Source organism: Eucalyptus grandis, chromosome 9, assembly GCF_016545825.1.
Source record: "Eucalyptus grandis isolate ANBG69807.140 chromosome 9, ASM1654582v1, whole genome shotgun sequence".
NCBI classification, from domain to species: domain Eukaryota; kingdom Viridiplantae; phylum Streptophyta; class Magnoliopsida; order Myrtales; family Myrtaceae; genus Eucalyptus; species Eucalyptus grandis.
In genome coordinates this window covers 38,854,786-38,926,874 of record NC_052620.1, presented here as the reverse complement: position 1 = coordinate 38,926,874, position 72,089 = coordinate 38,854,786, and the positions used below count along the sequence as shown (strand labels likewise).

Genomic DNA, 72,089 nt, shown 5'->3' with positions numbered 1-72,089 from the left:
CCTCACCTCTGCAGCAACCGACGCCGGCTCCACGCCCGACCAGGACCATTTGTTGCCTCCTCTGTTTTGCTGCAGGTCTGGTGACTTTCGAACCTCGCCGGAGCTCCGACGACCACCCCAGCTCCGGTCACCAGGACCCATCACCCTTGGCGAGCCACCATCGCAGTTCAGCCATTACTGCTTCCTTGCCATTTCTTCAAGTCCACCGTGAGTTAGACTAGGTAAATTTTTAGGTATTTGGTTTCATAGTTTTTATTTGTTTACTTTTTATATATTCTAACTTGATTTGTTTTGATTTATTTTTATCATTAGGAAATTTGTCATATTAAGTTATGATAATTAAAAATATTGACCCGCGAGACGTCGGGTTAGATTTTTGATTATTTCGACTTTTTATGGCAAAATTCATGAATTACTTTGCACCATTAATTCATATTAAAATGCCATTGATTTATATGGATGGATGTTTATTTTGGCATGTTATTATTATTTGCTCATCACATATTATGCATCATATTAGGTATTTAGGTCTATACACATATCACATTTGAATGCAACGCATTTTAGTTTTTTTTAAGATTCATGTAGAATTAGGATGATTTTCCTTTAATAAAACCAAAACACAAAAAAAAATATATATATATATAAAAAAACAAATCCAAAAAATATTAGGTACATGCTAGTTAATTTGCATAATAGGTTTAATTAGAATTTGTTTATTAGTAAAATATTGTCATATCTAGAACTTAGGTACTTAGGTCCATGCACATTTCATATTAAAGCAACATACTTAGATATTTTTAGATTAAGTCAATTTTCATTTAATAGAACAAAAGATGAACAAAAAAATGTTATGCATGCCATATGAGTTATAGTTTTAAAAGAAAATGCTAAAAGATAATCATTGCACCATTAAGTTGTTTTCTTTTTAATAAAAAGCATTATGTCATTAAAAAAAATAAAAATAAAAGATCATTTCCTTGGTTAGTTAATAGGTTAATTCATAATTAATCTCATATCATCATTATTTAGCATAGGTTGCATATATGCATTAAAAATGAATCATCATTAAAATAAAATCAAAAAAAGAGCATGCATGTAGAAATACCATGTTATTTATCCCATATCATGTAGCACATGCATATTTAGGATTATAAAAATTAGATTGCATACATATAGTGATAAGTTTAAGTCATACCATATGAATTGCATCTCGCATGTCATTAAAATAAATTCATGCATATTAAGTTTAAATTAAGATTGCATATAATTAACATTTTAAAAAAGAAAAAAAAAGAAAAAATAGGTGTCATGACATTTAGAAATCATGTTTAGGGCATGCATTTTTATTAGCATTTTTTATTGAATGTTATTTTATTGATTGTGCACCCGCATGACCACCATTTGCATGTTAGTAGCTTAAGTTTAAATTAATCAACATTGCTTGCAAAATATTTTTAAAATAAAAGGTACCGAAAGGGCGTTAGATTAATCTAACGTAACCATGTCCCCTGACCTATTGAATCTCTGTTCGCAATAGTAAAGTATTCTCCCCTACTTTACTTGGGTTTCTAACCAGCCCTAATTGGTTAGTGGCGGCTCCAAATAGAATTGCATGTTTAAATAGATTAATTTCTATCAAGTCGCGATTGGTAGGACTTGGGAGGGTCCGCGCCAAGTTTTTTTCGACTTAGTAATCCATTAACCTAAACTTTTAGGATTGCCCTGAAAATTTAGGTCGCGACAAAATGGAAAAGCCAGGACTCAGCCACGTCCGGCCTAAAACCCCAAAAAGAACCCTCGACCTGCTACAACTCACGTGCAACAATCCCCATCATCAGTGTCGGCTAACTATCCCAAAAAAAATCCAGCTCCTACTCGTCACGCACGGCCCTCACACCCAACCCGGTGCATCAGGCGGTGGCGGCGGCAACATCCCTCGCATCACCCCATCGCAACGAATGTGGACGGAGATGAACTCCTGGACAACCGGGCCCCCAGCCAGGCCTACGTCGTACATGACTAAATAGCGCACTCGAATATACGTCAATCCAGGAACAGAAGGACAGCCAAACTCCTCGCACTCGACCTCGACATCGGATGGTAGACCGTAAAACACACTGTGTGACGGCGGGGGCGGCATGCTGCTAATCTGAAATGTTGGTCCCCAAAAAGGGTGAGTACAACCACTCAGCAGGTAAAGGAATCCAATAGCCACTCAAAGCATCATACAAATCATACATGCATTCCAGGCATTACTTACCTTGAAGCCATGCATATACTATCATGCATCGTCATCACAATCATAACACATACATGCATACCATCATGTCATACTCGTATCATCATCATCATGACATCATCACATAATGTCATACGTGCATATCATCATCATCATCATGTCATATCATATCATATGTGCACATCATCATCATATCATGCATATCATCATCATTATCATGCCATAGGTGATTATCATCATCATGTCGTATCATATCATATGTGCACATCATCATGCCATAGGTGATCATCATCATCATGTCATGTCATATCATATCATGCGTCGTTCAATTTTTCCACTTTTTAACTTTCCATTCGATCACCACATCACCCTTCCTCAGATCACCAATTTCATCTCATATTATACACTAGCGCCTCATCCTGGCATCGCGAGAAAAACCTCCGGCATTCAGCCATTCCAGGCCACCAGGCATCCGGCCCCCCCACATTCCGGGCATCTCGCATCCCAACTGGCATCACGAGGCATCCCCTCGGGCAAAGACCTCCGAGGCTTCCGGCATTTACACTCCCTGGCCGGGCATCCCACATCCCAACCGGCATCGCGAGGCATCCCCCTGGGCACAAACCTCCAGGGCTTCCGGCACCCCCACTTCCCGGGCATCTCGAAACTCCCGAGGACAATCTGGCCTTGTATCTCAATACAATTCGGCTTCCGGCAACCCCCATCCCGGGCATCCTGACACTCCCAAGGCATTATCATCCGCCACAACAATCTCCTCATTTATCTCTTTTATTCATGGTTACCAATTTATGTCTCAACTCAGCATGGCACATGATGCAATAGCAAACAAGATCACTTTCATGCTTTGATTCATACATGCATCATTAGTCATCATTATACATGCTACATGGTACAATTATTTATGAAATAAAATTTAATGGAGTTTATGCCAATTAAAATAATCCATTTATCATGCCCTTTTTACATTTATTTAACTTCCAGCTTGTGCCACTTTTAAAAATATTAAATTTAATATCTATATAATTCTCACAAATCATAAAATTAAGGCAAGTGATAATCAATACAATAGGATAATGATTTCATGCAAAATACATGGCCAAAATGGAATTCCACACAATTCCATAATTCACACAAAATAGCATGAAATTTTCGGATGAATCAGAATGCACAGTTTCCGAAATAATTTGATTAAAATATCCATACGACCTCCAAAAATTACGAAATTTTATCGAGTTATAGCCAAGACACTAACGTACATTTTTCATGAAGACTTATAAGTCAGATTATTTTTATATTATTTTCTACAGTCACACGAAGCTTCTGGATCTAACACCGAATCGTCCAGTGCATGCTTCTCCGAAATACTGAGTTTTCACCTACCTATCCTTCTTCCTTTCCTCTGAAATTCGGATATGTTTTACATCATGATGTTTTCTACAAGTTTCAGGAAGAGATCTAAGTAAAAAATCCAGAGTATAGTCGTCGTTTAGGTCCATAAAGTCTCGGGTGTCCTGTACTACATTTCCAGAATTACCGTCTCCAAGATTCAGTCGATTTACTAGGTTATACTTGTTCATTTTGCTTCAAATTTGAGTATGTTGTACTTTAAGATATCCCCTACAACTTTCATGAAGAAATCGAAGAGATATTCTTAGCACAACTCAACATGCAACCACAAATCCATCAAAAGGTCAGTGAAATCGTTCCAGATCTGAGGTCTCCGTAGGATGAGCTTTTAACCCCTTAAATCTCCATCATTTTCCACCAAATTTTATTATGTTGTATTTTAATATGTTAGCTACAACTTTTATGAAGAGATCCAAGTCAAAATCGGACTCTAAACATGCATGCAAACTCTCACAAGTTTCTGACTCAAACAGTTTATGCGAAAACATTCCAGATCTAGCATTTCCGTAGGATGAGAGTTTGACCCCTCAAATATCTATAATTTTAGTATTTTGTAGTTTAAGACGTTAGCTACAACTTTCATGAAGAGATCGAAGTCAAAATCGGACTCTAAACATGCATGCAAGCTCTCACAAAGTTCTGACTCGGACGGTTTTATACAAAAACAGCATGCAACCAAGAACAAAACACATAGCTTCACTCCCATGCCTCCAAATAATCCTAGATTCCGACCATATATACAAAACATTGGTGCAAGAGTAGGAAGTGGATTCCCAACTTGCCTCTAAACCACACGAACGGCGGCACACGGCGGCGAACACGGCGGCACACGGCGGATGGACGGCGACTCCTTCCTCTCGGCTTCTCCTCCCTCTCGGCCTCACTCTCCCTCTCTCGCACAATCTCTCTCTCTCTCTTTGGGCGAATGGCTAACCGGCCACCTCTCTCTCTCTTCTTCCCTTTTATTCCCCCATTTCCTAATCATTTGCAATGATTAGGTTGCCTCACCAATGGCCAATGCATGCCATCCCTCTCTAAGCCAATGCATGAAGACCTCTTGCCACTTGTCTTCATAATGAGCTTTTAGGCTTGGGCTTTTGGGCTTGGGCCGGCCACTCTTGGGCCTCCTCTTGGGCCGGTCGACAGCCCCCTTTCGTGGGCCTAATTGGGCCAACTAGCTTGGCCCACTAAAGCTTAGGCCAATGGGCCTAAGGCCCAACCTAAATAAAAATTAAATTTTCCCCTTTTCAAAATTTCTTCTATAAATTTTAAATTTTAAATTCCACATGGCCAAAGTCTTGTGACATTTTATTTATAGGAATTTAATTCATAAGGTGCATGGCCAAGCATAGATTATCATTATTAATCTACAATATTTAAAATCTCATGAACATAAGCACAAATCACCTAATCTTAAAAAGAGACTAATGGCTAAAGCATAAGCCATAGGAAATTTCATTACCTAATTACGGGCTTTAATTCCTCTAGGACTTGTCTTGAATTTTGAGATGCCACAGTAATCCCGTCATTTGATGTCTCTGTATCATAAGATAGTTCCAAATATACTACAAATATGCATCCTCAACCTTCATTACTACAATGCTTTGTGTGCTGGTGCTGAGGCTTCTATACTTGTGGGTGAAACTTATGAGCAACGGCCATTTTGCTTTCTTTTTTTTATGTCCTTGGAGCTAAACAACATGTGTGTCTCGAAGCACGTTTCAGCGTTAGATTTTGAGGCTCGAGCTTCAGATGACAACTTATTTTTAAGCTATCTTATTCATCACCGAATCTCATTGCCTTACTTGTCACTTGCTTTATAGCTTTAAAAATTTGGCAGCTTTCTGATTTCATGTACAAGAGCAACGACGCGCGGACCCCTGGAGTGCCTTAACTTTGGCCAAAGGGACACTTAAGTGCCATAACTTACGAAAGGTACACTTAAGTGCCAAAATCGGAGTAAAAGGGATCACTTGAGTGCCAATCCGGCCAAAATCCGGCCAAAATGTCGACGTGGCACTTTTCCGGCGAACCGAGCTCAAAACGACGCCGTTTTGCACGCTAACATGGCCAAAACAGCGTTGTTTTGGGCTAACGTGGCAAAAAAAAAATAAAATAATTAATTAAATTAAATTTAGTTAAAATATTTAAAAATAATAATTTAAAATTAAATTTAGTTAAAATATTTAAAAATAATAATTTAAAAATTAAATTTAGTTGAAATATTAACAAATTAATAATTAAAAAATTAAAAAATTAAAAGAAAAAAAGGAACGAGGGGGAGGCAGGTGAGGGTTAGCCCTTAGCCGCCGCCGAGAAGGGCCGACGACGGTGGGGGAGGGTCGGCCCCGGGTCGCGGGCCCCGGCCGGGGCTAGCGACCCCGGCCAACCGGCGGCGAGGGCTCGCGAGCCCTCGCCCCCGATCAAGGCGAGGGTCGCAGCCCTCGCCCATTCGGTGAGGGTCGGTGGCCCTTGGCCCGGCGCTCGTGAGCCCTCGCCGCCGGTCGGCCGGGTCGCCAGCCTTTGGCCGGGCCCGCGACCCCGGCCGACCCTCCCCGCCATCGCCGGCCCTTCCGGCAGTGGCGAGGCGGCGGCGGCGACGGCCGAGGGTTAATCCCTCGCCGCCTCCCCCTTTCCTTTTTTTTTTTAATTTTTTTAATTTTTTAAATATTAATTTTTTAATATTTCAACTAAATTTAATTTTAAAATTATTATTTTTAAATATTTTAACTAAATTTAATTTTAAAATTATTATTTTTAAATATTTTAACTAAATTTAATTTTTAAATTAATTAAATTAATTTTTTAATTTTTTTTTTTTTACCATGTTAGCCCAAAACGACACTGTTTTGGCCACGTCAGCGTGCAAAACGACGTCGTTTTGGGCGAGCTTTGCCGGAAAGCGCCACATTGGCATTTTGGCCGAACTTTGGCCGGAGTGGCACTCAAGTGATCCGTTTTTCTTCGAATGTGGCACTTAAGTGTCCCTTTGGCCAAAGTTATAGCACTTGAAGCGTTCTTTTGCCCAAGAGCAACTATGAAATCCACCCACGTGTTTTTACTCTTTTATTTCTTGGAAAAAAATGAACGAAACATGTCCAAATTAGAATCACACGCGGGGTTGTGTTTCCTTTCGACTCGTGTTGAAAGAAATTTATTAGTGGGTTGCATGGCTGTATGTAGCTCATATTTAAATCTTTACTTAAATCTAATAAGAAAAGAAATAGAATAAGTTAATATGAAAACGAAACCCCTCTCTGATCCCTCCCTCTTGCATCTGAATAGGTTGATTCATAATTGGCCTTTGCCGTGTCGCTTAGGTTTGGGTCGCTGCGACCCCAACAACAACCGATCTGAAGTTGCGACCTCGCCTGAAGGTCACGAGAACATTACAAAGGTCACGACCTCCTTGTGAGTGGCAGAGCGGGAGGGACGATAGCAGGGACGTGCTGCCTCCACGATGGAGGCTCAGGGTCCCCGCCAATCGGTGTCTGGGTCGGAGGAATTCCAAGTTGAACGAATACGTTACCCGCATTTGTAAGTCGGTCTAAATGAGAAGCCTTCTCTGTTTCTCGTGAGTCTCAAGAGATGTACATGTTTAGGATGAGAATGTTACTAACATGTACCCTTTGACACTTGTTACACGCCCTAATAGAACAATTAATTCTCTTTTTCAAAACACTGTCGTCATATTATATATAGAAATTACACTAATAACGAAATTACTTAATTATTGAGCATGACTAGTGTCGCGACCAAAATTTCGGGTGCACCACCTAAAATTAGGTTAATAGACTACTAAGTCTACTTTAACTCGGACTCTCCCAAGCCCATACCAATTTGCAAAATTTTTTTTTTTGCCAAAAATAATAAAAATGGAGTCCGAGCTAAAGGGAGTCGCCATTAATCAGTTTATGATAAGTCGATTAGACACCTAAATAAAATAATGGGAGAATTATTTTACTTCTATGAACCGGAGACTTTGGGTATGGGAACTTAGTTACACTAGACTTTTCTAATGCCATTTCAGTACCTTTCTCTTTTATTTCGAAAAAATATTTTGTAGGCAGCTTGAATTAATTTTAATTCACCTTCTTAACATGTGAGGTGATCACACGGGTGCGCAAACCACTAATTTAACACTCAAGAAAGCAAATAAAAAAAATGCAGAACTTACCTCATAGCAACGAAAACATTTGCATTGTTAGACCAAAATTCACATTAACAGCTCTAGATATGATTTCTAATTAATAAGCAATTACTCAATTTTTCTTTTCGCCTATTTAATGAGAATCTAATCTATATGCAATGCAATGTTACTAATCTAACATGAAGTGATATGACATAGCAGTATAGCCTAAACTATATGACATGAGTAAAATAATTTTTAAAGAAATGTAATAATTAAATGTGCAATCTAAATTAACCTAATGACTTAATTCTAATGACGGACAATTTCTAATTAAATATGACGTGTGCATGATTTTTCTATTCTCCTAAAGAGCATGCAATCTATCATAATATGCAATGACGTGGAAAGAATGCCTTAATTCCACATGACATATGCATGACAATTTTTGTGTTTTGTATTATAAAATTCGAAATAAAAAATTGTCAAATAATTGAACATGCAATCTAAGTTATAAAAAAATAAAATAAATAAATAAAACAACAACTAGCATCCTAAATTGATTTTTTTATTTTTTATTGTTAAAATTCGAAATAAAATTCATATTCTAAATATGCAAGATAACTCTAAAATAAGAAATATTCAAATCCTAAATCAAATATTTTTTGGATTTTTTCTTTTAAGAAAATAAAATTAATTCAAACACCACGACAGCAAATCAAGCAAGATAAGATTAATATCCAAAATTGACGAATCATATCTCGCATATGAGATCGGGTTGGTCAATTTTAAATAAACCGCAAATCGAATCTCAAACATGAGATCAGATTGCGATTTTTCAAGTGATTACGAGTCGGATTTCGGGCGCGAAAATCGGACTATCAATCCCTAATTTGAGAGGCTATTTCATGTCGGGAATTTCAATCATACATTAAGGAATAGTTCTACTAAAAAAATTTAAAAATTTAAAAAGAAAATAATAATAAAATTAATTAATTAAAGTAAATAAAAACACTACCTAATTTAATTTTTCCCTTTTTTTCTTTTTTTTTTTCTTCCAAGCAAGGTTTGCGCTCGTGGTGGGTCACCGTTGGTCGGAGTGAGGGGATGGTCGTCAGAGCTTCGGCAAGGGCGGACCGGTAGCAAGTAGGGCGGAGCAACTTAGAAAGGAGCGGCAGCTGGCAGCAGCAAGCCGACCCGCAGGTGAGGGGACCTAGAACAGAGGCAGCAGCGGTGATGTTCACACGGAGGGCAGCTCGATGGCAGGGGCGGAGTAAGGCGTCATGGGCGGAGCTGTCGAGTAGAGGGGTGACGGCAAGCGGTGGGCGTGAGTGAACGATGCTCCGGCAGCAACGGGGCAGAGGTGGAGCAGGGGCGTTGTTGCTGGTGTAGTGGGTCGCTTGGAGATGCGGCGTCGGCAGAAGCGATGGTAGACACGGCGATGGAGCTTGCGGGTGAGGCAGAGCTCCAGTGTCGCAGATCGGGCAAAGGTAGAGCGACGATGATAGGGGCGTCGTTGCTTTGGGTTGAAGCGGCATTAGGGGCTGGAGGCGCGCGGTGGTGGCTTCTAGTGAGATGGAACAAAGCAGGAGCGGCTCAGACATTGAGTCGCGCGGCACTGCTGCTCCGGTGCATTAGCTCGAGCAGTGGCGAAGTAGGAGGAGCGGCGATGGAAGACGAACGCGAGCATGTTGGAAGATCTTAGAGTCGATTTTGATTATAATTGATTCTAGTAGATCTTTGATTAATATAGTAAATAGGAAATTCTAGAATTCTGATTCATGTATATTATTTTTCCTATTTCATTCTTTCTTCCTTACATTATAAATGTACAATGTAATAGCGTATAGATTAATATACAGAAATACATTTTCCCCAAATTTCCTTCTCTTTTCTGTCATGGTATCAGAGCCCTCACTTCCTAGCTTAGCTTCCGCAACTTTCTGAATTGCCATCGTTTTTTTATTCTAGTCTGTTGTTGCACATCTCTTCCTGCAGAACAAATCAGAAAAATGATTAGGAATTCATTTTTTTTTATTTTTTGATACCATGGCAAAGGATAAGAATGTTATGAATCCCTCTGCAGAGGATTCATCACCCCAGGATCAGACAATCTCTGATCAAGCCGGATCGACTGAAGAGGGGCAAGTGACCAACATCGTCTCTGCTCCTGCTCTTGCTCCAGTACAGATGCCGGTTCCAACCTACTAGCCCCCAGCCCAATGGTACCTCCCACAATGGACCACTGGGCCTGGACAAACGTGGGCCCAGTATCTATATGGGACCGACCCGACTAATGAGTCGGGTCAGACAGCTGCGGGTCATAGATACGGATCAATGTCGGGTCAGGGAATAGAGCCCTACCCGGTTCCACACGGACCTCCACTGCCTTACCTGTTTCTGTTCAACGGCGGCCGGCCGGAACTTGGAGATGTGCTTTACACGTCACCGGCGGACGGACCGGAGTTACGCCTGATAAGCCAACAGCTCACTAGACCGGCGAACTACCATTCTTGGGCTCGGGATCTCCGGCGAGCGCTCATCACTAAGGTCAAGGAGGGCTTCATCGAGGGAACTGTGCCCTACCCGACGGACAAGCAATTGCAGAGACATTGGCGACGCTGCAATCAGCTGGTACACACCCGAATTAGGAACTGCTTGGCGCCCGATGTAGCTGCTAGTCTCCCTCCAACAGAAGACTCGAAGAAATTCTGGGAAAACATACAAGAAATGTATGGGAAATCAGATAGGGCGAGACTTTTTTCGTTGACACAAGCCCTAACCGAACTAAAACAAGGCAACCTCTCGGTCACCGCTTGTTTCAACTGGCTGTTGGCCTTGTGGAACGAAATTGAAGCAGCAGAAGACAAATTGGAGGGGCTGGAGGCCACTCTCCGACAATACTATGCAATAAAGGAGAAAGAAAAAGCCACAAGATTCCTCTTTACCTTGAATGAGTCGTACACCGCGTTTCGGTCGCAGATCCTTGCGATGGATCCCCAACCACCTCTCGGGCGGATCTTCCAATTGGCCGTGCCAAAGGAAAATCAGCGGGTTACCACGACTGAACAAGCTCAGATTGGTGAAGGAACGGGCTTCGCGGCATTCCCATTTGGCTTCATTTCGACGAAGATGGTCACCAGAGCCGGAGGGGGTCTCAGAGCCACAGGACAGACAAAGGGAAAAGGTTTCGCAGTTGTTGTGACAAAATGGGAGGAAGACAACCCTAGGGTTTCACGGATGGATGTTTGGGATCGCACCGCTAGATCTAACGGTCGAGGAAGACGAGCTGGATCAGATGGGCTGGACATTTCTCTGGTGGATTTGACGGTCAAGGGAGACGCGTTGGATCAAACGAGCTGGATCATTTCTCTGGAATGGACAACTGGGATCGACGCAGTTTGATGAATTACTTAGCTTAATCAGACGGTCGACATTTTGCCACATCAGCACTAGTATATAAAGGATCATATGGCGCACGAAATGCCACGTCAGCAACGAAGGTTAGTGGGTAAAATTCAAAAATTAAAGATAAATATTGTGAATATTGCAAACGTCCACACCACACTGTTGATACCTGTTGGAAATTACATGGGAGACCTAATAATAAAAGGGAAAGAGAGTCTTCAATCTATCAGGTTTCTGCACAGAAGAGTGGTGGAACATCTCAGCAAACTATCACTCAAGAACAATATGAAAACATCATGCAAGCCTTGAGCCAACCCAAGATTGGTGACACTGGTGCAGGATTTTCAAGTACTTTTCTCCATGAAAGGAATTCATTATCTATTGATGCATGGATTATCGATTCAGGCGCAAGTTACCACATAGTCTGTAATGAGCACTTATTTTCCTATGTCCATCGAAACACACAATCTCCTGTTACAGTGCGTCTTCCGAATGGGAACATTACATATATTACCAAAATCAGCACCGTACATCTTGGTTAGAATTTTGTCCTTAAAAATGTCCTTTACATTCCGGATTTTGAGTTTAATCTTCTCTCTATCTCAAAAGTATGTATGGACAATTCTTGTAAAATCATATTCAATTCCGAAAATTGTGTCTTTTAGGACCTTTCGACTGGCAAAGTGATGGGCTTGGGTAATGAGGCACAATAACTTTCTTTTTGGGTCAATTCCTCGGGAGATTTAGAATTATTGAATAAAAGCATTTCTTGTAATGCAATCAATTATAATAAAAATCTCCTTTTGCATCAATGATTGGGTCACAGTGCTCGATTTCCCCATCTAAAATGCTCCATATGTCCTTTAGCTAAACAAACTCGAGCATCTTTTCTAGTTAGTACATCTCGAGCCAAAACTCATTTTTCATTGCTTCACATGGACATCTGGGGTCCCTATCATACTCCTCATCGTGATGGATCTCACTACTTTCTTACAATCGTTGATGACTATAGTCGTGCCACTTGGCTATACCTTATGCAATCAAAGAGTCAAACATTTACTCATTTATCAAATTTCCTTTCCTTAATTAGGAATCAATTTGATAAATCTATACATCGAATTCGTACAGATAATGGGCGAGAATTTTTTACTTCTGATTGCATAACGTTGTTGTCTACACAAGGAATATTCCATGAAAGTTCTTGTACTTATACTCCACAACAAAATGGAGTTGTTGAAAGAAAACATAAACATCTCTTAGAAGTAGCCCGTGCACTCAAATACCAAGCCTCAGTGCCTGAAGTTTTTTGGGGAGATTGTGTGGTCATAGCTGCCTATCTCATTAATTGCATGCCTAGTCGAATGCTTCATGGTAAAACTCCATTTGAGATGCTTTATGTTGACACCTAATTTAGATTCAATTTTTAGAAAATAAAAGATTAGAGGGAAATTTTGAAAAGAAATTTTGAATTCAAAATAATTCAACAGCCGGATTTTGGAGCCATTTCTTTGTTGGAGAAGTTGAGCGAAAATCTCCACCGGCGAGAGGTTGAGCAAAAATCTCCACCGGCGAAACAAACTCGAATTTTCGCTTTATAAATAGAGGGGTTCTTCTTCACCTTTCGAGGAAGGGGCTTCTCTTCATTGTTCGTCCAAAAAATAGCAAATTGAAGGGAAAAAAAAAAGAGAAGAAGTACAGTGGCAGAAAGTGAATGGGGGAAGTCTTCGGTAGAGAGTGAGAGAGAGTGTCAGGTGAGAAGAAAAAAGGGAGAAAGGAAAAACAAAAGAAGAAGAGGAGAAAAGTCAAAAGAAAAGGTGGAGAGAAGAGAAGATACAGAGAGAGGTGACGTGAGGGAAAGCAAAAAGTGAGAGTGAGGGGGACATCGAGGGATCGGCGAGAGAGAGACAGGTGAGAAAAAGTGTCGGGTGAGAGAAAGTAAAAAAAATGGGTTTCAAGATGGACTACCGTTCATCTTCTTCGTAAGTTTCTGTCCCCGCTGCCCATTTCTTCCCCTGCCAAGACTAGCTGCCGCCGCTCCGCGCCCCCACATCGCCGCCGGTCCAAGATCCTCCGCTCGCACCGCCGCTCAACTCCACCAGCATCTGCCGCCGGAACTCCACAGCCGCGAGCACCCTCACGACGACCCCACACTCCTCGCTGCTGCAAATCGCGATCCCGACGACCACCGCCGTCCACTTTGCCCAAGTAGCCCGCGCTACTCCGCCTCGTCCGGTGCCCGACGCCCGCATCACCTCGATGTCCCCGTGCCGAAGTCCACCGCACCCTGCTCGTCGCAACGCCCGCAGCCGCGGCGCCCGACGCCGAACCGACGCTCCGACGCACCAGCCCGCGAGCCCTCCTCGCCGACCCGCCGCCCAGACGTCTCGCCGCAACGCCGCTGCAACCCGACGCTGCTGCTTCCATCCGCCTGCCCTCAACGACGCTCGCACCCGAGCTCCGTCGTTGGCCCCGCATCGCCGCGATCCGCAGCACCGCTGCCGCTACCACAGCTCGCATCCTCACCTCTGCAACAACCGACGCCGGCTCCACGCCCGAACAGGACCATTTGTTGCCTCCTCTGTTTTGCTGCAGGTCTGGTGACTTCCGAACCTCGCCGGAGCTCCGACGGACAGCCCTTGTTCCAAACGGCGAGCCACCATCGCAGTTAAGCCATTACTGCTTCCTCGCCATTTCTTCAAGTCCCACCGTGAGTTAGACTAGGTAAATTTTTAGGTATTTGGTTTCATAGTTTTTTTATTATTATTTACTTATTATTTTTATTCTAACTTGATTTGTTTTGATTTATTATCCAATTGGAAAATTTGTCATATTAAGTTATGATAATCAAAAATATTAAGCCGCGAGACGTCGGGTTAGATTTTTGATTATTTCAATCTTTTATGACAAATTTATGGTTTGCTTTGCATTATTGACTTGCATTAAGATATATGTCATTGATATACATTGATGAATTATATTTTGGTGCATCATCATTATTTGCTCCTCACATATTATGCATATCTAGAATTTAAGTACTTAGGTCCATATGCATTTCATATTTAAAGCTTTTGCATTTTGTAAGATTCATTTAGAATTAGGATGATTTTCCTTTAAATAAACAAAAAAAAAAGAGAAATAAAAATGTTATTTAGGTCATATAAATCACACCACATGTTGCACTCTAGTTAGTAGGTCATAGATTAATGTTTTAATATTCCCATCATGTAGTTTTTTTTTAAATAATAAAAAAAAAAAAGATTAGTATTCCATCGTTATGTTATTTTTTAAATAAGAATTATTAAGTCATATTAAAAAGAAGAAGAAAACACAAAAGTCATTTCCTTGGTTAGTTAATAGGTTAATTCATAATTAATCTCATATCATCATTATTTAGCATAGGTTGCATATATGCATTAAAAAATGAATCATCATAAAAAAAAAAAAAAAAATCATAAAAGAGCATGCATGTAGAAATATCATGTCATTCATCCCATATCATGTAGCATATGCATATTTAGGATTATAAAAATTAGATTGCATACATATAGTAATAAGTTTAAGTCATACCATATGAATTGCATCTCACATATCATTAAAGTAAAATCCATGCATATTAAATTTAGATTAAGATTGCATATAATTAAATTTTTTTTAAAAAAAGAAAAAAAGAAAAAATTAGGTGTCATGTCATTTAGAAATCATGTTTAGGACATGCATTTTTTATTAGCATTTTTTATTTGAATGTTATTTTATTGATTGCGCACCCGCATGACCACCATTTGCATGTTAGTAACTTAGGTTTAAATTAATCAACATTGCCTGCAAAATATTTTTTTTTAAAATAAAAATAAAAGGTACCGAAAGGGCGTTAGACTAATCTAGCGTAACCATGTCCCCGGACCTATTGAATCTCTGGTTCGTAAAAATAAAGTATTCTCTCATACTTTATTTGGGTTTCTAATCAACCCTAATTGATTAGTGGCGACTCCAAATTGAATAGAATTGCATGTTTAAATAGATTAATTTCAAGTCGCGATTGGTAGGACTTGGGAGGGTCCGAGCCAAGTCTTAGGACTTAGTAATCCATTAACCTAAACTTTAGGATAGCTCTGAAAATTTTTGGTCGCGACAGCTTGGCGACTCACTGGGGACTAGAGTTAAAACTCATAGTGGACATAGGCCTGTTTTATTTTTTATTTTTTATTTTTTTAAGAAAAATATTTTGTTTGGCAGCATGGAAACAAGGTACGCTCCTAACATGAAGTGTTAAATGTTTTTGCATATGGGAGGTATAAGGGGAGTAGTCTTTGTTAACCCTTGTTTTGCAGGTTGGAGTTAAGGATGAATGGTTGAACTATAGAAGTGTTGTTTGCAATTAAACTGTTACGCATGTTTTATTGTTTTTAGCACTACACTATTGCACACACAACCTGCTGCCGGACTGGCTGCGATAGGATCCTTAGGATGGTGTTGAGAATGATACTTCCTCTAAAGCGAGACCGCTATATAGAGGTTGACCTTCTCTTCCCCGAAAGTTTTTCATGGTGTCGAATGTGTTTGTCTATATTCGCGAGACCGCGTGATATTAGACATTCCATTCGACTGAGCCGGGGTTGGGAGGACCTGACACGTTAATGCGAGACTGCAACGGTCAGATCATCCTCTTAACTCCATTTTGTTAAGCCATCTAGATAGAAATCGAGCCTCACGTCTCATGCGTGTGTCTATGTGATTGTCATCTCTTCCCAGTAAAAGTAAGTTGTTTAAATTCTCGCTATTGCAATTTACTTACTTGCAATTTCATTGGTCCATGACATTAGGTTTCGTCGTCGGTCTTATTTTATATGCAATGGGGAGATCCGATGTTCAATTCGTTCCAACTCCCAAGATTGAGCTCAGAGGGTGGTGGAACAATTTAAATAAAGAAGGTCAAGAATATGTGGAGTCGATACTGGGACGGCTCATCCCCCTTTTGGATATCGGAGTCCATAGTGGTGTTTTGCAAGCTATATCACACTTTTGGTGTCCCGAGACGGCTACATTTATTTTCGGTAAGAATGAGCTAACTCCAACATTGGAAGAGTATAGCGTCATCATAGGAATGCCCCTTGAGACTGAACTTGTTAGGCCACCTCTTGGTATGGAACCCACATCAATTTTATCTCAATTTTAAAGAATTAAAACTGATGAGGTTAAGAAAGTTTTGAAAGCTAATTGTAATGCATGCCCTTTCTCCTTTTTGGCTAATCATTTTTTAAATCAGTCTTCAATGCGCCAAAAGGGTAGGATATTCATCTTAGCATTCTTTGGACTTATAATATTTCCTCATCGAAGAAATGCTATTAATCCTTCGATTGCATGGGTGGTCGACAAGCATGTGCTGGCATGAATTTTATAAACATGATCTTAGCTGAGACATTTTTATCCCTCAACCATTTTAAACAAAATGGAGAAAAAGTCATGAATGCCTCTCCTGAGCTTTTACAGATTTGGTTTCTTTCTCACATGAAGGAGTTTGGTCATTTCATGCGTCGAGGTGAAATTGATGACTCTAGTTACCCAATAAAGAGATTTTCAATCTTAGAAAAAAAGTATACCGGAAAATCATTTTCCGATTGGGTGACTTTTCTTAAAAAATCAGATCTCAAGGGCTTCCTATGGTATGCTAAATGGTTCCATGTTAGCGTGGCTCGTTTCTCTCACAAGACAGATAATCCAATTCCACTGATGGGAATTACTGGTGCAACATCTTACTATCCTTATAGAGTGGCCCGCCATGTCGAGTGCTTCAAGATATCCCACCTCCTCTCCGAGTGGATCTGTTTCAAGCCCGCTTCGTGCACAAGGATCACAAATACCTCGATGAGATCGAGCATCTTGAAAATGCATGGAAGGAATGCCATCCGGAAAAGATAGTGGTGCCTAGAAGATTGAAAGGAAATGAGAAGATTTTTCATGCCTCGGATTATTATATCCATCATCACGAGATCCCTCAAGCTCTACTTCCCGTGATACCTGAAGTGACCATGAAGCCCACTCGTAAAGCACAAATTGAAAATCTTGAAGAAACGGTGGGAAGGAAAGAAGCTCGTATTTCTAAGTTGGTTCGACAGAACAAGAAGCTTCGAAAGACTGTGATCTCCCAATTGTATATAGAAAAGAGTCGCTAGATTTAAGAGTTTAATTCGAGCTTTATGATGTTATTTCAATTTCTTAGATTGATGTTTTAGGAATTTAATTTCCTAGGGAGTTATGTTAGCATTTTAAGTTGATGTCTTTGGAATTTGATTTCACTTAATAAAATAAGCGATTGACCGTTGTCATGGACCAATCTCATTTGTTATGATACTTACTGTATTATTTTTACATTGACAGGTGACAACACGGCTAACCCAAGATCACCAATCCGTACTCGTTCCAGAGCAACAATGGCTGATAACACCGAACAAACACGTGTTGCTGAACAAACTCGCATCGTTGCCCTCGAATCGGAGATGAAGCAAGTCCTAAATGTTCTTGAGCAGCTCTCCAAGCAGATCGACTCTCTCTAGGCAAACACTGCCCCACTAGCTCCGCAAGTTGAAGTGGTGTTACCACAACATGCTCCCGGATCGATCCGAAAGATAAAGGCAAGAATACGTTCGCAATTGGGACATCAACCTTTGATGGTGCTTCCAAGGAGAAAGTTACTGACGTGCCTCAAATTGTTGTTGATGAGGAGGTACAAGTGATACACCCGGCTGTACCGAAGACAGAACAAGAAAAACGCATGGCAAAAATTGAAGAGAAACTCAAACAACAGGTTGGTTCGTTTATCCAAGGCCCAACTGATTTGTCCCACTATGCAAAAGTCAAAATGCCGAAAAAGTTCAAAATGCCGGACTTTGAAAAGTATGATGGCACTTCTTGCCCGAAGATCCATTTGCAGACGTATGTGGTCAAGATGACCCAATATGTTGATAACATCCCCTTGATGATTCAACAATTTCAAGCAAGCTTGACAGGACCGGCGCTGCAGTGGTACATCATGAAGAAGATTAATCTGCTGGAGACTTGGGAAGATTTGACTGATGCCTTCTTCAAGCAATATAAGTATAATATTGACGTCACTCCATCTCGAGAAGATTTAATTCGCACTGAGAAGAAGAGGACGGAATCTTTCAAGGCATATGTCACGAGATGGAGGACTGTAGCCGCTCAGATAACTCCAGAGCCAACAGAAAAGGAGCTGATGGATTTGTTCATGAAGACACTCCCGCCCGAGTATCGAAATCGAATGCTTTGGGATCAATCGCCGAGTCATTCAATCAGCTAATCCCTGCTGGTGAGCGAATTGAAGTAGCATTGCGTGATGGATGGGCGTCTGATCAAACCAGCTCATATGGAAGAGTCTCAACCAAGAAGGATAAAGAACTTGTAGCGGAGGTTAATGCAGCTTATGCGCAACCACCTCGCCCTACCCCGAACACCCATCAGGGAGGAGCACAACCATTCTTTGGCCAGCAGAAGAACTCTTCCAGGCGTCAATTTACGCCTCTTCCTAAGCCATTGTCCAAGATCTTGCCAACCCTTCAGAAGAAAGGATTACTCGCTAAAGAGCCTAAGCGACCTAATCCCGAGCGATTCCCCAACTATGATCCGTCCAAGACATGTGCTTATCATATGGGAGAGGTAGGGCATTCTGTTGACGATTGCTATACGCTGCAACACAAAATCCAAAATCTTTTGGATGCCAACGTGGTCTCATTCCGAGATACACAGCCGAACATCCGAATAACCCACTCCCGACCACCCGTAAGTTGTGAATACCATTTTCGGTTTTGATGCTGAGCCCACCATGTTTCAGATGATGCATGAGGAAGTAGAAGTGATGGACACCCTGGGGCAACCAAGTGGCAAATTCGATTACTATGTAAAGTATTCGGCTCCTCCCAGCTCCTATTTCGACCCACGGGATATCATCCTAGATGGACGAGGTGGCATAGATGATCCCGCACCTCCAAAGATTGAGAGCTCTGATGACGCATTCGAAGGAATGACTGAATTGTTTGCCATTGACAAAGCTTGAGAGTAGGACACTCCTCTACGCAGAGTCTTTATCGCTTTCCGTATTTGCATATTTGCATTCTCAATTCTATAATTTCCCTCATTTCAATAATGTAATTTGCTTTTCATCCAATAAAATACATGAAGATTTTCATTGTTTTAAGGGCATGTTGAAGTACACCAAACTAGCCCTGTGATGAAATCCTACCAAAAAGAAAACGGCAAGGAGCTAATTCTGAAGGCTAGGCCTCTTCATGTTCCCTTGGAAAAAATTTCAAAATAAAATAATTTTCCAGCATGCATCTAATTTACCCTGTTTGTTTCTTTTAATTATTTGCTTTATGTTTCAGGTGCAGCCTTGCGCACATTTAAGGAACCTCTATGAGCTCCCTTGCAAAGAGGGGCAAGACATAGACACTTAACAGCTTTGACTTTATGATTTAGCATTACCTTTTTTATCATTTCAGAATGTTTTCACATGATGTGCAATTTGTCAATTCCACTTGAAATTTATCAAAATGGATAATTCAGTGAAAGATGTCGAGTTACTTGAGCATGCTAAATGAGGTGTGAAAGGCAAGCCTAATCCCATACACAGTCCCCTGTTTATACATCGTGAGGTGAGTATGAAAACATTTTGTGTTTCAAGATGAAGAGTTTTCTTGCATGAAGTACGACAACTAAAATGACGAGGGGCAGTTCATTTATCTACAGTGAACCCTTGTTTAGCCCTTCTTTGAGCCTAAATACTTGAAGAACTTCTTTCATACTACCCCTGTCAAGAACCACCCCACATCGGGGCAAATGGAGGTAAGTTGACATTGAAGGAGAGTGAAATGAATGGAAATTTTCTTGCTCTCACTTGCATCAATCTTCAAGTCATGCTTTTACATTAAATTCATGTGGTAATTTAAATGCCTTAGAATGATGAAGAGCATTTCTTTCACTATCCTACACACTTATATCCTTTGCATAGCCCACTTGAGCCTGTGATCTCGTTTCTTTTAAACCCAATTGGTGACCATCCCCCACACTGGGGCAAGGCATGAGATAGATGAAGACCCTTGAAGGTTCGAGTGTCATTAACACACGCATTGTGCGCAAGAACTGAAATCAAAATAGAACTAAGGGGCATGAAAAAGCAGTGTGCCTGGTAAAAGCAAGGCCAATGCCCGTGAAAAGAAGAGAGAAATGACTGATGAATTGGGGGGCATGAAAAAAAGCAAAGGTGCCTGATCGATGCCTATCATCAAAGAAAATGATCTCCAGTTGAATAATCATTGGCATCAGTGATAAACTCTTGAGTCAATAAAGAAATTTGTCAAGAAGACAATCAATGGCGAAGAAAACTAGTGGTAATGTCAAGATGATCACCAACTCTTACCCATTACATACATCTTTGAGCCTAACGATCCTTTCGTTTCTCAAACCCAAGAGCCAAGCCTATGTTACGTCCCTTACAAAGTCTCTTCAGATTAGGGCACTTGAATTAACATAGGAATTCATATGTTTTAAGCATTGCTCGAAGAAGTGCGAGCAAGATTATTTCTTTCTCATTTTGCAGGGTTCTTGACTTGTAAACCCGGAGATAATTACAGAATTGTTCTTTCAATTGCTTTGACCCAAAGAATCCCTTTGTTAAGCCATTGACCAAGCCCACATGACAATCCTTAAAGACCTCTCGATTAGTAAGGTCGTGCGATTGCAAGAAAATTCGAACTCTTGTCGACAAGATGATGATAAGATTGAGTGATATATTCCCGCATCAATGGTCGGGACAAATAACCCTTCCTAAATGAGAGCGAGTGAAAAAGCCTTTTCACACCAAAAGCGTCTCATTTAGCATGTTCAAGAGATTCACACTATAACTGAAAATTGTCCTTGTGATAATTTTTCCAGTAGAAGCTTGATAAAGCCATCATGCATAGACTTTTATTGAATTTTTCCTCAAAGACCAAAAAATTGTCTTTGAACCCTGAGTTTGTTCAGTCTTCTTGGTGCTTGATGAGAATTCCAAGTACCCATTTATAAAATGTTTTCAAATGTTTAGTGTGAACCCTGGATATTTGAACCCTTAAACGCTTGATGTGATACCAAGTGTTCGTCCTTCCAAACGTCTGATGCAACTTCCAGATGTTTAGTAAAATATTTTCAAATGTTTAGTGTGAACCCTAGACATTTGAACCCTTAAACGCTTGATGTGATACCAAGTGTTCATCCTTCCAAACGTCTGATGTGACTTCCAAATGTTTGGTAAAATATTTTCAAATATTTAGTGTGAACCCCAGATATTTGAACCCTTAAACGCTTGATGTGATACCAAGTGTTTGTCCTTCTAAACTTCTTATGTGATTTCCAGATGTTTAGTAAATGTTTTCAAATGTATAGCATGAATTCCAGATATTTGAATCTTTAAATACTTGATGTGACTTCCAAGTATTTGTCTTTTCAAACATCTTATCTGACTTCCAGGTATTTGTCTTTTCAAACATCTGATGTGATTTCCAAGTGCTTAGGATCTGATGAGAGTTCTAGATCTCTAAAGACTTTGAGCCTTTCAATTATCTGAAGAGATTTCCAGATGTTTGTCAGGTCTCGTAGGAATCATTTCACACCTGATAATACTTTTTTGAATCTCCAGATAAGTATGACAGGTACGTGTTCTTCTTTGCATTTGCATTTCATTGAGCATAGACACATTGAGATCTACGTTCTTGACCAAATCATTGCATTTACATTGCATTATTGCATGACCTTGCATTTCAAAAAGAATTAAATTTATTTGAAAAAGAGGTCACTAACACTTGCATATGCATTTCATATTCATTTTGCATTCATTTTGCATTTGCATTTCATTGAGCATAGACACATTGAGATCTACGTTCTTGACCAAATCATTGCATTATTGCATAACCTTGCATTTCAAAAAGAATTAAATTTATTTGAAAAAGAGGTCATTAACATTTGCATATGCATTTCATATTCATTTTGCATTCATTTTGCATGGTTTAAATTTAGGTGTCATTTATCTTTGAAGGAAACCTCTACGAGCTTCCCTTCAAAGAGGGGCAGCTGTTGACACCTAATTTAGATTCAATTTTTAGAAAATAAAAGATTAGAGGGAAATTTTGAAAAGAAATTTTGAATTCAAAATAATTCAACAGCCGGATTTTGGAGCCATTTCTTTGTTGGAGAAGTTGAGCGAAAATCTCCACCGGCGAGAGGTTGAGCAAAAATCTCCACCGGCGAAACAAACTCGAATTTTCGCTTTATAAATAGAGGGGTTCTTCTTCACCTTTCGAGGAAGGGGCTTCTCTTCATTGTTCGTCAAAAATAGCAAATTGAAGGGAAAAAAAAGAAGAAGTACAGTGGCAGAAAGTGAATGGGGGAAGTCTTCGGTAGAGAGTGAGAGAGAGTGTCAGGTGAGAAGAAAAAAGGGAGAAAGGAAAAACAAAAGAAGAAGAGGAGAAAAGTCAAAAGAAAAGGTGGAGAGAAGAGAAGATATAGAGAGAGGTGACATGAGGGAAAGCAAAAAGTGAGAGTGAGGGGGACATCGAGGGATCGGCAGAGAGAGACAGGTGAGAAAAAGTGTCGGGTGAGAGAAAGTAAAAAATGGGTTTCAAGATGGACTACTTTGTTCATCTTCTTCGTAAGTTTCTGTCCCTCGCTGCCCATTTCTTCCCCGCCGCCAAGACTGCTGCCGCCGCTCCTGCGCCCCCACATCGCCGCCGGTCCAAGATCCTCCGCTCGCACCGCCGCTCAACTCCACCAGCATCTGCCGCCGGAACTCCACAGCCGCGAGCACCCTCACGACGACCCCACACTCCTCGCTGCTGCAAATCGCGATCCCGACGACCACCGCCGTCCACTTTGCCCGGTAGCCCGCGCTACTCCGCCTCGATCCGGTGCCCGACGCCCGCATCACCTCGATGTCCCCGTAGCCGAAGTCCACCGCACCTGCTGCTCGTCGCAACGCCAGCAGCCGCGGCGCCCGACGCCGAACCGACGCCTCCGACGCACCAGCCCGCGAGCCCTCCTCGCCGACCCGCCCGCCCGGGCGTCTCGCCGCAACGCCGCTGCAACCCGACGCTGCTGCTTCCATCCGCCTGCCCTCAACGACGCTCGCACCCGAGCTCCGTCGTTGGCCCCGCATCGCCGCGATCCGCAACCCGCTGCCGCTACCACGCTCGCATCCTCACCTCTGCAGCAACCGACGCCGGCTCCACGCCCGAACAGGACCATTTGTTGCCTCCTCTGTTTTGCTGCGGTGTCCGTGACTTCCGAACCTCGCCGGAGCTCCGACGGATAGCCCTTGTTCCAAACGGCGAGCCACCATCGCAGTTAAGCCATTACGCTTCCTCGCCATTTCTTCAAGTCCCACCGTGAGTTAGACTAGGTAAATTTTTAGGTATTTGGTTTCATAGTTTTTTTATTATTATTTACTTATTATTTTTATTCTAACTTGATTTGTTTTGATTTATTATCCAATTGGAAAATTTGTCATATTAAGTTATGATAATCAAAAATATTAAGCCACGAGACGTCGGGTTAGATTTTTGATTATTTCAATCTTTTATGACAAATTTATGGTTTGCTTTGCATTATTGACTTGCATTAAGATATATGTCATTGATATACATTGATGAATTATATTTTGGTGCATCATCATTATTTGCTCCTCACATATTATGCATATCTAGAATTTAAGTACTTAGGTCCATATGCATTTCATATTTAAAGCTTTTGCATTTTGTAAGATTCATTTAGAATTAGGATGATTTTCCTTTAAATAAACAAAAAAAAAAGAGAAATAAAAATGTTATTTAGGTCATATAAATCACACCACATGTTGCACTCTAGTTAGTAGGTCATAGATTAATGTTTTAATATTCCCATCATGTAGTTTTTTTTAAAATAATAAAAAAAAAAAAAAAAAAGATTAGTATTCCATCGTTATGTTATTTTTTAAATAAGAATTATTAAGTCATATTAAAAAGAAGAAGAAAACACAAAAGTCATTTCCTTAGTTAGTTAATAGGTTAATTCATAATTAATCTCATATCATCATTATTTAGCATAGGTTGCATATATGCATTAAAAAATGAATCATCATAAAAAATAAAAATAAAAATCATAAAAGAGCATGCATGTAGAAATATCATGTCATTCATCCCATATCATGTAGCATATGCATATTTAGGATTATAAAAATTAGATTGCATACATATAGTAATAAGTTTAAGTCATACCATATGAATTGCATCTCACATATCATTAAAGTAAAATCCATGCATATTAAATTTAGATTAAGATTGCATATAATTAAATTTTTTTTAAAAAAAAAAAAAAAAAAAAAAAAAAATTAGGTGTCATGTCATTTAGAAATCATGTTTAGGACATGCATTTTTTATTAGCATTTTTATTTGAATGTTATTTTATTGATTGCGCACCCGCATGACCACCATTTGCATGTTAGTAACTTAGGTTTAAATTAATCAACATTGCCTGCAAAATATATTTTTTTTAAAATAAAAATAAAAGGTACCGAAAGGGCGTTAGACTAATCTAGCGTAACCATGTCCCCGGACCTATTGAATCTCTGGTTCGTAAAAATAAAGTATTCTCTCATACTTTATTTGGGTTTCTAATCAACCCTAATTGATTAGTGGCGACTCCAAATTGAATAGAATTGCATGTTTAAATAGATTAATTTCAAGTCGCGATTGGTAGGACTTGGGAGGGTCCGAGCCAAGTCTTAGGACTTAGTAATCCATTAACCTAAACTTTAGGATAGCTCTGAAAATTTTTGGTCGCGACACTTTACAAGAAACAACCAGATAATAGCCATCTTAGAGTATTTGGTTGTTTGTGTTATGCCACAAATGTGGGTCCTCAAGATAAAATGAGTGCCCGTGCAGCACGATGTGTTTTTATGGGATACCCTTCTCTTCAGAAGGGTTATCGTGTCATGGAGTTTTCTGCAAAGCATTTCTTTACCAGTACAGATATTATCTTTCATGAAGACACATTCCCTTTCAAAGAAAAGCTGCCTACATCATAAGAACCTTTATCAGAAAACAATCGGTTTCTTCTATCTGATGAGGATTTATCATTAGCGCATGGGTTTCTTATGGCGCCACCATATTCTATGACACCAGCACCAGTGGAATTATCACATTCAGAAACGGAATTACCAGCTTCATTTGAGGAAGTCTCTCCACTTACTTCAGCAATGGACACAACAGAAATGGCTACTGAATCATCTGTGGCCTCTGAGAATATGGTTGAGCTACCTCGTCGTTCTGGAAGACAGACTCGCCCGCCTACGTAGACTAAAGACTATATATGTTCTGCTGCAAACTCTTCAGGTACACAATATCCTATTTCATCATATGTTTCCTTCAATCGGTTATTGGCAAAACATTTGTGTTGTATTAGTCAAATTTTAGAAGAACATTAGCCATCTTCATTCACTGAGGCAACGAAAGATCCTAAATGGCAGCGTGCAATGGAGTCTGAACTTACTGCACTCATGGAGAATCATACTTGGGATGTTGTTCCCTTACCACCGCATAGAAAACCGATCGGGTGTAAATGGGTTTACAAGATCAAGTTCAAATCAGACGGTTCCATAGAACGCTACAAGGCTAGGTTGGTAGCCAAAGGCTTCACTCAAAGAGAAGGTTTCGATTATCACGAGACATTCTCTCCAGTTGCGAAGGAAGTTACCGTCCGGTCTTTTTTGTTTATTGCAACCATACGCAATTGGTCCTTACATCAGATGGACGTCCATAACGCCATCCTTCATGGTGATTTAGATGAAGAGATCTACATTGACCTTCCTTAAGGATTACACAGACAGGGGGAGTATCGGGTATGTCGTCTTCGCAAATCCCCGTATGGATTAAAACAGGCATCTAGACAATGGTATGCCAAGTTTACTGCTACATTAACCAATGCAGCTTTTCAGCATTCCAAGCATGATTATGCTCTATTTACATGAAATGTGGGTAGATCATCGATTTATTTGCTGATATATGTTGATGACATATTGGTTATGGGAAATAATGATTCTCATGTTGCAAAATTCAAGGAATATCTGCACTCCACTTTTCATATCAAGGATTTGGGACCTCCAAAATACTTTCTTGACATTGAAATTGCTAGGTTTGATAAAGGAATTTCCCTCAGCCAGAGAAAATTTGTCTTGGAAATCATTTCTGAAGTAGGGTTATCAGGTTGTAAGCCAGTAGTAATTCCCATTGAACAAAATGTCAAGTTGATGACACATGAATGTGATCTCAATTCTTCTTCATCAAGAAAGGATCCATTGCTTAGGGATCCGTTAGGGTATTAGCAACTTGTTGGAAAGTTAATAAATCTTACCATGACAAGACCTGATATATGTTATGCAGAACAAATCCTCAGCCAATTCATACATATGCCGAATGAATCGCACATGAATGCAGCCTTGAAAGTTGTAAGGTACTTGAAGGGATGCCAGGGCTCGGTATATTTCTATCTCGTGAGTGTGATATGGGGATGACAGCATTTTGTGACACTGATTATGCTACTTGCCTAATGACTAGGAGATCTATTGCCGATTTTTGTATTAAATTGGGAAAGTCGTTGATTTCGTGGAAGACAAAGAAGCAATCTATTGTGTCATTGTCATCAGCTAAATCAGAATATCGAGCCATGGCGAAAACTACCTGCGAAATAGTCTAGATACGAGGACTTCTTTCAGATTTTGGAATATAGGTTAGTGGACCAAGTGAATTGTTCTGTGATAATGATGATGCACTTAAGTTAGCAGCAAATCCAGTCTTTCATGAAAGAACAAAACACATAGAAGTTGACTGTCACTTCACTCGTGACAAGATCAAAGAGGGAGTTCTTGTAACAAATGGCATCAGAATAGTGGATCAACCTGTAGATATTTTCACTAAACAGCTATGCCAAAGACAACACAAGTTTCTATTGAGCAAGCTAGGTGTCCTAGACATATATAGGCCACCAGCTTGAGGGAGAGTGTTGGAAGATCTTAGAGTCAATTATGATTATAATTGATTCTAGTAGATCTTTGATTAATATAGTAAATAGGAAATTCTAGAATTATGATTCATATATATTATTTTTCCTATTTCATTCTTTCTTAATATACACGAAGATTGCCTATAATTTCTCAATCACAAAAACCCTTTTATTTTTCTCATCTCCTAAATATTCTCCATCAATTTTATCGCATATTGCTAAAGATAAGATTGCAATGTGATTTTCTCGAATTCCAAAATTTGTGAAGATGAGCTCGTATTTTACCCTCGGGGATATTGAAAAATCCACCGTAATATCATATCAAATCTCCATTTTTCACAAGATAATTAAATTTAAAAAAACAATGGGTTCAGGCTAATTTGCTCCCCTCGTGGGCTTAGTCTAACTCGTCAAATTAAAGTTCGGAACTACCAATTCAAATCCACCTATCACCAGCCCAATGCAAATGTAAATTAAAAATAAATACACATAAAATTATATGCTATGCAATTAATTAATTAATTAATTAATGGGTTAAAAATTAATCTATTATTTTGTAATGCAATAAATAAATAAATAAATAATTGGGTACCAAAATTTAGGTGTCAACAGCTGCCTTTCTTTGAAGGTGAGCTCATAGAGGTTGCCTTTAAAGACAAATTTAGACCTAATTTTTTACCATGCACATGTAATGAATGATTTTTTTTTTTTGGTCAGAAAATGAATCACATTTTAAAATACAATTTATATGATGCATGGAAATGCTAATGCAAATGCACAATGCGAAAGGAAAGAACGTACTTGCAGTTTCTTACCAATTAGTGCGGTAGAGCATCCTAAGGTACATGATAAATCTTCATTTACTCCACAAGTATCCAGTTTTCACTCAAGTTTCCTGAAGAGTCTAATGTTTATTGAAATACATTTATTCAAACTAAGGTATAACGGAAAAGATCGAAAAACATTATATCTAGAATGAAATGTTTAATGAAAAGAATTAAAAATCCAAATCCAGACTGAGATGTCAAGATTTTGAAACTCAAAATACCTAGATCAAGACTAAGGTATAACGAGAAAGATCAAAACGCATTCACATCCCGAGTGAAATGTTCAACAAAAAAAATTAATACATCCATATCCAAACTGAGATGTCAAGATTTTTGAACTCGAAAGACCTAGATCCAAATTAAGGTATAACGAGAAAGATAAAAAAAATATTCACATCTAGAGTGAAATATTCAATGAAAATAATTAAAACATCCAAATCCAGACTGAGATGTCAAAATTTTTGTACTCGAAATACCTAGATCTAGACTAAGGTATAACGAAAAAGATCGAAAACATTCACATCCAGAGTGAAATATTTAGATGAAAATAATTAAAACATCTAGATCCAGATTGGGATGTCAAAATTTTAGAATGCAATTTGTATGGAAATACTAATGCAAACGGTAAATGAACCTACCTGGAATATCTTACTTTCAAGGAGGGTAGAATGATTCAAGATAGTTGGTGTTACACGTCTAGGACTCGTACCTTTCTACAGTCACCTAGCGTTGCAACATATACCCTTTGACGAGAACCTGAACCTTTCTTCGGTTGCCTTAATTAAATTGAATTTGGAGAAAAATCTCTAGGGGACAGCTCGATCGAGTCGAGTGTCAATGCGCTTGAGGGGGAATACCTGTGCAATGACAAGTACTTAAGGTATTGATACAGATATACTTATTTGGTAACATCTCTGATCCTCGGGGATATGTCTCCTGCAAAACATAGTTGTAGGAGAGGCAATATGCATTTGTAATCACAAACATGCATTAATTCAAGGGAGGTTCATGTGTGATGGTTTCTATTAATCTTGCATCACCTAATTTTCATTGGGAAAGATTTCAAAAGAATATTCCAATATGAATACATGAGTGTCATGGATGTGTCAAGTGAGGGATCTTTCAGTCTGAAAGGACTTTTCACTCATCCTCATTAAAATGGCTATTTCATCCTGATATTTGATGCATGATTTTGACAATCACTCTATCTCACCATTGTCATGCCAAACAAAGGTATGAGCAATCTCACAAGTAGTACAACCTTACCAATCTGAGAGGTCTTTAATAGGGACCGTAATGTAGGCTTAGTCAACGGCTTAACAAATGAGACTCTTTGAGTCGAGGCTATTGAAAAATGACATTTCGCAATTGTCTTAGGGTTTAAAAGTCAAGAAACATATGAAATGAGGTAGAAATTATCTTACTTGTACTTCTTTGAGCGATACATTCGAACATATGAACTTTTACATTAATTCAAGTGCTATAATCTGAAAAGACTTTGCAGGGGACGTAACGTAGGCTCAGTTCATTGGTGAGAAGCAAAAGGATTGTTAGGCTCAAAAAGTGTTTAGAGGGTCAAAGTTGATGATCATCTTGACATTTCCACCAATTTAGATGATAAGAATTTGCCAACTACTGGCACATCTTTAGGAATCTTTTCCACCGTCAAAGATTTTCTTCATATCAAAACTCTATTAATTGCTATAGCATTTGAATTTTTAAGTACCGCCTTGTGGGGATATGACTCACTACATCAAGTGTTTGATTTTTCTCTTTGGGCATTGGCCTTGCTTTTACCAAGCACATTGTTTTTTTCATGCCCCTTATTTTTTTTGCACTTACATTCTTTTGACTTGCACAGCCTCCATCTTTTATCATTCTAGACCATGCCATTTGAATTTTTCTTGCCCTAGTGTGGGGGATGATCACCAACTGGGTTTAATGTGAAACGAATTCATAGGCTCAAATGGGCTATGCAATGGATAAAAGTGTATATGATAGAGAAAGAACTGTTCTTTGTCATCCTAAGACACTTCAATTACCATATAAGTTATACTACAAAAGCAATACTCAAAGATTGATGCAAGTGTGAGTAAGAAAATTTCTATCATTCATTTCAAATTTTGTCATAGTATGGGATGATCCTTGATAGGGATAATTTAAAAAAACTCTTCATGTGTGTGGGCTCAAAAGGCTAAACAATTGGTATACTTGTAGTGTTTTGGGTAGAAGAAGAAACCGCCTCTTATCACCTCGGTAGACGTACCCTTTGCGAGATCACCATTTTCCTTGCGGGCATGGAATTTTTCCACACAACTCACTGGGGATTAGTGTATGGAATAAGGCTTGCCTTTCATCATTCTAAGGTATCTCATTTGACACTTTCAATTTATCTGACACAATTCATCAAGGAAGAAAAATGCAAGATTTGCAGTAAATTTGAACAATTCAACTCATTGAGGCAATTTATTCATCATAGAAATGCTTGCAGTTCAAAACATGACATGGCAAATTCAATCATGGGTAATACCTCTTGACAGCATCGGAATTAACTGGAGTGGAAAACTATGACCATCCATTTCTGTCAAGATCAAGGCACCTCCAGGAAGCACCTTCTTCACTATATATGGACCACTGTAATTTGGAGCAAACTTCCCACTAGGATCGAGAAAGATTAGTAATAGCTTCCTTAGAACAAGATCATTTACCTCGAAATGCCTCGATCGTATCTTCCGGTTGAAGGATCTAGCCTCTCTTTGTTGATAAGTTTGGCCATGGCAGAGAGCCTTCAGTCTTTTCTCATCAATCAGGTTTAACTGTTCAAGTCTTTGTTGTGTCCATTCAGCCTTAGATAACTCCACTTGGGATAAAACTCTCAGAGAAAGAATCTTTACTTCCACGGGCAAAACTGCTTCCATATCTTACACCAGAGCAAAATGGGTTGCCCCTATAGAAGTACGGATCGATGTCCGGTACGCCATTAGTGCGAAGGGTAACCTGTTATGCCAATCTCAATAATTCTCGGCCGTCTTAGCCAAGATCTTCTTAATGGTCTTATTGGCCGCTTCAACAGCCTCGTTTGTTTTAGGGCAATAAGGGGACGAATTCAAATGCTTGATTTTGAACTTGCTAAACAACTCATCAACAAGTTTGTTGTTTAAATTTGTTCTGTTGTCAGTGATGATTGCTTCAGGGACGCCATAGTGAGCAATTATGTCACATTTGATGAATTTCACAACATTACGAGCGGTGACACTTGCAAAGGTCATAGCTTCAATCCATTTGGAGAAATAGTCTATCGCCACCAAAATGAATCGATGCCCATTTGAGGCCCTTGGATTTATTGGGCCAATCACATCAATGCCCCACATTAAGAAGGGCCATGGCTCAGAATACTGGTGCAGCTCAGTTGGAGAAACATTTATCTTATGACCATGGATCTGGCAACGATAACAACTTCGAACATGCTGAATACAGTCACTTTCTATTGTGAACCAATAGTAACCTAATCTCATAATCTTCTTAGCTAACATGTGCCCGTTCATATGAGGGCCACACACTCCTTCGTGAACTTCTTGCATGATTTGAGTGGCTTCAACTACACCCACACATCGCAACAAGACTAAATCATAAGATCTCTTGTACAAATTGTCACCATTGTTCTCGTCGCTGTCTTCTCTCTTGTTAGTAGAAGACTTTCTACTGCCTTTTGCTTTTTTCCCTCAAAAAGGGCCCCAAAAGAAACCCTTCTTCCTTTTCTTCTTTTTGTCTTGTGCTTCTTTTTCAATGAATGAAGAAAGGCCCCCCCACTTTCTCACCATACACGACTCCTTTTATAGGCAAAAAACATGTGATATTCATGGAATATTTCATCTCCTTTTCAATATACACAAAGATTGCCTATAACCTCCCGATCACAAAAACCCTTTTATTTTACTCATCTCCTGAATATTTTCCACCAACTTTATCGCTTATTGCTAAAGATAAGATTGCAATGCGATTTTCTCGAATTCCAAATTTTGTGAAGATGAGCTCGTAATCTACCCTCAAGGATATTGAAAAAATCCACCGTAATATCATATCAAATCTTCATTTTTCACAAGATAATTGAATTTAAAAAAACAACGGCCTCGGGTTAATTTGCTCCCCTCGTGGGCTTAGTCCAACTGATCAAATTAAAGTTTGGAATTACCAATTCAAACCCACCTGTCACCAGCCCAATGCAAATGTAAATTAAAAATAAATGCACCTAAAATTATATGCTATGCGATTTATTAATTAATTTTTTTAGGGGTTAAAAATTAATCCCTTATTTTTAATGCAATAAATAAATAAATAACTGGGTACTAAAATTTAGGTGTTAATAACTAGCAAGTGCTGCAGAAGCACTGGGTGAACTCCATTTTTTTTTGTACGAAAGTGATTACTTAACAAATGGATGATGAAGTGAGAGAGTGAAATAATGAGTTTCATATTCAAGGACTTTGGAAAGGATGATCACTATGGAATTTCCCATTAAACTACGAAGTATTGTTTAGAAAGAAATTGTCTCTATCAGCTGTGCTAAATTTCCAACTATAAAATGCACTTCAATTTTAATAAGTGATGTATAGCAGCAAGTTGAATTAAGAGGAAGAAGTCAAGAGAGGTAGGGCCCTAAACATGCTCATTGTAATCGGTTCAAATGAATTTCCTTATAAGAAAAGAGATTAGAGAACTAGAGATGCCATTCTCCTCATTGTGAGAATCGGTTTTACTGCGTTCACCATAAAGTGGGTTGCTGCCTAAGCAATTAGAGAAGTTTTCCATCAAGTATTTTCAACCGAAGAAGAATCAATTAGATAACTCTTCCCATGTCTTAATTATTTCTCTCTATAATGAGTTAAAATATTTAGCACTTTTTTCATATTGTTTTTTCTTTCCGGAAATGTCCAGAGGGTTTTTTCAGAAAGTCAGGAAAGTTTCGCCGCAAACGTGAAACTTTCCTGACTTTTCTTGTTGCCATGTGTTTGTTGTGTCAGAGCTCCATTTGACAAAATATTTTTTGGTATTTTCAAAGCATACTTGTCCCGTTCATTATCTGATAAACATATCTCTATTATTGCAAAGACCGTTCAAATGCTTTTAAACAAAACCCCATATTGAAATGACTGAATTGTCCTCATTGCAAACTCATTTTAGCATCATCTTTCGTATTCGGTGATCTAATATTTAATTGGTTTTATGTGATCCGAGCCAGCGGGGGGATTTAGTATTTGGGGCTGGACATTTTTGGAAATGCGAGTATGCAATTCTCAAAGGAAATGAATAGTGAGGGGAACGGGAGGGAAGCCGGCCGGGTCTTATTCTTTATTCCCTTTGCACTGCCATTTGCACGCTTGACCTCTTCCGGTTTCTGCCAGGAAATGATGATCTCGTTGGAGTTTTGGAGTGTAAACGGGAACGGTCCGGGCCAGAGTAGATGATGATTAACCAACCTCATGGAGCCCCCCACATGTTCTTCTGTGGAGCGAATCTGAAATTGACTGTGGGGACGAATGATATATTGGATCTGTGGCCAAACAAATGGATCCATGCCCATCCTCCTTATCCACACACCACACCCCCCTCCTCTCTCTCTCTCTCTCTCTCTCTCTCTCTCTCTCTCTCTCGCTACATAGTACAAAGGATGGGTGCAGTTGCGGATGCAGGCGGAGAGTTCACGGTGAAGTTGGACAAGAAAGAGGTGGTGGCGGCAGCACTGTCCATGCAAGAGCATTGGCTGCCCCTCTCCAACCTCGACTTGCTCTTGCCTCCGGTTGACGTAGGTGTTTTCTTCTGCTACACCAACCCAACCACCACCGCCTCACAGAAGCTGGAGTACGGGTCCATGGTTGGTATTCTGAAAGCTGCCTTGGGCAAGGCTCTGGTCTCCTACTATGCTCTCGCCGGAGAGGTGATCCAGAACTCGGTCGGTGAGCCTGAGCTCCTGTGCAACAATCGTGGGGTCGACTTCACTGAAGCTTTTGCAGAAGTAGAACTCCGCCATCTCAACCTGTATAATCCTGATGAAACCATTGAAGGGAAATTGGTGCCCACAAAGAAGCGAGGCGTGCTTGCTGTTCAGGTATAGATATTAGATACAGCCACACTATGAATCCTTAATTCATCTCAAGAATCAAATCACCGTATATACACACATTTTCATCTTCATTTCACCTAAATGCGCAGTCTTTTTCTTTAAACTTTCATTTATGCATAACCAGCATTGAACGGAATATTAGTGTATCCTCTACCTCTAAATCTATCGGTTGGATTCTCCAACGTTACTGAGAACAGTTCACAAAATTGATTTATTCATCGATATTGAAGTTTTTTCACAAGGAATTGAATAGAAACTACTTGTTTACATCACTTAGGTTACGAATTTGACCAATCATTTTGGATTCCATTGTTCAAAAAGAATAATAACGGTTGGCCTTTGATCTCGCATAACATCGTGATCTGCGATTACACGCATCAAGGATTTCTCATACGAAACATAACAATATAGAAAGATTTATGAAGATCAAGTTCGTATCATCAATCATGAATACCCATGTTGCGACACACATAACTACTGGGAAAAATGCCAAAAAAATCTTAAACCTATAGCATTTTTGCCAATTCATTTTAAAACTTTCCATCAAACTAATATAATAATTTTAAATAATTTTTTGATTTTTTTTTTAATTTTCGTTTATTTTTTATTCTTTCCCGTTTCTTTTTGGCAATGGTTGTTCATCGACCACTTGCAATAGGCCACGATTAACAAGAGATGGCCTTGCTTGGGCAACGGCAACCCTCACCTCCACAAGCAAGTGTCAGCAAGGCCCCCTTACTAGATCTAGCGAGGCCGACCCTCGCGGGGTGTCGCTTGGGCGAGGGCCACGCTCGCCTTGGTGACAATGACAATCAAGACGCTGTCCTCACCTAGGTGATGACCAGCTAGGCCACTTTGGTCTAGGAGAGAGTTGGCCTTTCAAAATCTAGCTCTTGCCAAAGCTCACCCTTGCCCACCCAAGCAAGGCTCGAAGAGGTCAACCCTGGCCTATGGCAAGCGAGGGGAACCCTTGCCCAAGCAACACTAGCCCTCACTAACCATGGCCCTTACCAGTGGTCGGCACCGACGACTACCAAAAAGAAAAGGTAAAGAAAAAATAAAGGAAAAAATATAAAAATTATAAGAAAATTCCAAATAGTATTAAGAAAATGTCCACCATGTAGGATGGCCAACATTAATATTAGCAATTTATGGCCTAAATTATCTAGATGGATTGAATTGACATAAATGCAAAATGTTTAAAACTAAATTGATCCAATTAAAAGATTTAAAACTAAATTGATATCAACACAGTAGAATTATGAATTTTTTTGGTAATTTTCCACATAATTGCTTATTGAAATAATGTCGTTCTAGATCATCAATATGTCCAAAATGCATAAAACTTACATTAAATCTCACTAAGACGGATTTTTTCAGAAAAATAATTGGGTGACGGCCTTTAATCTACTGGAAGACTAATAATCTATTCTAGAATATTAAAAAAACTAAATAACAAATAATTTTAAATTGCTATGAGGTTAACTTCTTCAAGAATTTCTGACTCATAATAAATTGTTATTTTTATGATAGTCCAAACATTGTTACGTTAGCAAAGCTTTTTTAATCTTTTTTTCATACAGTTTCCACATTAGGATTGCTTCTGTCCATTAAGACATGAGTTTTTTTATTTGATGTAAAACATTCAGGCGACGGAGCTAAAGTGTGGGGGGATAGTGGTGGCGTGTACGTTTGACCATCGGATAGCTGACGCCTACTCGGCCAACATGTTCCTGGTGTTTTGGGCGGACAAGGCTCGCTCCGCTGCCCCCATCTCGCTTCCTCCTTCCTTCAACCGCTCTCTTCTCAACCCTAGGCGCCCGCTCTGCGTTAACGCTTCCCTAGATAGCATGTACCTCCCAGTCTCCGCATTGCCCCCACCTCCCAAGCAAAAGCAGAAGGCAGATGAGGCATGCGAGACGACGACATCGAGGGATGACGACTGTGTGGTAAGCCGCATGTACTATGTGACCGCGGCCGAGCTAAGCAAATTGCAGCAGAGGGCCTACTCTAATGGGAGCAAGAGGTCTAAGCTGGAATCGTTCAGCGCTTTCCTTTGGAAGATGGTGGCGGAATCCTCCTCGGGTGCTAGTAATGATGACGACAAGAGAATGTCAAGGATGGGGATCGTCGTGGATGGTAGGTGTAGGCTGATGAGTCAGCGCATGGACGACGAGCCACACCCATGGCATCCTACTTTGGGAACGTGCTGTCGAAACCATTTGGAGAGAAGAGGACGACGGAGGTGATGGAGAAGCCCTTGAGCTGGGTAGCGGAGGCGGTGCACGAGTTTGTGCAGAGGGCGGCGACGAGGGAGCACTTCCTAGACCTGATAGACTGGGTGGAAGAGCACCGGTCAGTGCCGGCAGTGGCCAGGATATACTGCAAGTCCGGAAGCGCCGAGGAGGAGGAGGAAGGGTCGACGGCGTTCGTGGTGTCGTCGGGACAGAGGTTCCCGGTGACCGAGATGGACTTCGGGTGGGGGAAGCCGGCGCTGGGGTCCTACCACTTCCCGTGGGGAGGGGAAGCCGGGTACGTCATGCCCATGCCTAGCCCGCTCTCCAACGGCGACTGGGTGGTCTACCTCCACCTCGCCCGGTCTCAGGTGGCCTTCATCGAGTCCCACGCTCCGACCGTCTTCCGGCCCTTGACCCCTCGTTATCTTAACCTCCTTTGATTCTTCTTCCTCTTCGTCGTCGCATGCGTGTACCCTCACGTGCCTCATCAACCCTGTCGGCCGTTGCTGTCTGTCCTAGTTTAATTAAAATCTCATGTTCCTCGTGTATTTTCTTTCCCTCCATCCCACCTTACTCGGTCCCTATGATTCGATCAATCGGAGGCGTATGTCTGCTTTCTAATTCCAAGGCATCTCGCCTGCTCACTGTCTTCCAAGGTCGCAAGCAATTCGACTAATGCGGACATTTGGAATCGCTCGCTATATGTGTCCGTGACATAAACCTTGTGTACGGGGGAGTAGCTTCTCTTCGCACCACAAGATAATTTACGAGCAAAGCCACAAACTAAACAACTTGGGCACCATATAAAATATTGATCGATAGTGACTAGCACAATCACGGATGAAAGGGGGGACTAGATATAAGAGTGTATAAGAAACAAGAAGTAATTGACGATGCAAGTTTCGGAATCAGTCGACTCTCATCAAATTTTCATGTTGCGCCTATTCAGGGATTTGACAATGAAAGATGTTAATGTCTTATGGTTCCACTCTTCTTCCTTTAAACTAGTTGGAGTTGGGTCTCCGTACTTCTCTATGATGAAAATGTATTTTCACTTTGGTTCCGTTTGTTTCGCAGAAACATTTTCCTCATTTTTCCCTCGTTTTTTATGCTTAAATTCGAGAAAATAATTTGAAAAATCAGAAAACATTTTTCAAAATATGAATAGGTGTTGACATTTAGACCCTAACGCTAGTTCTCGAGTCCTCAACATTCAAAACTAGGTCTCTAGTATCAAGCCTAGATACATCGAGGCTGCGCCCAAGCCCCCAACACCCACGCCAAGGTCCAGCTAAGCCAATCCCAAAGCCATGGTGCTCATGCCCAATGGCCCGACACCTAAGCCTAGGTCCACAAAGGCAATGCTCGAGTCCCAAATGCTCAAGCTTTGATCCCAAAACTTAGGCCGGGTTCCCAAAGGCCATGCATGGATCCTCAATGCTCAGTTCGAGTCTTTAGTTAATGAAATGTTCGTTTTTATAAAAATATTTTCTTTAAAAAATCAGATTTTAATCTTTTATATTTTTTCTTTTTCTTTTCTTTTCTTTCCTTTTTCTTTTCCTTCTTTTTCGGCCATTCACTAGCCACGATGACAACTGGTTACTAGCCATAAGCAAGGGACGAGCTCATGCTCATCGATCTGCCTCGGCCTCGCCTACCTCTAGTGAGGTTTGAGCTTACCAAAATCAATAAGCTCGAGCCTTGTTGGCCTGTTGCAAGGCTCGAGCTCGCCAACATTAGGCAAACTAGACCTCGTCGGATCTAGCAAGGCTTAACTCACCAAAATTTTGCAAGCTTGCCCTTGTCAACAATTGGCCAAGGAAGAAGGAAAAAATAATTTAAAAATTCAAATGTTTTGGTAATTTTTACCAAGAAAATCAAATTAGATTTTTCATATCAAATGGCGAAAAATATTTTCTACTTTATTTTCATATTTTAGCTAAATATAAGAAAATATTGTTATTTTCCTAAAAATAAATTCCTAAATACTATTTTCCAAAAATATCATCTTTTTTTGCAAAACAAACAAAGTCTTTGCTTCCAATTCAACTGTGAACCTAGCAGTATTGGTTAGTTTATTCAGTTGGTGAAAAAAATAAAACTCCATGCAAGCGATTAGAATACATGTACGTACGTTGAAACTTTAGGAAACTTTTTTTGTATTAAAGCTATCTGTTCAATGAACAGTATTCAACTCCAACCGAGGTTGTTAACATTGAAAATCTAACTCCGAGTTATGTGGTATCGAGTATATAGAACATGAGATCGAGGATTCTAAGAATGACTAATTATGTCTTTTTAATAGACCTTAGCTTTATCTTTCTTTCTGGTTTATACTTAAGAAATAAAAAAGAGGAGCTCAATCACCACCCTTTCTACTCCGACACTGATATCACACCATCATTCCAAATCCTTTGTTTTTCGTCCACCCGTCTTTATCCCTGGGAGCAGCCGCGATCAATCGTTTTCAAGAGTACCAAGTCAGTCTTGCTGTCGGCATCCTTGTATTGGGAAATGTGCCACGAGTCGAGCTTCTTCCTGTGTTTGCGAACACAGCGCCCCGTAAGACTCTTTACTAGACAAAAGAAGTGGATACGTCTAACCGGATTTAATACAAATGCTGAAGAAACACATGGTCACAAAGTCGACACATCTTCTCCGACAAACTTGATATAACTGTATGGAAACCATTTTAAATTGCGGCAAACTGAATTGTAATACCTATAGGACTCAATATTGACAGCTTAATAAAGATATATTTGACTTCGATACTCATAATTGTTTAGACATTTGACGATGGCTTCTCTCATGAATGATGCTCGTAATTGAAAGAGGGCCCCACAATCAATAACATGTAAGGTGGATGTTATTAAGTGTTGATCAAATTTGGGGAAGTTTCTAAAGACGTGGCGCTGAAGATTGGAGCACTAACGGCAGCTAGAAAGCCCTTTTTAAATAAAAAAAATTCCTTCTTCGAAAATTGAAAAGGACAGAAAAAAAAGAATAAGACTAAAACTGACAATCAAATGAGAACAGTAACTTGATTTTGATGGAGAAGTAGAACCAATTACCCTGATGGAGAAGTTTTGTCTCAAAGGAGTGCAGAAGAGGAAAAGGGAAAAGTACCAAAATAAAGAATCTCAAATTTATTACACTTACACAAATTCATCCTAAACTTATTTTTTATTCTGCAAAAAGAACAATCATCCCATCATTCTCTATTTCATGCTATTTCAATCAAAAGCTCGAGGAAGAAGTTAAATTTGTTCATAATACATATAGAATATTGTTTTATCTTCATATACAATTTTATGAGATTGGATATTTCTAAATAGTTTAAAGACCTAAATGAACCAAGTGACTATTCAGGAACAATATTGCATTGTACAAAAATTTCTGGACCTAATTTAACCACTTCAAAGCTTGAAAATGAGATTGCGCATTCAAGAACTATAGAAGCTACCCAAATAAATAAATAAAAATAGCCAATTCGACAAAGCATGGCTTCCATCAGCAGAAACAAAATTTGTGGCAGGAAAACGTGAGAATACTTGTAAATAGTTCCCAATGTACTCTGTCTTTGAAGGAGAAAGCAGAGAAGTAAGAAAACAAAGAAAAAAAAGGCAGTGCGCGTAAACAAAAAATTTAGGGAAATTTACAAAACTTCCCCAAAATCTATGGTAGTACAAATTTGCCTCTAAACTTTCAACCGTTACCCAGTTAAACCTAAATTTTCGTTTGTTTATAGTTGTTAACTGTCCGTTGCATTTCTTTTTAGCATTTGCGATACATATGATTTTTGAGGGGTAAAATATTTATTTTAATCTTATTTTCTTAGGGAAATCTCTTCCCCTTGATTTCTGAAAAAAAAAAAAAAAAAGGAGAAAAATGATTTCACTATAATATTAACATCAGATAAAATTTGCTATGATATAAGAACTATTAAAATTGATGGATAAATTAATAGAACTAAGAAGATTTTTTAAGAAAAAAAAAATACAATCAAGTAAATTTTCGTTTTATTAGAGTCGTTCCGTTGCATTTTCCTTTAGCATTTGTGATATATATGATTTTTTAGGGGTAAATAATTATTCTAATCTCATTTTCTTGGAGAAATCTCTCTTCCCCTTGATTTTTAATAAAAACAAAAAAGGAGGAGAAAAATGATTTCGCTATGATATTAATATCAAATAAGATTCAATGGATAAATCAATACAACTAAGAAGATTTTTAAGGAAAAAAATACAATTAAGTAAATAGGAAAAATTACGCAATAACACAAAAATGTCAAATAACAAAAATTTGATATATATTACATATTTTTCAAATGTTTAATTATCACAAAAAAGATATTTGATTAGGAAAAGTATTTTAAAAAATCATCTTAAATTTCAGTTAATCATATCTTTTCATGTGTTAAGGACATCATTTCCTTTCTCAATAAATATTCTTATTAATTAATCAGGCTTTATATTTTGACCAAAAAAATCAGGCTTTATATGAATTAAATCGTTAATTACACATAGTGAATAAACAATTTTTTTCATTTAACCTTTTTTCTTTGGAGGCCCTTTCCCTTTCTATTTATTTTTTTTATTTCCTTTTTATTAAGACCATGCAACAAAAGCCTTTTCCCCCTTAATGATCCTTCTATGTGATCCTTCTAGGATATCTCAACTAGAGTCTCCATCAAGGTCCAACTTCATCCCTAGTATCTTTCTTCAGACCAAACTATGAAGTTTTTCATGGGCCCACATTGTTAAATCACAAAGCCTATCATGTGAAAATCACATTGGTTACCAAATTCCTTCTTTATATTCACCAAACACTAGACAGATTGGAGGCCTCCCAATCTACTATTGGCTTTAATACTAGCATCTGGTGTATTGAGCTTCTCTCACCACAGAAACTAACTCAAAGGGTGAAACCTTCCTCTCGCTTATAAATTAACTACTAGCTCCTTCCACAATCGACATGGGATAACCCCAACAATTCCCCTTTCACACAACGGGTCTTTCCGTAACTTCAGTCTGGCAATTGAGTTTAGACTTGTTGGTAGCTTACACTCTAAAACCAATGTTGGATGGATTTGGGCTTCTCTTACCTCCAAAAACTAGCTCAAAGAGTGAGATTTTACTTCATATTTATAAAATGACCAGTAGCTTGTTCAATCTCATGTGGGATAACCTCAACATTTTTATTAAAACATCTTATCTAGTTTAACATGGCTTTATTTATCCAATCTTCTTGAAGAAAAATATCTTTTAGTATTGTTATTAATAGTTATTTTTCTACTATTAGTGTTTTACTTAATTTATCTTCTCTCAATTTTCATATTTTTTTTTTACCGCAACTAAGGCTAAAAGAGAGGTTTCCTTAAAAAAAAATGAGATGAAATATACGTTTACCTTTAAAAGTCATATGTATTGCGCATACTAACAGAAAAAATAACTAATGGTTAATAGTTGTAACAAAATGAAAGTTCAAAGAGTATGTGCAACAGTTGAAAATTCCGGGGTAAAAGTATATTACCGCCGAAGTTCGGGGGGAGGGTGGGGTTTGTCTAATTGTCCCTAAAAATCAAGAAATATATTTTTGAAATTACATTTTTAGTCTCTACAATTATGCGACATTTCTCCTTTGGTCCTTCTACTTTATTTGGTTACAATTTTAGTTCTTATACCATTCTCCAACGACATTATAAGTCATTTCGTCAAAATTTCCATTCAAAATTCATTGAAAATTGCAGAGCCTGCACTAGCTATTAGCAGTGGCTCCTACCTATACAAGCTTCTAAACTAATTACACTATTGATCCTTATACTTGTTGAAGTGTTCAAGTTTAGTCCATATACTTTCTTTTTGCAACTATACTAGTCCTTGTAATCGATTGATGAGATTTTAAGTAAGATTTATCACACTTCCAATTTTATTCATTATGTGCAGTTTACCAATGTAAATTAGAAGAATGCATAAAGAAGGTGAAGAAAGCAGCATCGTTGAGGAGAAATATGGAGAAATAGCACTTTGAAATAGCTCAAGCACCGGTCCAAAATCTCTAAGAAATGGTCTAAAAATAATATAGTCGAGCAGAAAAGATAGAGAACCGATGCATCTAGGCACGAGAACCAGTTTGATTAATTGAGGACCAGCTGAGGCACGTACACTACGTGACAAAACATTTGAGGCTATACATATTTGAAGTATGCTATACACATTTAAGTCTGACGTGACCGTTAACATGATTGCTAATAGAGATAATACATGGTTGAGTGTAATGTGGCAACAATGTGATAGATAACGTGACAGTTGACATGCGCAATGACAAGGTAGATGATAGGACTTTTTGGGCCAATGCTGATGTGTTGATGACTCAGCGATCACAAGTTTCTGATGCTCTGCGGTGTTGCACGCCGTCGTGCCGCACGTGAGGCGGCGGAAGATCACAAAATTTCAAGATTTGACTCGCTTGAGGGTGGTGAATCTGATGGTGCTGTTGGTTTTTCAAAAGATCTGACAAAAGTGTCCTAGCAACCTGAGTGCGACGGGCTCGCTTGAAAACAAACACCAATACAATTGACGTTGCTATGACTACCGGGAGGAAAGATTCAATAGGCGCTTCCCCAAATAAGAAGAGTTCTGATGCCATGTTAGACTATCGACCCTAAAAGCTCATCCCTGAAACAAACACTTTGAGTTTCTTTGAATTCCCGTTAGTCAAGCTGGTTGGATGCAAATAAGGTTACATCTTTGCTTAGCACACCATTCTCCCGCACTTTTAACTCCATTACCCTTTAAATAGCCACTTACCTGCATTTTTTTTTTTGCAAACCTCAACTTTACACTCTATTGGCTTCTCTGGTGCCAATCAATTTAATGACAAACGCTGAACGTTGGTTCATCTTTTGCAGACCTCAACTTCACTATTATCTATATTTATACACAGAGGAAAGCAATACTGGGATGTCTCCGTGCAAAACAAGCAAATAAATTCTTCTCTCCTGGTGTGCAGGTTGGGCTGAAGCCCAACAAGCCCACTCCAAAGTAGACAATTGACAAAATTGCTTTATAGGATCTATGAACTACTTCCTTGTCAACGAAAACATGGCGCATGGAGGCCAAAATGACTTGGATTAGTTAGAAATGACAATTATTATGTTCATACTTAAAACTCATTACATATCAAGCTGGTTATATCAGGCCTTTGACTATGTATGGACTTGTTATTTCAAAAAGAAAGATTGATGAAACACGTCTAAACGGCTTTAATTAGGTAGATATATCAAGATATATGCAGAACTTAACTATTTCTGCATGTGAGTTGAAGATGACGGAATTCGACATGATTCTATCATTACCTTAGATTCTTCATTGAATAAGTTTTAATTCCACTATGTGGGCCCTTTAAATTAGATTAATTTGTGTCAAGAAAACATTTTCTAAGTTGTTTTGATGATTGACAAAACCTAGAGACTTTGATTATGATACAAACTATTTTTTAGGAGAAAAGTCTGATGGGATATGATCAGATGATGTCAATCAGAATCAGAATCGTGATTTATCTTCCTTACATATTTTACCATTCGGATAGGAAGGAGTAAATCACCCATGCAACGGCTAGTAGCAAATTGGTTTGATTCCTTGCTATATTTATATGGAGTTTCAAAATGAAAGTCTTCCAAATATATACCAAAGATTCAACTTTTCTGGAATTTCTTTCTAGAGGCAAAACACTCTTTCCATTCGTAAACACTCGACTTTTTGGAAACCCAAACTATTGTATGGGTAACAGAAATTATGGGAAGTATCAAACTCGGTGATCCTGAAGTCATCAAATTTTCTCAAATAGATCCAGGTCAACAGGTAAATTGGTTGGATAAGCCCTCCTGAAGATATGTCCAACAATCAGCTTGGACTAAGAGGAGTATAAGAGGAGATTTCGAAGCTGAAGGAATAGAATTCGCATTAATGATATTTGAATGGAACGTTGTTCTAAAAGGCATAAGACCAGAGGCTTCTTTGATCAAGGAAGAAGGCAAAAAGCCAGAAACCTCAGCTCTTTTTAATGCAGACATCACAAAAAGAGAAGCACTTTATACTAAAGTTGTTTACTCTTTATATTGTGTTTTATCTCCATTTGAATATAATCGAATCTCTTCATGTGAATCAATCAAAGAAATTTCTTATAGATTGCAAGTAACTTATGAAGGAACTGATCGAGTTAAGGAAACGAAAACAAACATTCTTCTCCAACAATATGAAGCCTTCAAAATGAAACCTAAAGAATCCATAACCAACGTTTTTAGTAGATTTACTGACATTGCCAATGGATTAGCATATCAATGCCAACATGTATCAGATCCAATGAAAGTAAATAAAATTCTTCAAGACTTGTCAAAGGGGTAGAACAACATTAAGACATCCATCCGAGAGACTCAAAGGATCTCACCTATTTCTATAGGTGAACTTGTGGGAACACTTCAATCCTATGAAGAAGAACGTCTAAACGAGGAAGACACCAAAGGTAAGAAAGCAATAGCATTAAAATCTAAATTTGACTTTGATGATTTAGATTCAGACAAAGATGACAAGGCCGACGAGGAGATAGCCATTATGATGAAAAAGCTTCAAACAATGGCCAAAAAAGGAAAGAAGTTTAAAGGGAAGAAATCCTTCAAATTATCTAAGCAAAAGAGAAATTTCAACGACAAAGAGGAAGATAAGGATGTTATTTGCTTCGAATGCAATAAGTGAGGACACATCAAACTGAATTGTCCTCTTGAAAAGAAAAAAAAGAACAAGTATGAGTAGTATCTTTTTTATTGTTGACAAAAGGGAAAGAAGGTGGACCAGTAAAACTAAGGTAACTAAGGTTGCGAATTTTACTAATAAATTTTCTGCAAGATCTTAAAGACTCTAAGCATCGCAAAAGCTAAGGGGATTGGTTAAATTCTTTCTTAACCCTTATCTTTTTATTCATAGTATTATCTATAAGAATTTTGTTAAAAAAATTTTGATGGAAATATTCTTATAGTTTAACTACGCCTCATTTTTAAAACTAGCTTTTTCAAGAGCTATTTAAATTTCATAATATATTTTTAAAGTTCTGCTTGCGTAAGTTTTGTCATCATCAAAAAGGGAGAGATTGTTAATAAAAAAATTCCCTAAGTTGTTTTAATAATTGACAAAACCTAGAGACTTTGATTCTAATACAAACTATTTTTCAAGATGAAAGTCTGATGGGATATAATCAAATGATGTCAATCAAAATTAGAATCATGATTTATTTTCCTTACATATTTTACCATTCGGATAGGAAGGAGTAAATCACCCATGCGATGCCTAGTGGCAAATTCGCTTGATTCCTTGTTATATTTATAAGAAGTTTCAAAAGGAAAGTCTTCTAAATATATACCAAAGATTCAACTTTCTTGGAATTTCTTTCTAGAGGCGAAACACTCTTTCCATTCGTAAACATTCAACTTTTTGGAAACCCAAATTGTTGTATAGGCAACATAAATTATGAAAAGCATCAAATTCGGCGATCCCGAAGCCATAAGATCTTCTCAACTAGATACAAGCCAATAAGTAGATTGGTCGGATAAGTCCTCCTAGAGATATGTTGAACAGTCAGCTTGGACTAGGAGGAGTATAAAAGGAGATTTCGAAACTAAAGGAATAGAATTTGCATTCACGAGATTTGAAGCTTTTAATTTCGAGAGTTTGAAGAGTGTTTGTGATCTCATATATTTGTCTTTGTTGAGCGATATTGTATAATCCTTTAGGCTATGTTTGGTCGTCCGGATTTCTAATCGGGATAGGACTGGATAGGATATGATATGAAATCCTAGGATATGATATTTTGAAATCCTTGGATTTTTTCATATATTGTCTATTTTTTTTGAATAAACGCAATATTAAAATGAATCGAATATATTCACATCATATCATGTACATTTTTTTTTTATATAAACGGCATATCATTATAAATGAATGTTTATATATATAAATATATATATATATTCCTATTTTTATTTTCATTTTATTTTACTAACATATAAAAAAATTTGTTATTTCTTTTTTCCCCTTTCATCATATAAAATTCTTTATATCATTATCAAATAGTAAATTGTACTAACATACCTAATACAAAAATACCTAAAATATATATTAAAAAATTTTTAATTTATAGATTGAATGTTTATTATAAGATATAATTAAATTTGAATATATAAATTGAAATAAGATTAATTAAAAATAAATTTCTATTTTTATTTATTTTAAATTTCTTAAATTAGAATTTAAATATTATTTATATTTAAATGTAATTTCAATTTTGTTACTTTAATAAGTTTATTATTCGAGAAAAATAATTTTCCTATTATGGAGATTAAAATCCTATCCACCTTTATCCTACCTCTCCCATGGGATAATTTTATCCTGTCTATATCCCCCTTATATCCGACTTTATCCTATCCAGAGCGAGCACCAAACGTAGGATAGGATAAATTATATCCTATATCGAATTTTATTCCGACTGCCAAACGCAACCTTAGAGATTAAGAGTGTGAGGAGTTGTTCACACAAACTTGAGTACTTACAACTCAGGATTCGTAACCTCTGATCAGTTTTTACAAGTAAATTTCAGCTAATAGACTATAGCGCGGGAGAGTGAATATAGGCTTGCAAAAGCCAAACCACTATAGATTTTTGTGTGCAATTCTCTATCCCTTACTTTAATTGTGTTAGAACTATATGCTGGTAAAATCTGACCACTTCATTTATCAAAAGTTGTCTCGCTGTAATATTTGTTTGAATTCTTTCATTTCCACAAAATCACTTATTCGCCCCCCTCTAGGTGATAGTTATAGCCATAACAATTTGCTCGAGACTTCTTGTTGATCACTTGGGCAATTTGCTTTCCTTTTGTTTTAGTAACATCAAGAGCCCAGATTTCTTTAAACATCCGCATAACCCCGTTCAATTATGGCAATAATCACATCTCACAGTCATCAGGTTATTAACAGGGTACGAGCCCCGTTCAATTCTGGCAATGATCACATCTTACAATTATCAGGTTACTAACAGGGTACGAGGCCCTTCAGATTGACTCAAGAAAAGTACCCTTGGCTGCGACTTTAACTAACGATCTCTCCTCCCGATACAGTTTGATGTTGAGTTTTAGCAGACTTAATCGATCCTTAGAAATTTAGCAAACAGTCAAAGTTACTCGAAGGATCGTAGACAAGACGACGAGCTGAGAAGAACCTGTCTATGAGGATCTAAAATTCAAGATCATGCCGAGAGTAAAAAATGTGAAGCGGCTTCACTTTGGCCGAGTGCACAATCATCATATCCCCATTACAAATCCAACTTCCACTGCTCGACTATGAAAATTTGTGTAGTGAGCAAAAGCTGACTCAAAACTCTACCGTTCACCTCTTCATCCGATGATGCAACCTTGAGAGCCTGTGCAGTGGACGTTTTGCCGGTCTCTTCAATTTCTTGCCCTTAACTTGCTATTTTCTACGAAGTTCGTATTTACTATAAGATTCCTCTCGAATATATATACAGAATATTAAAAAAAAAAAAAAATCACCTGCATAATTGTCGAAGCGATGAGTTGCACACTCCCCAACGGGATTCTTTAGAATGTTTTGAACTTTAAAGTCAAGAGTAATCGTGCTAACGGGGCACTCATTGAACTTAGCATTACCGCTTCAAATCCAGTTAATTTGTTTAATTTGCTTCCCTTGTTTACGATTTCCAAGGATAAGACAACGCTATATTTGTTATTAATGCATCCGAATCTTAGATGCGAATATTGTCGGGGTCAACCAACTCTACATTAACCTCTCCATGCCCAGCTTAGCATCCATAGGCATGTGCTCTGCTCCATTAATCTGTCGCATCGATTTTGTTATTTCAAAATGACACCGAACCCTATATTAGCGGTTTAGAAACGGTAAATGCGGCTATGATAGGGAGAAAGTCAACTTGCCTGAGCACAATTAATTAAAAATCTCGTGGGGGTACCACTTGGTGCCTGGTTCGTGCGTGCTTGCCCAGCTCAGGGCGGAGTAACAATCAGAAGTAAAGTCGCTCTTGAAAAGGTGTGCTTCAATCACATTTTTTTTTCCCATTAGTTTATAGTAAGTTATCTCCTTTGATAGTTTGATTGCGTCCCGCGTTCTGAATCCTGTACAATAATGTTCGCAAACCATGCCATTTTATAGAATACGTATAGACGAAGGAAAAAAAAACGATAATATTCTTAGATTGAATATTTGGCAAACATCAAAATCAGTGAATTCATTAGAGATTAAAGAGATATAATACTGTAGTCAACGCCTCGGGTTACTTTTAAGGGCCGGAAATACATGCGTGTTGCAAGTTGCAACCTACTGTTTAGTATCAAGCCGACATATGTATTTTTGTTTTTCATTTTCGTGTAGGAGTTCATGTATAATATTCTATTAACAAATTAATTAAATTTGATAAGTGTACCTGGGACTTGATAACTCCACCGAAAAATATATCATAATAAATAAAACTTGGAAGTCTATCCTCTGTTTAGTTACATGATAACTTCATTTTTACATTCGATTATAATTGGATGATGTCGTATTTGTACTCAGCTTGAGCTAGGATAACCCTAATAAATTAACTGCTATGCTTACGTTTTTCCGTTTTCATTTCTTTAAGCGTCGCCCTGAATGAAAATCTCGCTCCACAGAAGGATGGTCATGACGGAAATGTCCTCCTACTTATTAATTATTTCTCTTCAGTACAATATTCGCGTAAAAAAAAAATATCATCATAGTTGTAAATAAGAATGCGGAAGAAAGAATCAAAGAATTTTAGTATCTTTCAATACATCATAATGAATATTACATTAGTCTATATATAGGTTTTATGAGAAAAATATTTAAAGTAACATATAACAATCAAGAGATGCGCAATTAAAGGAGAAATTCATGCAATCTTGAATCCTTGATTGATATAGACAATCACCAATAATATCATGATTGTCTCTAACATAGGATAATATCCTATTAAAAATCTTAAGAATTTATAACATAATATCGCTAACATCTTGTCACATCAAAGAAGTCAACTAGAGTTTGAATTAATGTTGAATAGTGCCATGAAAACTTGTTTCTCTAATGACAGCGCCAGGTATCGGGCTTGTTGATCCGTGGTGGGGTGGTGTGTGAGGCAGCATCTTCCAAATTTGGCTCATCTGAGGGTGGTGAATTCGATGGTGGTGTCGGCTTCTTTAAATGATGGGCAAAAGGTCAAGAACTAGAGGGGAAACAGCAAGCAACCAATGCAACTGGCTTTCGAAACAATAAGTGATTGAGGCTCATACTTCCTTTGTTGAAGTAAGTACAAATGGTCTAATTCAACATTTCCTAAGAATTGATTTAGTGAAATTCCATATTTCTTATCTCAAAAAAAGGAATGGTTCCTAAGACTCAGGATTGATCGTCCCACATTCAAACCCCCCTTTTTACCATTAGTAAGAACTTGTTTAACTTGCATATCATAAGGAATTCAAACAACTACGTCAAATACAGTATCAGGAAGTACCACTTGTGAAACCTCAATATCCACAAGCTTATTAACTAAATGGCAATTGACACGTACAATATGTGTGGAACCTCAATATCCATGAGCTTATTAGCTAAATGGCAATTGACATATACGATACGCCCAATTGCTAGACGCAACCTCTACGGCTGGCTTGGAATTTAGTTACTAGGATGCAATCTATGTGGCTGACATCAAAAGAAAGCCACCTTTATGAAAAAGGCTCAATCGAACAATGTGGTCAATTCAATTAAGTGCTTCATCACATAAGACTCGTGTGCACGAAGTGAACACTATTGAGCAGCAATAATGGGGATGGATTTATTTGGATGTGCACTGGGTGTGAAGTGCGCTTGGTGCACTTAGGTCTCCACATGAACGGGTTTCCACACAAATGAGGACTCTAATATCAAGTTAAGAATAATAATAATATTGAATATCATAGTCGCACAGCTCTGTTAACATTCTCACAAGAGAAGCTTTTAAGGAATGAGATGAATACACTACTTTACTCGCAGAAAAGTCTTTTCTCTCTACATTATTTGAAATGATTACGAGACTCGTTTATATGTAGGCTTAAAACACGACTCTTGACATACCTTAGATATATGAAAAGACATGTCTAAATAAATAGTAATAAAGACACTTTAATATGTGTGCTGAAACAGCTTCCGTTAGAAACTGAACAGCCTTTTGACCAAAACACGAAGAGTCATGAGAGATAAGCGGTGATATCTTCAAATAATACGAATGCAAAATTTGTGTATATTTCGATATATCATAATAAAAATTACATTAACTTATATATAAGCTTTATAAGATAATTCTCTAAAGTAACATATATGAATCTAGAAATGCACAATTAAAAGATATATTCATGTAATCTTAATTGATATAGATAATGCACAGTAACATCATAATTATCTTTAACATAGGATAATATTATATAAAAAAATCTTAAGAATCTATAATATAATATCCCTAACAGTCATCCCTGTGATGTAAGTCTCGAAAGGAAACGATAGCCGACCGTAAATTAATTAATTTTGCATGCTCCGCGAGTAGGACGTATGTGATGCCGAGCTGCACATAACGGCCATTTCGACTCTTCCTCTAACTGGGGTTGGAGGAATATAATACGTAATTACACATCATACGTATTTATGACAATTGTATTGTGCCAGCACTTTGCAAACCCTGACCCTCTTGCATAAATGTCATTGTCAAATAGCACGTCATCTATCCAGGTGAGATGCGAACAGCCGGATCATGTAGTTTTCAGAGAGCATTACTTAATTACTTGATTAAGTCCAGAGTTTAGCGGGGATCAATCAAGCAGACACTTGAAATTAATTTGGGTCTCGAGCTATTTTATATTTGGAATAAGAGGAGAGGCATGAGACCAAAAAGAGAGAGTAGGTCATCATGCTTCGCGTATTGATATTAGAATACTAAATTAGCACTGATGTGCCGTATGAGATGGTAGAAAGCCATGTGCGAGGCTCATTTGACCGAGACAACTGGGTGAGGTCAAGAACCATGGGTCTATATCAAATTTGCTCATCCCAAGTGAACGACAGGAGTGCCTCCAATGAACAATTGTGCCAAAGAACATATTGAATTTTTTCAATTCAGTAACTGTATGTAAGTGTCAAAAAAATTTAGTCAAAAAAGAAAGTAAAAAAAAAATAGTAAAAAAAGAAATTGTTCAGTGCCTTTATCTTTGTTGATATAACTTCTTAATAACTTCTCAACACTTTTATGAACCTACCAATTTGTATTTGCGTAACTTACTAATGCTCAAATTGACTAATTGTTGTATGATAAGATCAATCTAGATAGAGTGACTTACGGATTTCACTAGAATAAATTATGAACTAACATTGAGTTAACAACTCTCATTTACAAGTTTTTCTTCCTGAGTCGTAACGTCAGCAACAACTTGGTCGACTCAAGCAAATAAACAAACTAAAAAAAAAATGCCTTTACAGGTTCACTTACCGTACCTCTAGACATCGTGAAGAAGACAATGAGTCATAGGTTTAAGATATCATGATCTAATACCGACCATCACGAGGAATATGTGCTCAAGAAAATCTTCCCGTCAATCAATGACCCTTCTCTTGAACGTTTAACAAGAAAAACACATATTTTGCTTTTCGTTTGAATCGATGCAGATTGATGAATTTTAATACACTCTCTCTATCTGTGTAAATTCCTCAACGAGTGCCCTAGCCCAAACTCTTCCTCTCCATGTTATTTAGGTAGCTGAACGAAAGAGATCTTTTCTTCTCTCTTTTCTGGAAAGTCGGACGAAAGAGTTGACCTCGTTGCTGCGTGATGCTTGTGATGCTTAAAGCAGCAAACCACGCAAGGCACGGAAATGTTAATAGATGCAGAAATCCACTTCCTCCTGCTATTATCTATGACTGTTCCTTGCTCACAGCGATCGAAGGAGTTTGTTTAATCACCAATAATTCTATGATCGTGCAGAAATCAGAGTTGACTCAATGCAATAGCTGTATGCATGGCATGCCCTCGTGTGAAACAGAAGCGGTGTGAGCTGAAATTCCAGATCATTATAGACAACAAATAATAGTGCTGAAGATTTGCCAGAATTCATCTCGATAATGCACATGATCCATGAGGCTTTTGATCAATTCAAAACTGCATATGATCCAGAATGATCGAATGTGCAAGAAGAGTAAGTGAATACGTTGACAATAATGTAGAGATGATTTAAATTAGTAGGAAAATGCACATATTCCATTTTCTTTAAAAACTGTTGATCTATGCATGAGAAAAAGTTTCCACTCCTGCAGGGAAAAAAATGCTTAATTCCCTAAAAGAACCCCCAACTTTGGATCCTATCCCAATTTTGGCCCGAACAATTTTTTTTTTTTTTTTGTCTCAAGTAAAATCACAACTTTCACTTTAATCTCATATCTGCCCCTTGTCCACAAATTTCCATTGATTTCTTCAAAATTATCAACATTAGGGCTAATTAGAGGTACTTTTGATCGAAAAACTTGCATCTTCACCAACCTCTCATTTTTGTATGGAACAACAGCAACCTTAATAACTTCAAAAAAAAAAAAAAAAAAAACCAATGACCATTTTTAGACCCCAAGCATATTTGGGATTAGAGTAAAAGTTAATTTTTCTCGAGATAAAAAAAAGTTCGTGGTGGAATTGAGATTGGACCTAAAGATTAGGATTTTTTAGTGAATTAGGCCAGAAAAGAAAAAAAGCTAAAGTATCTCAATTATAATTCTTTAGCCATCCCTATTGAGATAGTCAATGAATGCAAAAGTGCACTTTGAAGATCATCTGAAAAATTGATAAATAGCATTTGATATTAAAATTCAAGAAAATTCATTGAAACGCAATTAGTTAGGAACTTTAACGACCGAATATAAGGCTATCGATTTCACTTACTCTTTTTGCACCCAACTCTTCTAGAAGAAAAATACAAAGAATGAACTTGACTTAGAAAAGGGAAGAAATCTCAATATATAACGACTAATCTCATAGCCGATCGTCCACCGGTGTCTCCGTTCCCTCACAAACACTCCAAGTGTCCCATTAGTCACAAACCCATGCCGATTCCGAATCGAACGGGAAACTTCGAGTCATAATCATAACCGAATTATCGTTTTGCCCCGATTCATGTCATGGCTTTTCTAGGTTTTAATTATGTGCTTATGGTTGATCTCCTCATTCACTTAATTAATCTGTCCGACCATCCACGCCCATTATGCGCCTTTTGTTCACTTATTCTATGTGTCTTGCCGTCCGCGCCCTAGATTCTAGAGGAACTGACCTATCTTTAATTTGCAAGTGTTATTCTATGACTATAATGTCGCAAGATCATCACGACTTCAAATAAAATAGACAGGGAGCACACAAGGTTACCTAATTTATGGCTGCCATTGGCATAATTGAAGGTAGACATGTGACTCGGAGACTATAAAAATGTTTATCATAGAAAGTTGACTACTCGGGGGCCTATATCCCACGTTACAATGCTTATGAACTAGTTAAGTCCGGACATTTAACTTCTGCAAAATAACTCTAATTGCTTAAATTGCTTGAAATGAATAGTCAATGAAAGATAATTTCATTATCAATAATAATTCGTGCCTAAACATTTTCATCGTGAAAGATAAAAATGTTTTCTGTTCATTCATTTTTATGAGCAATAGAAACAATCATTTTCAAGAATGTTTTCCAATTCATTCATTTTCTTTATATGTAATTGATGAAATTCAAATATTTGGTGTCCAATTCCACTCAATTGTGCTGAAGATTGGGTTAGTTGCATCATATGTTACTATAGTAATAAAGCTTCAATGAGAATCTCAATCTTCAAACAGCTGGCTCAAGATATTGCCATTCAGGTTAACTAGACAACCAAACAAATTATACGGAGTGGCTTCGATTTATCTCCTTTTTAGTTTATTTTCTCTTTTTATTGAATTATGATTACTTTGACATTTATTTGATATCGGTAAGCACCTAAAGCATTTTAAAATATACGTATATTGACACACAAATTCTTTTAAAGCGTTTCGTAAATCTTTAAAACTCCAAATATCATTTCAATTTTGGAAATTTTGTCAGAAAAGCTAAAAAAAAAAAAATTTAAAAGCTCATACAAGAGAGCTAAAACAAAGACCCTTAATCATAATAGTAAAGCCCTATTTGAAAAATAGGACTAACCTTACTAAGTTACATCTTTGTTTTCAAAAATATGACTTTAGATGCTTCTACATAAACGAAAATTACCTACAGCACTTTACCCAAAAAAAAAATTTACCTACAGCATCTCTCTATATATACCAGTTCAGACTCCCATGCAAGAGCAGACCTCGGTCGCTTCCCTCCTCTCTTCCGAATACACTCTGTCGCCCTTCACATTTCTGTAGCCATGGAAGTCGTCCCTACCAAAACCCACATAGCCCTCCTAGCCAGCCCCGGCATGGGACACCTCATCCCGGTCCTCGAACTTGGCCAGCGCTTCGCCGTCCACCACCGCTTCCTCGTCACCATCTTCGTTGTGACCACCAATGCCTCCACCGCCAAGTCCCAGCTGCCCCTCTACTCCTCCTACCGAGACCTCCTGAACATTGTCTTCCTTCCGCCAGTTGACGTCTCGGACCTAGTCACCGACTCGATGGCAATCGTCTCTCAACTGGTTCTCATAATGCGCCACGCAATGCCGATCCTACGCACGGAGATCGCTGAATTGAAGCCATGCCCCTCGGCCCTCATGGTCGACCTCTTCGGGACCGAGGCTTTCAAGATAGCCGAAGAGTTCGGTATGTTAAAGTACATGTTCGATACCGGTAATGCATGGTTCCTTGCCCTATCATTATATTATCCCCATCAAGATGAAACCAACAAGCACGGCCATGTCTATCTCCATAAGCCGCTGAACATCCCAGGATGTGCGCCGCTCGAGTACGAAGACACGGTTGACCTGTACTTCCAACCGGAGGACCGGGCCCTTCAAGACGATTTTGCAAAGATGGGGCTCGACATGGCAAGGGCTGATGGGATACTGGTGAACTCTTGGGAGTATTTGGAGCCTAAGACGTTGAAAGCACTGAGAGATCCGAACTTGCTGGGCCGGCTCAGCTCGGTCCCAGTCCACCCAGTCGGTCCATTGATTCGGCCGGCCAAACCGGTCAAAGATCCGGTCTCCAGGAGCGCGGCACTCGATTGGCTGGACTTGCAACCCGCCGGGTCGGTGCTTTACGTGTCGTTCGGCAGTGGCGGGACCTTAACAGCTGATCAGCTCACCGAGCTGGCTTGGGGCCTGGAGCTGAGCCAGCAGAGATTCGTTTGGGTGGTGCGGCCACCCATCGAGGGCAGCGCATTCGGGTCATTCTTCCGTCAGGATAAGAGGACCGAGGACGGAACGCCGGATTACCTCCCCGATGGTTTCGTGAGTAGGACCCGCGAGGTGGGCCTCGTGGTGGAGATGTGGGCCCCACAGACCGAGGTCCTGGCCCATCAGTCGGTCGGGGGATTCCTCTCACACTGCGGGTGGAACTCCACGCTGGAGAGCATCATCAACGGGGTGCCCATGATATGCTGGCCGCTCTACGCGGAGCAGGGCATGAACACGGCCGTGCTCACCGACCACCTCGGCATGGCCACTCGCGCGAGGGAGGTGGGGCCCGGCGGGGTGGTCGGGAGGGAGGTGATCGAGAAGGCGATAAGGAGGGTGATGGACGAGGATGAGGAGCATGGGAGGTTGGCGAGGGCGAAAGTGCTGGAGCTCAAGCACAGCGCGGAAGTGGCTCTGGCTAAGGGCGGCTCGTCCCACGGCTCGCTCGAGCGGGTGGCTAAGGAGTGCAAAACGGGCCGTACGGACCTGAGAGAAAGGGCCCGTGGGGCTTAGCTTCTGTTTAAAAGTCCGTAAAGTATATAATAGTAGTATTTACCAGTGTATTAATTTTGGTCTGTTCTTCCAGAGTTTCTCTTTTTTGTTTTTCATTTGGGGTATGAAATTGGCGCATGATCGTTGAGCTTTGTGTGGGACAAGTCTCAACACTAAATATAGCCCTAAATGGGTAAATATGGCACTGTTTGACTGAAATAAGGTTAGATAGTTGATATTGGATGTTCCTTTTGCTTTTGAACGGTAGGTTGATGGACGAATTTTCCATTCATGAACAGTCGATCAATTGAACAAACGAGTGTAAGAATTCATATAAAATGGGCGCTTAATTAAACTAACCTATAGCGGCCAAAACAAGAAATAATTAAACTCAGCCTGTATGGTACAATGGGATAGTTGTAGAAATCATCATCAACCGAATACCCTCGCCCCCGATCAAACACTTTTAAACCGGCCTTGTGCATCTTCCCAACGGAAATACACCAATTCGCCCGCAAGTTCACTCGAACCCTCTTCCACTCTCTTGTTATGCCCTTTCTCTCTCCTCACCTGTAGCAGCACAAAACAGCAATAATCGAGAGCCACCCCCATAGCATTGAGCTGCCGCTTGCTACCACAGCCCGATCCCCACGCCGGCCACAACCCTTGCTCCCGATTGCCGCCCAAGGCCCTTCTCCCCGCATCCACGTCTTTGTCTATGGAGAGATCGTTTGCGATGCGCAACGACAAGGCCACACGAGCTAGGCCCGAGCCAGCAGCTCATGATCACTGAGAGGGTGCGAGGTTGGCCTCGAGTTCACGACAGCCACGAGGCTTAGCAACAAGCTCGCAAACCGTGCAAGACGTGGTGGTGGGTAATGTCAGACTAAGCAAGCCTCTCGAGTGCGGAGAGAGTGTGGGTCGGTGTGGAAATTTTTTTTTTTTTTTTTTTTTTTTTTTTTGTGGGGGGGTAGGGGAAGTCTAGGAAATAAAATGACAATTTGATATATTATTTATGGACGAGAGATGCAACTTAAAATATATTGTGAAAAATAATAACAATGTTGCTCGTTTTGAGAAGGATATTTGAAGAAGGAAGTGCAGTTTTGAACATGTTTTTTTGTTTTTTGGTAATTTTCCCTCGAACTAGTACAGCTCACAATTAATGCAGTCCTCAAATCAGTCGACATTTGGATTGCGTATTTTGAGCCCTAATTATCTATGAGTACACTGTGTGATAAAGGGAAATGAGGAATAGCTGGTGCGGGGCCAATGACTTGTGGCTTTTCCCCCCAAACCAAAGGAAGCCAATGATTTATGGTATGCAATACACGACCAAAAACTAGAGAACTCAGCCATGACCCCAGCAAAATAAGGGATAGTGAACTACTAACCCTCGAACTTTTACCTCTGAACTCGTTTAAGGAGTACCTAAATTTGTTTGCCATGTCAATGTCATTTCTAAATTATCAATCGGTTCGTTAGGTCTCCAGAATACTTTAATATGTCTCGTGCAGCAATTGGAGATTCAAACAGCAGATCTTTCTCTCATCCAACATCTGACACAGCCACATGCTTTCTTGGCCCGAAGTTAGAAGAGAATTGACCAAACACTGCCATGTTCTTTTGCCATTTGAGAATCAACAGATAGGTATTGCAGATTAGCTACAAGCCTTCCTACCCTCACGGCTGAATCAAAAGTGGACGGAAGTTCCTGCAAAGGTGAAGCCTGTGTTCCTCCTGGTAGGTTGAGCTGAGATGTCTCCTTCCGGTCATTGCAGGAAACTAATCCCAAGTCATCAATTGTTTTCGCTTGGCTATCCCTCCAATATCAAAACATTTCGCTGTCTATTCTTGAATGAAAATAATCCTACTTTCCCCTTGCTTCTGCATTTGCAGGCAAACCAGTGAAATGGAGTTATAACGCCTTTTTTTCTGGGCCAAAGTCTTCTAACCAGAAGCACCTCACTTGTCTTGCATCTTAGCAATTAGACAGACAAGATCATACATCACTTGCTCGAGAAACTTTCAGGTATGGTTGAAATAAGGAAGATCTCCATGAGTGGCATGATAAGGAAAAGGCAGATGGTTCTCAAGGCTAATGCAAGAAGATTCTGCGGTATCCCTGCTTCATCTCGGTTGCGTGCCTTCCTCCAACTCAACCGGATTCTGAAACTTACAGAGTTAGGCTTCATTTAAGAAAGTCGGCATACTTTCATTATAAAGGGTAGCTAAGCAATACGTTGCCAGCAAGGATCGCGAGAAGGAATGACATAGTCTTATCAAAACAGTAGGATGGTAAGGTCAAGTAATTGCGCTATTTTTGGCAAGGTGGATTTAGAAGAAGCCTGTTGAGTATTCAATGGATTTAAAACATGCAAGATCGGCCAAATTGAGGTTCTTATTCTTAAAAATAAGGGGTTAATATCAAGAAAAATCCAAAACTAGTACATCTGTGAAAAATTTACAACAAACTAATTATTTGGCCATCAAAAACTTTAAACTAATGCTTTTATGACAAAAGTAGCCTCAATTAATTATATCACTAAAAACCACAACTGAATACACATGTAACAAACGGAGGATAAAATCATAAACTAGTGCACAATTAAACTATCATGTATCATTTAACTCAACAATTTGATGGTAAAATTTAATGGAAATTAACAATAAGGTAAATTTATCACAAGTGTACTAATTTTGGGTTTAATTTGGAGTAAACTCATTACGGATGTACTAGTTTAGGGTTTTCATGATATTAATCTTAAAAAATATCAATCATGACAAATCACTACTCATGATGGTCTTCCAAACGACACTAATTAGAAGCTCATGGCCCGATGGCTAGGCATGAAAATTTTTTGGGCTAGCCGACTAGTTATAGTCATCTGCCGGACTTCTCCTCGATCGGGCACTCGCCTAGCATCTTGCTTCTTCCAGGCACCAACCAAGTTAGTTCTTCACTTCTCCAATCATCTGTTGTCATCTCCATTCCCTCACAAATACTCTAAGGGTGTATTTGGTGACAATTATGTCTTGGAGAACAATTTTTTATGAGAAATGATATTTTCTGATTTTTTTTTTTTTGGAACAATTTCTGAGTAAAAGACGCATTTGGTAACTTCCTAAAATTTCTATTCCTGGGATAGAAATACATTTGGTAGGATTGTTAAATTTTTTTATTTCTTTTAATTTTTTAATTCTTTTATTATATTTTCTTTTTTTTTTTCCTTCTCTTTTCCTTTTTCTCTTTGGCTAGCCGAGGCCTCGACAAGCTCGCCGAAGGCCAGCCTAGCCACAGCGAGTCTCGGCCTCACCCGGGCGACGCAAGGTTGGCCTCACCTTGGCCTAGCAAGGCCCAACCTCACACTGGCTAGAGAGGCCGAGCCTTGCTGTGACTCGGCATCTCCAGGGGCCAGTGATCTCGCCAGAAGAAGAAGAAGAAGAAGAAGAAGAAGAAGAAGAAGAAAAGAGAAGAAGAGAGAAGAGAGAAAAAAGAAGAGAGAAAAAATAGATTCTAGAAATTGTTCCCGAAAGAAGAAGAGAGAAGAGAGAAAAAGAAGAAGAAGAGAGAGAAAAAATAAAAAGATTCTAAAAATTGTTCCCGGAAATACAAAGCTATTTTTTTCTACTTCTTGTTTATGTTCTAAATCTATTCCCAAGAATAAAAATATAGATTTTTTGTTATCGAGAATAAAAGTTTTATCAAACAGGTTTCTATTATTCTTTCATTCCCCGGAACAAAAGAACAGAAATAGTTATTTCGGGGAACGGAAACAACTTTTACCAAACAAGCCCTAAGCGTCCCGATAATAATGAACTTGTATCAATTTAAAATTGAGCGGGAATGTCGGGCCACAATGGACAATAAATTATCATTTTCCCCGGTCTATGTCATGGCATATCTACGTTCACTTCAATATGCACAAGAGTGCCGTGGATTTGGCGTTGATCATGTGCCTCTTGTTGATCTCCATATTCATTTAATCTATCCATATTGCATTTATGCCCACGATCATAGAGCATCTTGTTATTTCATTACTTGAATTAAGTACAGATCGTCATGACTTAAAATAAAATAGACAGAACTCACACAAGGTTTATTTAAATTTTGGGAGACATGTGACTCGGGAACAACGGAGGATGGTAATTTATTTACTTTGTTTTTAATTATTAATTATTATATCTTTTTTTGTTTAAACGGAGGATGTTTATTTGTAATGACCATAAAAGCCTGGGGCTTTGTCTCTCTCCGGCAAAACTGAAAGCTCATTTTAAAAATACGCTTGGAAGGCGTTCAGTTAAATATTAGAAACATCCGAACATAAAATAGTACGCATTTCAAGGAGATTAAAAATGACTGGTGGTAAGTTAGAAGAAAAAATTAATGGAACCTTATTTCTTCTTTTACAATTAAAGGGGCACTAGGAGGATGCATAAAATTGACTAATAATGAATGGTACAGATCTCAAGGAAATTCAAAATGACTCTGGTCAAGTTTAAAAAAAAAAAAAAAAGAATTAATGAAACTGTTATCTCATATTTCTTTCCTTTTATAATTAAAGGGGCAGGAAGAGGATGCGTTAAAATGACCGGTAGTAAACATACGCATCTCAAGGAAATTAAAAATGAATGATCAAGTTTTAAAAAAAAATTAAATGAAATTGTCATCTTGTACCTCCGTGTTTTTTTTTTTTTATAATTAAAGGGGCACAAAAAACCCTTCCCCAGCCAAGAAGCGTTGTCGTGCGCAGCCTTAGAACCTAAAGATTTAGCCTTACATAGCACCCTCCAAACCTTATAAACTGGATACCTTCCGACCATTGATCCATGTAAAAATATAAGCCTTATATGATTGCATCATATGCCACTATATAGACAAAGCTTGAATGAGAATCTCAACCTGGAAAAAGCAATTTTTTCGTTAAGGTTCAATAGAAATCCAAACACAATATTTGTAGTGATTTTCATTTCTCTTAAAAAAAAAAATCTCTTATCATAGAATTTGAATATTTTGACTTTTACTTAATATCTGTAAACATCTGAAACATTTTAAGATATAAGTATATCAACATTAAATTTCATTTAGAGTTTTTCGAAAAAATTTAGAACTTCAAATATTTTCTTCAATTTATCAAATTTTGTCAAAAAAGCAAGAAGAAACTTTTTTTTATTTTTAAAGCTCCTCATAAGAGCGCTAGCTAAATGCTAGGTAAAAAATCCCTAATCATAGTAGCAAAGCCCTCCAATTGAGAAAAGACAAGGGCTAACCCTACGAGTTACACCTTTGTGAGCAAAAAATTACTTTAAATGCTTCCACATAAATCAATGTTAATTACAGCATATTTCACTATAAATACCATCTCAAACTCCTCTCTGCCAAATACACTCCCCCTTCCTCCTCCTCCGCCCCCCCTTCAACCCCAAAATTACATTTGTGTAGCCATGGAAGTCGTCCCAACCAAAACCCACATAGCCCTCCTAGCCAGCCCCGGCATAGGACACCTCATCCCGGTCCTCGAACTCGGCCGGCGCTTCGCCGTCCAACACCACTTCCTCGTCACCATCTTCGTCGTGACCACCGATGCCTCCGCTGCCCAGTCCCAGCTCCCCCATTACTCCTCCTACAGAGACCTCCTCAACATCGTCTTCCTCCCCCCGGTCGACGTCTCGGACCTAGCCACTGGCTCAATGGCAATCCTCTCACAACTGGTCCTCCTAATGCGCCGAGCGATGCCACACATCCGCGCAGAGATTGCTAAATTGAAGCCATGTCCCTCGGCCCTCATTGTCGACCTCTTCGGGACCGAGGCTTTCGAGATAGCCAACGATTTCAGCATGTTGAAGTACATGTTCCATACCACTAATGCGTGGTTCCTTGCCCTAACACTATATTATCCACATCACAACGAGACCGACAAACACGACCACGTCTATCTCCATAAGCCGCTGAACATCCCAGGATGCACGCCGCTCGAGTACGAAGGCACGTTCGACTTAGACACGCGACCGGACGACCGGGTCCTTCACGAAGATTATGCGAAGATGGGGCTCGATATGGCAAAGGTTGATGGGATCTTGGTGAACACATGGGAGGGTTTGGAGCCCAGGACGTTGAAAGCACTGAGAGATCCGAACTTGATGGGACGGTTCAGCTCGGTCCCCGTCCACCCGGTCGGCCCATTGATTCGACCGGTCCAACCGGTTGAAAATTTGGTCTGCAGGAGCAAAGTGCTCGATTGGCTGGACTCGCAACCCGCCGGGTCGGTGCTTTATGTGTCGTTCGGCAGCGGCGGGACCCTGTCAGCCAATCAGCTCACCGAGCTGGCTTGGGGCTTGGAGCTGAGCGGGCAGAGATTCGTTTGGGTGGTGCGGCCCCCCATCGAGAGCACCGCGTTCGGGTCGTACTTCCGGCAGAAGGAGAGGACCGAGGACGGGACGCCAGATTACCTCCCCGATGGTTTCGTGAGTAGGACCCGTGAGATGGGCCTCGTCGTGGAGATGTGGGCCCCGCAGACCGAGGTCCTGGCCCATGAGTCCGTTGGGGCATTCCTTTCGCACTGCGGATGGAACTCGACTCTGGAGAGCGTGGTCAACGGAGTGCCCATGATATGCTGGCCCCTCTACGCGGAGCAGGGTATGAACGCGGCCATGCTCTCCGGCCACCTCGGCATAGCCACTCGTTTGAAGGAGGCGGGGCCCGGCGCGGTGATCGGGAGAGAAGAGATCGAGAAGATGATAAGGAGGTCGATGGAGAAGGACGAGGAGCCCGGGAAGTTGGTGAGGGCGAATGTGCTGGAGCTCGAGCGGCAGGCGGAAGCGGCTCTCACCAAGGGTGGCTCGTCCCACGGCTCGCTCGAGCGGGTGGCTAAGGAGTGCAAAATGGGCCTTACGGGCCTAAGAGAAAGGGCCTATGGGGCTTAGCTTCCATTCAAAAGCCTGTAAAGTATGATGTCGGTATTACTATGGGTGTTCGATTTCCAGTTTGATCTAATGGAACTGGTCGCTTTTTTTTTCTCACTATTTGATGTCATATGTTCTTAAATAAGAATTGTGTTCCCTACTACTCTTTTAGAAAAAAAAAAATGTGAGTAAAAGCCATTGTGATGACGAATCAATATAGCCCGATCAAAACATGCCAACTATAAATGTATTACTAATGTTTATGATGAAAGTTTAAAAATGAAAAAATAAATAAAATAAAAAAGTGGACGAGCCAAAGGAGAGATGGCGAACTGATGCTGGCGACTAGCAACTGGACAAGACTCGAGAAGTCGAGAGGACTAAAGTACTTCACTTGGGGTTTACGCCACATTTTACTAATTATTTTGAAGAAATTTATAAAAAAAAAAAAAAAAAATGTATATGTAGTCGGTCGGATTCAATTCCCCTTTAGAACTAGAAATCAGACCACTCGGATACCAATTTCACTTTTAAAAATTGGGAATTAGATCAATACTACCGAAAGCTTAATCAAATCGGACGATTTGATCTGGTTTAGGTGATCTGTTTTGCACATCCCTAGGCATTACCCGTATTATTTCTCATGGCAGAAGAATGAGATTCTGACTGCATTTTCCTTTTCTTTTCCGGCCGTTAATCCAGATCTTCTTGTCTTTTGTCTTTCGGGTATGAAGTTGGAGCAAAATCCCTGCGGTTATTGCGTAGGACAAGTCCCCATACCAAATAATCTAATTGGGTAGATACGGCACTGATTTATTGAAATAAGGTTAGATAGTTGAATTTGCGAGTTCCTCTTGTTTTTTAGCATTAAAATCGATAAATGAATATCCATCCACGGACACTTGATGTATTAAGCTAATTAATGTGAGAATCAACACTGGTTATTGACAAGTGGCTTGTACGTGTACAGCCTTTAAAGAAAATCACACTTGAAGTATGCAAGTTTAGTTCATCTACTTTGTTTTTACAGCACTACTAGTCCTCATGATATTGGATGAAAAGACTTCAAGTAAAATTTTACACATTGCGTTCCAAATAACCCTCAAACGACGTTCGCTATAATTTGTACATGGTTTGTTAATATCGATAGCCTTATCAAGTGACTTTTTCCCGAGAGATATTTATTGTTCAAGAGTTGAGATTGAATCACCAATTTCCATGAACTGTCTAAAATACTTCGCCTCTTGAATAGTGAGTTAAAGTTGGAGCTAGAATGTTCAAAAGTTATTTACATTCTCTAAAAGTAGTCCTAGATCCGATTATATGGATATGAGCAAGAAAATAAGCATGCCCTGATTGGATACAGTAGAATTAATGTCAATGGGACTACCAATTAAATCGGGCACCTCAGATTTAGAGAAATGGTAATTTAATAGTCAACCTTGATTTGACATTTCCCTAAGATTGCGGATGGAATTCCAATCATAGCAATTAAGTTTGCATTATCGAAAGATGATAAGGCAATAGTTTTGTCACTAAAACAAATTAAATCACATACGGTGACCAATATGTAATTCAATTTGGGAGCTTCTACAGGTAGGCATCACGTGTCAATAGTCACTGTTGACTCCACAATTTCCGGCGAACTTTGAGCAAAACTTCGGTGGGAGGACTTATTTTCGACCCTTCAATATCATACCTGGAAAGAGTGCATGCCTCCTCTTACTCCCAGCTAGATTCTCTGCATCCTAGCTTTCTAGCCCCGAGGGACAGCTAACAAACGATTCATGACTGCTGCTAAGTCAGCTGTTTTTTTTTTAATTTTAACGACCGGAGTAGTAAACCAACAAAGTACAGGAATCTAAAAAGGAATCCCGACAAAATCATAGGGATGTGCATGTCGATTGGCAGAGAGTTCGATGAGCTCGATCTGAAGATAATAAGTTAAGCAGTGAACCCTAGAACCTGACTAATGGCTAAATTATTCGTGCTTCTAAAACAATTACACCAAACCACTTCGGCTTCAGCAGAAGACAAAAAATCATTGAAATATGGTAAGAACAAAGAACTTGCTCATTGGCGCCCGCACGTGATAGAAAGTAACGACCGAATCTTTCGGAAAAAGGGAGAGAAGGAAAGATGATAGTTGACCAGCGTGTTTCTATAAGGAACTGCACATGCATTCTTATCGACAAAGGAGATTGAAGATCTCTTTGACCTGCCTTCTCCGGTCAGTGCAGTCCCGCCATTCATGGCTCGTGCATGCCACACGTGGAAACAATTTCATTCGACGCTTAGCCACCCCAAAAAAGAAGAAAAGGGTCAACGACCATTTCATCGCCATGTTCGACGAGAGAGAGAGAGAGACGATGTTGAATGATAGCTATATCTCAACTCGGTCTAGGAGAAGTACAGATAGAAACCGAGAACCTAAGTTGTCTCGACTCTCGGCATAGAGCTGTCATCAGGCCAATCCCTACAGATCCTTGTTTGTCTATGTGTAGCATAGCGAAAATCACCACACGTACTGCTTGATATCTCTGCAAAACGTGTAATCAAAATACTCCGGCATGCTCGTTTCACAGAAAACGAGTGTTTATCAAACACGACGATAGCACAAACAACCATAACTAGAAGATCTCAAAGATGCGTAGCTCACTTCTCTTTCAATAACTGATGAAGTGCAACACCGCAACCAAAACCCAGGACTCAGAAGGCTTTTTCTCCCCAAATCCATTACCACCCACCACCCAATTGTTGGTGTAACCCCCATACGCTCAAGGACTTCACTATGTTGACGAACAAGTTGGCTGCAAAAGTCTAAATGTCGCCACTTGTTCGATTATGCAGAAAAAAGGTAAGCAGGAACGAAATCATTACGATGAACTATTATTCAGAAAATGAAGCCAATGTGTCTACATGGTAAAAGCGAAATAGCAATCTCAGATGCTACCACTTAAGCACCGAGTTCCTTTCTCCTTTATTAGAAAATCTGGGGCAGGAATCCATAATGGATGGAGAAGGAGATAAGAGATAACAAATGGAGTTTTCCGCAGTTTTTGCTCATGCACGTACTGGTTCGGTAGCTTTCTTCAGCCATGCCATTTCAGCATCATCCAAGTATGGCGTCAATATGTCTCTACACTTTGAATGGTATGCGTTGAGCCAATCGATCTCTTCAGTCGTCAATAAACTCAAGTTGATCAGCTTGGTCTGATATGGTGCCTAGATAGGAAACAGATTATAAGCACGGAAGAGGAGTTGATGATTTAGAATAACATTCAATTCGTTACCACCTCCCAAAAAAAATTATGTATCCCATAAGACGTTAACCTCCAATGATGCCTATGACAGAAAATGAGGGGGTGATGATTCTCCAATAAATTGACCGGCTTGATAATAATTTAGTTTTTCCAGTTAGTGAACGTTTAAGGCAAGTCTTTTGCACTGAACAGGTTATAACATTTTACTTCAAACATCATGCCTCTAGGAAACAAGAGCATTGAACAGGTTATAATAATTTCTGCCTATGCTTCAAATGTTGTCGGTCTGCCCTGTGTGTTCGTTTGTTATGCTCTTCCGAAGATGAATAAAAGCAAATTTGTATCCTTTCCCCCCTTATTCTCTCTATATTCTATCCACCCAAAAAAATCCGACCACTAGTCGCCAGTTAAAAATGTAAAAAGATGACTCAACCAGTGACCGAGCAAAGAAAACATCAAAGTTCGTCAAAGTTGTCAACGAGATTGAAATATCACCAACTACAGGGAAGAAAAGCAAGGAAACACCTTCACCAACTGGTAGGCAATACCCTTTTATGTAATAACAACTTACCCAGGTTATATGCTCGAATGATAAATACCCCTTGTCACCAAAGTTGAACTTCGTATCCGCTTCAATGACCACCAATAAATTCTCCAGCCTTATACCAAAGTTCCCATCTTCATAGTAACCAGGTTCTGAAAAAGGTTTCCATATAAGGAAATCAATACAACCCCGATGCAACAGGATTTTGAAATTATGGTTCATGAAATGCCTCACAAAATAAGTGATGAACAATAGCAGTAGGACAGTAATACAGAACACCAATTACAAAAATAGGGCTGATTCTTCTAAGAAAGACATCTGAATATACATCAAATATAGACACACAGGCAGTTGTGAGTAGCATTCCAAGTAACAGCTTTGAATAATTTCACAGTTTCACGGTACTTAATAACCTTAAATTACTCCAGATACAATTGAATCAAATCCTACTAGCTGCTCTCAAATCTACCAAATTCAATGGAACTCTCTTCTACTCAGAATGTTATCATATTTCACCTTCCACAAAATAACCAAGAACAAAAATGTTAGAGAGTAATTATTACGTATTCTGGAAGCATTGCTCCCAGTGCATAGACCACGGTGAATAGACCACATCACCCCAGCCTTATACATCGACTGGCTGAGATAGCAATGTCCCAGGCATCTAATAATCTTCACAAATTACGAGCCGACACACTACAAATACTAACCATCTGTAACTGTCATTGAAGCTTGCATTGGCACATTAAGAGCCCGTGTTCCATAACTGATTGAATGCGGACCTGATCATTGAAAGGTCAAGTTAAACATCATTAGCAAGATTATGTATCAAAAGTTAGCTAAGCTTGCCCAGACTAAGCTAGGATGGCAGATATCATGGCCACATATGGCACTAAACATGCTTGGTCTCTGCTCATCCACATACCTTCATGAACATTTAGGTAAGATCCAATTCCATGCCCTGTGCCGTGTCGATAATCGAGACCATCCTTCCACAAAGGTAGTCGGGCAAGAATGTCCAAAGCATAACCTTAAAGATTTAATAGTAATTTTACAAAGATGAAGGAAAAAAATCTCAGCTTATGTTGATGAGACCAACCCTTGAATAAACTGACAACTTGGCTTGGAAGTAAAATTTATTCAAGTGCGAGGGTGAAGGATTGTGATACCAGTTGTTTATTCAAGTGCGAGGGTGAAGGATTGTGATACCAGTTGTCCCTTTCGGAAATCTGGCATTTCCCAGTGCAATGTGCCCTTTCAGTACCTGGACAGAGTGCAGAACCACAAGCTCTCAGACCCTTCTAACACTTGGTATGAATTGGAAATCAAAGGTCTTGCTGTTTATGGGGGAGAAGGAATTAACTAGATTGAAATGAGTAGACAAAGCGCATTGAAAAAAAAGAAAAACTAACGTTATTTTTTCAGTGCTTCCTTAATAAGACCTTGGATCTGTGCTCAGGAATATGAGGTCCTTACACTACTACCGCCAGAGAATTTAGGGTGCAAGAATGTGAGGTGTATGTATGAGTCAAGGTTGCTAGTAGCAGCAGAGACATCAATTTTTACTGATGGAAACACAGTAGATGACATGCAAAGGCAAATAAATATAACAACAAGGTTTCCAGCTGCACCTAGAGGTTAATTATCAAAAGTAGACAACATTTTACTCTGGTATTAGGCAAAAGTAATGGCTTCTGAGGGGTGAAGGGTTTATCACCCTGAGAAGTAAATGGCATTTTAGAGACTGGTCTAGATATGACCTAAAATATTCAAGTTCTACGACTATTAGAGAAATTAAAGACGAAGCACTGCAATAGGAACAGGTAGACTGATGTCATGGTGGCAGCCAATGACACTGAGAATAAGAAAATAGCAAAGGAGGCCAGACGATGTTGGAAATATTGGAAGAGCAGCAAAAGAAAGCAATGGCACATAGTTGATGAATCTCTAGCTGTTAAACTATTGATTCAATTTCTAGAAACTTCAAGATTGATATTAGTTAGAAAAGACAAGAAAAATCCTTATAAAAGAAAATCTAGCTTAGGTGGCAAAGAAAAGTGTAGAAGCACAAATGTAGAATTCTCAAGAAGAAGAGTGGCTAAACAATAATCTAGAATTTCCTAGATGAAGCCTACCTGAACACATTCTACAAGAATCTAGAATGTTGTACTTAGTCGGTGGAGCACCCTATAAATAGGAAAGGGGAGCCTAGAAGAACAAGAAATGGTAAGCAAGCTCATCCTCTTCCATTTGTACTACAATAAATAATAAATAAATAAAAAACGTTCTTTTTTATTCCCTTGTACTTTTCTTCCACTCTCTTTTACACATTCCTATTATTACTTTGCCCTTGCCCACTTTGTTCTTAATTCTTTTGCTCTCTTGATAATTCACATCCAAAACACACCCTTGCATACACATTGCTTCCGCAAACACTAACGATAGCATCAAAACTAACGTGTTTCATTGACCAATTTCAAGCTTCAAAAACTACATGCGAGACCATCTTTTATCTTAAAACTGGTCAAAAGAACTTCATCTATTACAGAAATATTCAAGAAAACATTAGGTACACTACTATGGAGTACACCCGATGCACTCCCTACCCTAAGAACACAAGTCTCATTTGGCACCCACCAAATCAAAGGGGGCTAAGGATGGATGCATTAGGTGCACTTGATGTACCTCAAAACCCCCTGTACTCTTCAGTTCCCATCAAAGAATGAGATCACATTAGTTGCCTATCCAGAAATAAGTAGTATATTGGCATCTGAAAGAAAAGTTTTGCTAGATATTCTTGCATACAAATTACTGAGTCAAATGTTTCCAGGAATGAGATCTATAATCTTGCCTAGATTCTACCACCATATATAACTGCCACGTAACTATACAAACATAGCTGAACTGAATTACCTAGATTCTACCACCATATATAACTGCCACGTAACTATACAAACATAGCTGAACTGAATTACCTAGATTCTACCACCATATATAACTGCCACGTAACTATACAAACATAGCTGAACTGAATTACCTAGATTCGACCACCATATATAATTGCCACGTAACAATATAAACATAGCTGAACTGAAACAACGCACCGCTGTATAGCATGCTTTCTCATGAGCTGAAGGTCTCCCAAAATGAACAGTACGAGTTATATCTGTTGTTCCATCTAGATACTTTGGATACAGCATCCACAAAACCAAGAAAGAAAAAACTATAAGTCTCAGGAAAAAGATCGCAAGATAAGATGGAAATTGACAGATGCCCTTGTTGTTAAAGCAGCCAATTTTTAACTAACAAACACCAAACAGAAGCACGGCTCACATACCTGTGCTCCAGAATCAAATAGGTAAATGGAATCTGCATCTAACTCTGCGCAAGTGTTCGGCTGCGGTCTATAATGGTTCATCGCCGCATTTGGACCGACAGATGAAATGGTAGGAAAACTTAAACTTTTGAAATGCTGCAAATGTTAAAAATAAATAAATAAATAATATTAATATTAATATTAATATTAATAATAATAATAATAATAATATTAATATTAATGGTTATTCCAAAAAAACGTCACACAAACATGTTGTAGCCAGTGCAAATCAAAATAATTTTGAATATCTTATCCATTACATCACTAGTGATACATGAACTGTTACAAGCATTCACATAATGCAAAATTACAAAAAGCAAATGCAAAAGTAACTCCTCTACTAACCGCACCTTGCAGACAGCTGGGTTTTGAAACATCTTATGCATGTAAACTGGTAAGATATCAAATCCAATATAAAAGTAAAAGACAAAAAACAAAAAGAAGAGTCCACACGGTTCTGTGAAAATCCATGAAAAGGAGATTACCTCTTTTGAAGCTCGAAATGACTCCAGCTTATCACTCACAGTCAACTCCGTTAGTTTCTTTCCTTCCCTGCTATACATTATTTTAATCAGACGTGTTAAGCATATGTGCCCTGAACATAAATTTTGGAAGGTACCACCGAAAAAGACACAAAGTGATGCTTTAAATCAACTGGCACGAGAGATTAGAAATTTGCCTATACATTCTTCAATAAGCTACACTATAGAAACTCACATTAAGCACACATAAAAGGTTTGCTTCACCCCACATGCCCTTAAAGAAAATGCATTAAATTATTTCCTTCACAGGCTTACGATAAGTCTCTGAAAGAGAGAAAGTACACACAAATGGAAGAGATTCACAGACCTTGGATGTCAGAGTTCATAGTCAAAGTACTGACCTCTTAATTATTAGCTTCATGTTATCTAGAAACCAAATCTAAAAGACTAAAATGATTAGGAGGTAGATGGCTTCAAGCCATAAAGGTACCAGTATACTTCAAGCCCCCCTTGGAGGTGCATCAGCTCAAATTCTGTGCCCTCAACTAACAGAAGACAGACAATGAGGACCTTATAGGAAGGCCAAAAGTATAAAGAATTATCTTGATGGAACTAGCATTGACCCATCGTGTTGCCCAAAAGAGTTACCTTCAAAGAGCAGAAGATTTTTCATGCACATATTGAAAAACAGTGAAATCGGGGCTCAGTTAATGTCTCTCATAAGATTTTATGCAACAATTGTTAATTCAAGCAGGAGTGGTTCACCCCGGACATTTCTTTCACCCAACATCTCACACAATCACATGCTTCATCAGCATGAAGGATGACCAAACAAGGGAATGTTCTCTTGCTGTTTGAGGATCAACAGATAGATATTATAGACTAGCTGCAAGCCTTCCTATCCTCATGGCTGATTCAAGGGATGACTTCAAAATTAACATGTTTCTGCAAAGTAGAAGCCTCTGGTGCTCGTAACCTGAGCTGAGATGTCCCCTCCCACTCATTGATTAGAGTGGGCACATCTCATGAATACTAGCAGGAAACTCATCCAAGTTATCAAATGTTTTTG

General features: G+C 39.1%; 5 protein-coding genes across 5 annotated transcripts in view; 4 read left to right on the top strand and 1 right to left on the bottom strand.

The window, feature by feature from the left end:
- Positions 1-25,761: 25,761 nt before the first annotated feature.
- LOC108956879 (uncharacterized mitochondrial protein AtMg00820-like) lies at positions 25,762-26,100 on the top strand. Its single transcript, XM_018866937.2, has one exon. The coding sequence runs from the start codon at positions 25,762-25,764 to the stop codon at positions 26,098-26,100; it is 339 nt and encodes a 112-aa protein (XP_018722482.2).
- Positions 26,101-33,736: 7,636 nt separating this feature from the next.
- On the top strand, positions 33,737-37,060 carry LOC104420800 (coniferyl alcohol acyltransferase). Its single transcript, XM_010032581.3, is given in 3 exon segments — positions 33,737-34,220; positions 35,885-36,388; positions 36,391-37,060. Coding segments are annotated over 3 exon segments (1,464 nt in total). The 5' UTR covers positions 33,737-33,782; the 3' UTR covers positions 36,913-37,060.
- Positions 37,061-54,948: 17,888 nt separating this feature from the next.
- On the top strand, positions 54,949-56,568 carry LOC104420799 (UDP-glycosyltransferase 72E1). The gene has a single exon (XM_010032580.3). The coding sequence runs from the start codon at positions 54,995-54,997 to the stop codon at positions 56,471-56,473; it is 1,479 nt and encodes a 492-aa protein (XP_010030882.1). The 5' UTR covers positions 54,949-54,994; the 3' UTR covers positions 56,474-56,568.
- A 5,300-nt stretch (positions 56,569-61,868) lies between these two features.
- Positions 61,869-63,479, top strand: LOC104419770 (UDP-glycosyltransferase 72E2). The gene has a single exon (XM_010031532.3). It carries the CDS (start codon positions 61,898-61,900, stop codon positions 63,374-63,376), a length of 1,479 nt encoding a protein of 492 aa, XP_010029834.2. The 5' UTR covers positions 61,869-61,897; the 3' UTR covers positions 63,377-63,479.
- Positions 63,480-66,266: 2,787 nt separating this feature from the next.
- Positions 66,267-72,089, bottom strand: part of LOC104419768 (aminopeptidase P1) — a 10,785-nt gene continuing 4,962 nt past the window's right edge. Inside the window, exons 10-17 of the mRNA XM_039301790.1 lie at positions 71,024-71,093; positions 70,500-70,634; positions 70,267-70,347; positions 68,372-68,426; positions 68,088-68,192; positions 67,873-67,944; positions 67,190-67,314; positions 66,267-66,580 (exon numbers count right to left, since the gene is read on the bottom strand). Coding sequence (XP_039157724.1) covers positions 66,419-66,580; positions 67,190-67,314; positions 67,873-67,944; positions 68,088-68,192; positions 68,372-68,426; positions 70,267-70,347; positions 70,500-70,634; positions 71,024-71,093 — 805 coding nt within the window. The 3' untranslated portion in view covers positions 66,267-66,418. The remainder of the gene's footprint in view (positions 66,581-67,189; positions 67,315-67,872; positions 67,945-68,087; positions 68,193-68,371; positions 68,427-70,266; positions 70,348-70,499; positions 70,635-71,023; positions 71,094-72,089) is intronic.

Bases quoted from the DNA above. Each gene is read 5' to 3' on its own strand.
- LOC104420799 (XM_010032580.3), top strand. From the start codon at position 54,995: ATGGAAGTCGTCCCTACCAAAACCCACATAGCCCTCCTAGCCAGCCCC.
- LOC104419770 (XM_010031532.3), top strand. From the start codon at position 61,898: ATGGAAGTCGTCCCAACCAAAACCCACATAGCCCTCCTAGCCAGCCCC.
- LOC108956879 (XM_018866937.2), top strand. From the start codon at position 25,762: ATGGAGTCTGAACTTACTGCACTCATGGAGAATCATACTTGGGATGTT.